A 60,948-nucleotide genomic window follows, 5' to 3' on the forward strand; every position below is an offset into this window, starting at 1 on the left:
CTCTGCCTACATCATATGCATCCTCGCATACTGTGCTCATACCAAAAACTGAACAAACAGAAAAACTCAGACAGGTAACGTCGTAAAGGCCCTTAGCTTTCACAAATGTAGACTACAAAATTTATAGGAAGGTTCTTGCAGGCAAGCTACATACCGTAATGCATAAAATAGTCGGATCTCACCAAACGTGTGGGATCAAGGGGCGTTGCATTGTTGAGAATATTCACAAGGCTAGGTGCGTGCTTGAGTGTTGTGACGCAATATATGCTCGGGTCGCAGTTCTTCAGATTGACCTTGAGAAGGCGTTTGACTGTGTGGCGCACGAATTGCTGCTTTGCATTCTACATTACATTAACGTTGGTTCTTTTATCAGTGAGGGTGTGGCCATGGCTTACCGTAACTGCACTATGAGGTTAATAGTAAACAAGACCTTGGGGGCCCCCATTAGTGTGCAGAGATCGGTACGCCAGGGCTGTCCCCTCAGCCCCCTGCTGTTTTGTATTTATATAGAAACCCTCTGCCTAAACATTATAGGAAATGAGGCTATTCATGGTTTTCGTGTACAGGCATCAGAAGTGAAGCTCTTAGCATACGCAGATGACGTTGCTGTTTTGTGCGTTAACCAAGATAGCATAAGCAGGACAATCGAAGCAGTAAAGGGTTTCAGTGAGGTCACCGGAAGTTTGGTGAATTGGGGCAAGTGCCTGGGATTCTGGCACGGAGAATGGCCGTCAACTCCAGCTGTTTTCGCCACCGTTTCTTGGCTGACAACACCCGTGAAATACCTAGGTGTTCCCCTCGAATTTTACAGGGACAGTGAGCCTTTTTGGAAAACACAGGTTGAAGAAACGCGCGAGAAAGCCGAAAAATTGAAAAGTGCTCATTTCTCTGTATTTGCAAGAGCAACTGTGTGCAATTTGTTTTTGATAAGCAAGCTCTAGTACGTGATGCAAGTACTCCACTGCTCACGGTTAAATGTGCAAAAGCTGCACCGTGTTTTCGCTGTCTTTATATGCGACTCAAAATGGGAGAGATGCAGCCGGAAAAATTTGTTCAGGAGCGTCAAGGTAGGGGGACTTGGTCTGAGGCACTTGTTCATACGGCAGATAGTAAACAGATTTTTGTTTCTCCGAGACGTTAAAGATCCTTTTCTACGTACCGTATGCCAAGTCAGGCTCGGGCGTGCAGTGCCAGATTTCATTGTTGGAACGGAGGCTATGACTGGAGGTATTTTTGGTTTTCTTGAAGAGGTTGTGTTTAGCGTCAGGTTTTTGACGGAGATTTTCAAAAAATTATTTAAGTGGTGTTCAGCGGAAAACATTGTAAGTACAAGGATATATGTGACGTTTTATTGCCGGAACCAATGTACAGGGCAATATCCTCCAGAGGCCCAGGAAGAGATGTCCTGAAAAGGGTGAAAAAATGCAGGTACCACCGGGAACAAAAACTTTCTTCTTCAAGCTTCACACCGGGACTCTGTCTAAAATCTTTCCAAGAAAAAAAAGGGGTTTTACCTACCTTGGGGATCCCACTGCCTTATATGTAAACAACCAGAAACAATCGACCACGTTTTCTTGCACTGTTGGGAAGGGGTATATTTTTGGGACGTCCTTCAAAGGACCATCAAAAAAGAATCACCATTGGATTTGTATGGTATCTAACTCCTGCCTACAGCAAAAGAAGATGGCATGCCGTTTGATTTAGTAATGCTCGCGGGCCTCCATAGCGTATGGCGCTCCCGAATGGCAGGCTTCCATTGTGACCCGGATGCGCGGCCTGCGCGATTGTATTTTCGTGAGACAATGCACAAGTTCATCGAGGTGCTGAAAACACAAGCATCTCCCCCTGAGTGGCTTTCAAAGCTCAAACCTTTGACGGAACTCAGGGAATTTTAAACTGGCAAGGCCTGCCCCTCTGAAGGCTGTAGGCTACCTTTTTGTAGTTTGGGTGTCTACCCGTGTATGTTTGTATTCTGTCGAAGCCCGGCAATAAAAAAAAAGTCAGGATGGCCGAGTGGTCTAAGGCGCTGCTTCAGGTCGCAGTCCGGTCTACCGGGCGTGGGTTCGAATCGCACTTCTGACAGAGGTTGCTTGCCTTTTTTTATCAAGGCACGAAACGAAGGTTTGGCGCTGCTTTCGCTTCGCTGCCGCACCGTTCCGTCAGGATGGCCGAGCGGTAGGATTCCACTTCCGGCCACCGAGCGTGACGGACGTGAAATGATGAGCTCCGTTGGAGCGGCTTCAGCTGCCGTGCCCGGCCGCGGAAACAGGTCTTTTGCTTCAGCTTTGTCGTCAGGATCTGAGTACCAGGCTGTATTGCCGAGTCTGCCTACCGGGCTTTTTGTTGTGAACACCGTATTTTTGCACGCTGATGTCAGGGCCCGCCCGTACCGGGTGGAAGATTTTCGTGATGCGCTCGCTCAGCTATCACTCTTGCCGGAAGTGGTCGCCCTTGGCGCCTATCGGATGAATCATGTCTGGGCAGTCACTTTCAAAGACGACGAAACGCTGAGGAAGATTGTCAGTGCCGGCGAGCTGAAAGGGAAAAGTGCCCGTTGTCTTGTTATCGACCCCGCTAACCAGGACGTACGAATGAAGCTGCACTGGCTGCTTCACAGTGTTCCGGACGAAGATGTGCGGCTTTCCTTCGCACCATTTGGAAAGGTGACGGACGAGTCCAGGGAGCGGTGGCGCGTACACGGGGTGTCTGACAAGGTGAACGCCGGCGTGAATCTGGACGACCTGCCCCATCAAGTGAGCGTCGCTGGCGAGCGCTCGTGGTCGTCCCGGGCAGGGCTCCGCTCTGCCTCCGATGCCGGGGCACAGGACATATCCGTTGTGAGCGCCGGATCCCACGGTGCGGTTCCTGCCGTCGGTTCGGGCATGAGGAAGAGCAGTGCGCTGGTACTTACGCCAACGTCACCGGGCGGGTGAGCAGCGAGGACAGCTCGGAGCTGTTCATGGACGAAGCTGACGCGGAGGAAGCATCGAAAGCGGCAAGTGAGCCAGCGGCGCCAGAATCCACGTGACGCCTCCCCGGGCGGGTCAACCAGAGGCGCCACCCAATGTCGCCGCAGCGTCCGGACAGCTGGTTGTAGCTCCCGTAGATCTTACACCGGTCTCTGGCACGCCGAGGGGTGCGACAGAGACACCTGTGGGCTCTTCGGAGAGCGTCACCCAACCTTCGGTAGAACCAATGGACGTACTGTCAGCCGCAACCAACAGCGCGGCCGGAAAACGTACGCACGCTGAAGACGGCTGCAGTGCGCCTCAACTGGACGCCAGCGGTAGTGACGAGCCTCCGACAAAAGCGCCAGGTATGAGGCGTTCGACCTTAAAGCCGCGGCCAAACGTGCCGGTTGACTCATGGCAGGCGGGTAAACCGCCTCCATAGACGTTTTTTTTTTCTGTCGCTGAGCTTGCTTTGGGGTGTGGGGGATAGATATGTATAATACGAAGTTGGATGCTATAAAGTAAGGCACCCTTTGTTTTCGAAATGGCAGCTAACCTACGCGAAGTGCTACGTGTAGCCACCTTAAACGTTAGAGACCTCGGAGCGAGAAGGCGACAGTGCCAGCTCAGTCGGCTTGTTGTTGAGAACGACCTTCACGTAACTGCAATCCAGGAAACAAAAATTGAAAGCCAAGAAGCGACTGACCGATTGGTGTCTACCTTTCGTGCGCACTTTGATGTGTGCGTGTGTCATTCTGGTGCCTCAGGTGGTTGCATTGTTTTTATTAGAAACGACAAAGGCATAACTATGCAGGCGCTCTTTTCTTGTGAAAGCGGTCGTGTCCTGGTCGCCGATTTCTTGTACTGTGACCTGCTTTTTCGAGAGATTTGTGTGTATGCACCAAATGTAAAAATGGAACGCAAATTCTTTTTTGAGCGAATTGAGTTGTTTTTAAAATGCGACAAGATTGTTATGTTCTTAGGAGATATGAACTGTGTTTGTCAGGCAGTCGACCGGGCCAAGCATTCGGCCGTACGTGATAAGAGTGCAGAATACTTGAATGCTCTGGCCAGTGACTATTGTTTATAGGATGTAGGAAGTGTTTGTATGACTGGCACGCGTCCGCAGTACACGCACTTTCAGGGAGATAGCCATGCTCGACTGGACCGGATATATGTGCCGACAGACTATGTTCCTTTGTGCACCTCGTACGAAGTCAAACCGGTGTCATTTAGCGACCATTGCCTAGTGGTTGAAAACTTTGGCAATAATCGCTTTAAAAAGCGCTTTAATTGGGCTTTATGGAAACTCAATATAAGTTATTGGAGCAAGAACGCTTTGTCAATGGAGTAAGAAAAGAGCTAGAAAAGCTGCTCATGGAGCAACCGGCAAGTTACGCTGTTCAGTGGGAAGAATTTAAGCAGTTTGTCAAAATGAGGGCAATTGAAACAAGTAGCGTTATAAGCTTTGAAGAAAAACAGAAGGAAACCCAGCTCCGTGAGCAGATTGCGCTGCTCATTTGTGTAGAAAGCACTCAGCCAGGAATCTTTTTCAAAGAAATAAATACAAAAGCTCAGTTGGAAAAAATAGATACAGATAAGTACAGCGCAGCGGTGGTGCGCGCACGCGCCCGCCGTGAAACTGTGGGCAGGTGAATTGCTAGAAAAGCGCCGTTGGAAAAAATAAATACAGATAAGTACAGCGCAGCGGTGGTGCGCACACGCGCCGTGAAACTGTGGGCAGGTGAATTGCCAACAAAGCGCGCATTAGGCGATGAAAAAGATACGCCTGTCAAAAAGAAATACGTCAGATACAAAACGGCGACAAGGTGTCGGCCGATAACGATATTATCAAGCGCGTAATCAGATCATTTCAACGACTTGCTGGGCCACACGCGAAGGGCGGAGGCAGGTTTGCAAAAAGATTTTTTATCGCTTATGCCAAGGCTCGACGATGAAGTCAGAATTCGTCTTGAACAGCCAATATCCGTTAAAGAGTTAGAGGAAGCAATAGATCAACTGCCAATGGGTAAAGCACCCGACGCTGATGGTTCAGGAGCCGCCTTTTACAAACATTTCAAGACAGACTGCCCAGATTTTGATGAAAGTTCTTGTCGAAGCATATGAGAAAAAACTTACGCCATTGTCTTTCACAACATCGCACATTGTACTCATACCGAAGTTCTCTGAGCCAGAAAAACGTCTGTTGGTGGGGTCTTATCGCCCGATAAGCCTCACCAACGTTGAGTAAGATATTCATGAAGGTTCTGGCAAAGAGAATTCAGGGTGTCATAACAATGTTAGTGGGGAACCATCAAACTTGCGGTATCAAGGGTCGGAGCATCGCCACTAATATGCACACAGCGCGAAGTGTTCTTGAATGTTGCGACGCACTTGGCGACAGGGTGGCAATGATGCAGCTAGATCTCGCAAAGGCTTTTGACCGTGTGTCACATGATTTTCTGTTTAGCGTGCTAGATCATGCTAATGTGGGCTGTGTAATATCGGAGGGCGTACGAAAACTGCACAACGCGCGTCATTGTTAATGGGGAGCTCAATGAAAGCATGCACGTACGCTCTTCAGTGAGGCAGGGATGTTCATTGTCACCCCTCTTGTTCGCAGTCTATCTCGAGCCCCTCTGTCTGGCTATACAAAAATCTGACCGTATAAATGGCTTCAGGTTACTGTCAGCGCACGTGAAAATCTTGGCTTACGCTCACAACATCGCTGTGTTCTGCTCAAGTAGACAGAGTACCTGTGAAGCCACGGCGGTCGTTGAGGAGTTTTGCAAATGCACCGGGGCGCAAGTAAATTGGGAGAAGAGTTATGGATTCTGGCATGGTGACTGGGAGGAAATGCCAGACTGCTACTCTCGACTTCGATGGGCCACTACTCCGACGACGTATCTTGGCGTGCCGCTGGATTGCTATAGCAGACCCGAACCATACTGGAGTGAACAGGCGGCAATGGCACAGGAAAAGGCCAGTGCGTGGCAGTGGCGACAACTATCAATGTTCTCGCGCGCCACCGTGTGTAACCTGTTTCTCATCTTGAAGATATGGTATGCCTTGAATGTATTGGGCGCCACGCGGATCAGTATTCAAAAGATTCACAGGGTTTTTACCGTTTTTATTTGGGCGTCGACTTGGGAAAGAACCAGTCGAACAAACTTATTCATGCCCGTGAAGAGAGGAGGTCTCGGTCTGGCTCATTTATTTGTACGACAAATCGTGTCTCGCTTTGTTTCTTCGCGACCAGAACGACACTTTTCTTCGCACTTTTATGCAAGTTCGTTTATGTCGATTGCTACCAGGATTTGTAGTATGCTCGGTTCAAGAAATGCGTGGTACCGTGAGAGGTTACCTGCGCGAAGTTGTGCTTGCGTACAGGATGTTACGGGTGCGATTTTCAATGCAGTACCTCTCCAGCGTCTCTAGAAAAAATCTGTACAAAGATCTAATATAAACAATGCTCCCTGTACCCATTTACCGTTTGTCATATTGTGGAGGCCCAGGAGAAGATGTGCTCAAAAGGGTTAAAAGAATGCCAGTGTACCCATCTTTAAAAACTTTCTTCTTTAAACTTCACACAGGCACACTGTCGGTAAAAACATGGATGCATGATACAGGTCTCACTGTCCCTTGGTTTACAGACTGTTTTTTGTGTAAAAACTCGAAACAATTGATCACGTGTTTTTAGATTGTTGGCATGGTATTTTTTTCTGGGATGTGTTTCAAAGAACTTTAAAGAAAGACTTACCATTACATCCGCATAGCATCAGGTTTTTACCGGTATGAAAACAGGACATCCCTTATGACACTATTATGCTCCTTGGCCTCCATAGTTTATGGAAAACAAAGACACAATTCAACAATGTGGATGTAGTTGTGAGATCTCCACGCGAGCATTTCATTGAAGGTGTCAGAAGTCTGAGGGAAGTGTATCGGGCACTGCCTGATCAGCCAACATGGATAAATATGCTTGATGACTTGGTTGAACCGAAAAATTTTAACTCACCGTGTCAGTACAAATGTTGCTGACATGTTTTATTTGTATGTACCCTTTGTCAAAATGCAATAAAGAAAAAAAGCAAGGATGGCCGAGCGGTCTAAGGCGCTGCGTTCAGGTCGCAGTCCGGTCTACAGGGCGTGGGTTCGAATCCCACTTCTGAGAGAGGTTGCTTACCTTTTTTTTATCAAGGCACGAAACGAAGGTTTGGCGCTACTTTCGCTTCGCTGCCGCACCGTTCCGTCAGGATGGCCAAGAGACACTGCACTTCCGGTCACCGAGCGTGGAGGACGTGTAATGACTGGCCCCGTCGGAGCGGCTACAGCGGCCGTGTCTGGCCGCGGAAACATGGATTTCGCGTCGAACAACGATTACCAATTCGTGCTTACTAGTCTGCCAACAGGGCGTTTTGTTCTGAATACTGTTTCTGCACGGGGACATCAGTGTGCGCCCTTAGAGTGGAATATTTTCGAGATGGGCTCGCTCCGCTGTCGCTCCTGCCGGTAGTTACCGCCCTAGGTGCTTATCGCATGAGCCATACGTGGGCGGTAACCTTTAAGGACGCTGAGGCCATGAAGAAGATTGTAAACGTCGGCGAGCTCAAAGTGAAGGGTGCCCGACGTCTGGTGATCGAACCCGCCAACCGTGATGCCCGAATGAAGCTGCACTGGCTGCTTCACAGCGTACCGGACGAAGAAGTGCGGCTTGCCTTCGCGCCGTTTGGGAAAGTGACCGACGTCTCTAGAGAACGATGGCGCGCACAAGGCGTGTCTGACAGGGGTTAAACTACGAAGCTGGTGACCCTTAAGTTAAACGCCGGCGTGAAGCTGGACGACCTGCCCCACCAGGTGAGCTTAGCCGGAGAGCTGGCGCTTGTGGTCGTGTCAGACAGGCCTCCCTTTTACCTGCGCTGCCGCGGCACTGGGCCTATTCAGCGAGATTGTCGGATACCACGGTGCGGTGCTTGCCGTCGCTTCGGGCACGAGGAGGGCCAGTGTTCTCGGACGTACGGCAGCGTCGCAGAGCCCGTGAACAGTGAGGACCCGTCTTCACTTCTCATGGATGAGGCAGATGCAGAGGATGCATCGAAAGAAGCGAGTGTTCCAGCAGCGCAGGCGACTACGCCTACTATTCCTCAAGCCGAACAGTTTTAGGCACCTCCCAGTTATGGAACAACGCCTGGACAGCCGATGGGACCTACAGCTCAAGCTGACGTTGTGCCAAAAGATGTGGCGGCAGCGCCAGAGAAATCAACAGTGAGTGTCACCCATTCTGGTGCTGAGCCCATTGATGTTCCACCGACAGCAACCAGTCTTGTGGCCGGAAAGCATGCGCATGATGACGGCGCAAGCATTGAGGCGCAGCAAGACCTCAGAGATGGTGACGAGCCTCCTCCTAAAACGCCAGGTATTAGGCGAGCGACATTTAAACCGCGGCCGAACATTCCGGTCGACTCACGGCAGGCGGGGAAACCGCCTCCGTAGTTTTGTGCTTTTGAGCCCGCTTTAGGGTGTGGGGGCCGCAGTGCTTAGTGTGAGAGTAGACAATATAGGGCATTGTCCCTTTTCTTTCCGAGTAGCGATTCATCTTCCAGAAGCACTTCGTGTAGTGACTTTAAACGTACGAGCCCTCGGAGCAAGAAGGCGACAGTGTCAGCTTAGTCGCCTCTTAGAAAATGAACTATACTTAATAGCTATTCAAGAAACCAAAATTGAGAGCCAAGGAGCGACAGATCGTATAATTTCCGGTTTCCGTCTACATTTTGATGTCTGCGTGTGCCACTCTGCAGGCGGCTGTGCCCTTTTCATGCGCAATAATGTCGGAATAACGGTGCAGTCAAGTTATTCTTGTCAAAGTGGCCGCCTCCTTGTTGTTGACTTTCTGCATCTTGGTCTAAACTTCCGAGTTATTTGTGCGTACGCTCCGAATGTAGAGTCAGAGAGGAAACAATTGTTTGAAAGTTTCCTGATTTACTTAGATTGTGAAAAAGTGATAGTGTTAGGTGATTTCAACTGTTTGTCATGAGGTAGATCGTGTAAAATGTTTTCCAGTGCGCGACAAAAGTGCGGAAATCTTGAACGCAGTAGTTCACGATTACAACATAGAAGATATTGGCAGTCTTTTCATAAGTGGGGCTCATCCTCAATACACCCATTTCCAACGCAGTAGCCATGCACGATTGGATAGGTTGTATGTGTCACTTGAACTTGTGCCACTATGTACAACGTACGAGGTTAAGCCAGTGTCTTTCAGTGACCACTGCCTTGTGATTGCAACCTTTGGTGAAAAAAAAACAAAGCATTGCAATTGGGACCTTTGGAAATTTAATGCGAAATTGTTGAAGGACGAGGGTTTTGCTAAATATGTAGAAAAGCAGCTAAAGATGGTACTCGTGACGCAGCCGGTAAACGTTGGTGTTGAATGGGAGGAATTTAAATAGGTAGTTAAAATGAAAGCCATCGAAAGAAGCAGTGCACTGCGGCATGAATAGAAATGAAGCGAAACGCAGCTTCGTTATCAACTTCAATTCCTTACAGGTATAGAATGCGTCCAACCTGGTACATGCCGTGAAAAATTAAGGGACATCAACATTCGCCTAGAAAGACTGGATGCGGACAGGTACAGTGCCGCAGTTATTCGTTCTCGTTCCGAGAAGCTGTGGGCCCAATAAACGCCAACAAATCCTGCGTTGTCGGACGAGAAACGGTACTCGCGTCACAAGAAGAAACGTGAACGACATTTCGGCTGACAGCACAGTTATCAACTCGGTGGAGGCAACACCCCACTTTGGCCCCAGCTTCCTGTAGACGGCACCTCCGGCCTGACCCGACCGGGGGGAATCGGCAGCCTCATTTTCCTATCCTCCTCTCCGTCTTTCACTTTCCTATCTCCTACTCACCTCTTGGTTTTTCCTTTTTTCCTGGAGGCGAGGGTTAACCTTGTGTGACCAACTACCCTGATTTGCGTCATATTTGGTTATAGCTGAGGTGTACAGCTGGCTTGGGCAGCACTTCCTATCAAGTTCCTGTCCCGTCCCCTTGTTGGACTCTGTGGTGGGTGGAAAAACAATTTTTTATGGCTCCCCTACTTTCAAAACAAGATCGCTCTCTCAAAAGAGGGCGGAACGAGGTAGACGATTCTTTCAAGAAAGAAAAGTAACTTTCCCCAAATATCACGTGATCCACAGTGAACAAAAAGATCAAAAGGCAAGGATATCCCCCTTCCTTGTGTCAAAGTGCTTAACTGAAACCTTAGGCATTGGATGTAAGCTCTCAAAAATGGCCAGCGGCGACTTATTGCTCGAACTATGTGACAATGTCCAACCCTCTAAGCTCTCCAACCTAACGTCCATAGGGGAAATTTCTGCCTCCGTGACTTCTCATCGCTCTCTTAACACTGTCTGAGGCGTAATATTCGAAAATGATTTTGTTCACATCACTGAAAAAGAAATGCTCGAAGGGTTCACGGACCAAGACGTCATAGATGTCCACCTAATCAAAATCCGGCAGGGCAATAAGGAAATCGACACAAAACACTTGATCCTCACGTTCAACACCAGCACACTGCCCGACACAATCGACGTGGAATATTTGAAAGCCAATGTAAGACCATACATACCCAACCCTCGCAAATGTTTCAATTGTCAAAGGTTCGGCCATGGCTCACACAGCTGCCGCGGTAGCAAAATTTGCGCAAAATGTGCTTCGAATGATCACCATTCTGATGGATGTGACGCAGCCCCGTGCTGTGCAAACTGTGACGGAGACCATGCTGCATACTCCAGGGCGTGTCCATCCTGGAAGAAAGAAAAAGAGATAATCGCCATAAATACAAAGAAAAACATTTCATTTAAAGAAGCGAGGAGGTGTTTTGCGCTTACAAACACATACTCCTACGTTATTTCATCAATTTCTGTAATCATTCGCCTTAATGACGTTTAGTCTGATTATACACTCTTCATTTCAATCGCCACACGCCGCGATGGCTCAGTTGTTTGGGCGCTCGGCTACTGATCCGGAGTTCCCGGGTTCGAACCCGACCGCGGCGGCTGCGTTTTCATGGAGGCTTAACGCTAAGGCGCCCGTGTGCTGTGCGATGTGAGTGCACGTTAAAGATCCCCAGGTGGTCGAAATTATGCCGGAGCCCTCCACTACGGTATCCCTTTCTCCCTCTCTTCTTTCACTTCCTCCTTTATCCCTTCCCTTACAGCGCAGTTCAGGTGTCCAACGATATATGAGACAGATACTGCGCCATTTCCTTTCCTCAAAAACCAACCAACCTTCACAGCATAACAACACTTCGCTGATGTGGTGCGCAGGGGCGTAGCACGACAAAGCACTCCGGCACCTGCCAAGGCCGCTTTCACAGAGCCTATGGCAGGGTCATCCACGCCTTAGGCAGGGTCAGCGAAAGCTGCCCTCTCATTGCCAAAGCATGGAGCGCCGGTCCATGGGTCGGCATCCACAGGACCTCCCCCCGTCGGGAGAGGCCTGAAACTAACACAACCACGGCTGCGCGGTCCTCCAGTACCTCTGGCGAGGTGATGGATTTAACCCCCAGTCCGCCCGCTTTACAGCGGCGGAAAAGCTCTCTTGAGCGAAAAAAAAGACAGGCCCCTCATAACGGGCCCACCACATAAGTAAATCACCTTTCATTTCCTCTCAAAAGCATCAACATGGCTTTTTTAATCCAGTGGAATTGTGGAGGAGTTATGCGGACTTAGTGACACAACACATACCTTAGGGTCAATGTTGCCCATAGTTTTATGTCTTCAGGAGACCAATCTATGTCTACAACATGTGCATAACCTAAAACATTATAAAACTTTTAGACGCGATCGAGAGCAGGCTAATTGACTCCCTGAAGGCGTCGCGATTGTCGTTCAAAGTGGCGTCCCTGCTCAAGAAATCAAGCTCAAAACCAAACTTGTGGCGGTAGCAGTCAGCATCGTCAGCTACAAAACACTAACAATCTGTTCCGTATACATTCCACCACACTTTACTTTAACTATCTGTGACTTACAAGAACTGAGAGATGAACTTCCAGAGCCATATCTCGTAGTTGGGGATTTTAACGCTCACTACCCTTTTTGGGGAAGCGAGCGCTGCGACTCTAGGGGGCCAACAATCGAAGATTTTATTCTCACAAACAATATATGTCTTTTAAACACGGAATAGGCCACACATTGCTCTCCAACCTCATTCAATATGAGCTCTTTAGATTTGTCTTTTAGTTCACCATCTGCTTTTAACGATTTTAAATGTGATGTTATCGACAACCTATATGGCAGTGATCACCTTCCTCCGTTAATAAGTTTGACATCCGTACCAGAAATCATTCCAAAGCTGCATTTAGCAGACTGGGAAATTTTTAGAGCACAAACCAATTTAGAAGATATAGCTTTAGAATGCCTCAGTATCGATGAGACAAATGAAATGTTCACGAATTCTACAATTACTGCCGCATTCTTTGCTATTCCTCAGTCTTCAGGAGTGGTGCAGCAAAAACAGTGGTGGGCAAAGGAATGCAAGGAAGCAAAAAAGCAACAAAATAAAGCTTGGGGAAAATTTCGCAGGTACCCCACACATGATAACCTCATACGTTTTGAAAAGGCAAGAGCAAAAGCTCGGTACGTCCGTCGCAGTGCCGAGAAAGCCTCATGGCAGAGTTACATTTCACCTATAAGCTGTCAAATAACATTAAAAAATGTGGCAACAGGTTCGGAAATTAAATGGCAACTTCTCACCGTTCCCGATTCCTCTTTTGACAACTCCTGGCATACAAACAAGCAAAGGGAATAGGCACACATTTTGGGGGAACACTTAGCTGCAGTCTCTATAGTTCATCTCACTATACGCTGTCATTCCTGAAATACAAAAGTATTGCCGAAAAGCAAAGACTTCCAACAAGTGGAGATGCAAACCAAAAATTTAATCAAACTCCAAGAAATCAATACTGTACTGTCTGCTGGCAAAAAAAAACTGCTCCAGGACCCAATCAGATACACTATAAAATACTTGCCCATCTTTCCCAGCCTGCCATAGAGGCACTCTTGAATTTCTTTAACAAAATATTCACAGAAGAAAAAATACCTAAGCATTGGAAGAAAGCCGTCATAGTGCCATTCCTGAAACATGGAAAACCACCGACTTCCCCAAGTAGCTATAGGCCGATAGCCCTCACAAGCTGTCTCGCGAAATCCTGTGGAAGTGTCCTTAATACAAGATTAACATTTGTCCTTGAATCCCGCGAAATTCTTGATGTCCATCAATATGGTTATAAAAAGATACTCAAAAACAGACCATTTAGTTCGTCTCGAAAACACAATAAGAGAAGCTTTTATACACAGACAGCACTGCCTTGCCGTTTTCTTCCATATGGAGAAAGCGTTTGATTCAAGCTGGAGATTTCGGATCCTCCGCGACCTGGTCGACCTAGGTATCCGCGGTAGGATGTTTAACTGCCTCAATGACTTTCTTTCCGACCGCTCATTTCAAGTACGCTTTGGATCAACCCTGTCCAAGAGCTTCGTTCAAGACAACGGGGTTCCCCAGGGGTTTATTTTAAGCACAGCACTTGTTATTGTAAAGATTAATTCCAAAAGTAAAACAATCCCAAAATCCATCCTGTATTCAGTGTATGTTGATGATTTCCAAATAGCATGCACATCCTCAAACGTAGCAACATGCGAGAGACAAATACAGTTTACAAGGAACAAATTAGTTACATGAGCAGATCAGAACGGTTTCCAGTTTTCCACACAGAAAACTGTCGCCATCTTTTTCTCGCTGAAAGGAGCCATACAAGCCAACCCAGTAGTACATCTGAACGGAACACTGATACCCGCCAAAAATGAGCACAAATTTCTAAGCATAACTTTTGATAAAAAACTTCATCTCGTGCCTCATATAAACGCAATGAAAACGAAAGCCTCCGGATCCCTAAATATACTCAAAGTACTGTCACGTAAACGCTGGGGCGCTAACAGGACATGTCTCTAAAAATTTATCGCTCCGTGGTACGCTCTACCTAAGACTACGGATGTATAGTTTATGGGTCAGCGAGACCTTCGTACCTGAAACGACTAGATCCAATACATAATTTTGGTTTGCGTCTTTCCTCTGGTGCTTACAGGACGTCGCCCATAAATAGTCTTTATGTAGAAATTAACGAACCGTCACTTACAGACAAACCATGCTCATATGCTCATACATTTGAAAAATCCGTTCACTGCCCAAACACCTATGTTACCCAATAGTCACAAAGTGCCCATCTAGAACATTGCTTACCAATAAACCGCTCGCTATCAGGCCAGTCCTCCTGCGTTTTGAAGACATGTGCCAAAACCTCGGCGTACTAGATACATTACCTGACATTGCTCGGAGACGAGAGCCACTACCTCCATGGTACAATTTTCCCGCAATCTGTGATCTCACCCTAACGCAGTTCCATAAAAAACAAACTCCGCAACAACATACAGTACTAGAATTCCTTGCACTCGAATAAAAATACAGTAGTTTTACGCAGTTTTATACAGTTGGTTCCAAAACGGACGTTTACGTAGGTAGCGCAGTGGTCCGAGGGAAGACAAAGATAGCAATATTACTTCCACAGTGCTCATCCATCTTCCCTGCAGAATGTTACGCAGTCTGTGTGGGCGTAGAAAAAATAGAAAACGAAAACCTCACCAACACTATTATTTACACAGATTCCCTCAGTATACTTACAGCTCTGCACTCTAGAAATGCAGTAATTCCGATTTTTGGTGGCATCATACACAAGATAGTAACAGCCACAGCTCGAGGACAAAACAAAATTCTGCTGGGTACCCAGTCATATCAGAATAAGAGGTGACGAGAGGGAAGATTTCTGCGCTGCTAAAGCTCGTAGCCAGGAAATAAAAAAAGGTAAATATACCTTTTAAGAATCGCATAAATTTAGTACAGCGTAAATTAAGAGAAAAATGGCAGTCGGCATAGAACAGCGAAGTAAATAATAAACTACACTTGGTAAAACCGGTTTTAGGTGAATTTAAATCATGTGTTCACCAGGAATGTTTGAAGGAAGTGATTTTATGCCGTCTCCGGATAGGCCACACGCACGTTACGCTCAACTTCCTGCTAACAAAAGAAGAAAAACCTGTTTGCGAATGCGGAGATGATCTTACAGTTAATCACAATTTATTTTCATGTGTGAAACTTGAAACACTAAGAAAGAAGTATTCTACTCAATTTTATAATGAATGCATTCCTTTTCATCCAGCACTGCTCTTAGACGATAATGCCATTGTTAACATACCTTCCGTTTTTAGCTTTTTAAAAGAAGCAGGGGTACTTGAAAAACTGTAAATTTTGAACCACTTGTTCCCTTTATTATATGATACCCCCCCCCCCCCCACCTCAGCCACTCTCTTATTCCTAAGAAAAAGGCTGAGACTTTTTATTTGATTGTTTGGGAGCCTCAGGATCCTTCCCCAGCCAAGGATAGCCGCTGAGGCTACCTGACCTTCTCTGGGGCTTTTACCATTAGCAATTTCCAGATTTCTTCTTCTGTTTTTTACTAGGCAGTTCAATATATTTAGTCGATCTACGCCGCCAACGATTTTTCATATTCACTAGGCAGTTCAATATATTTAGTCGATCTACGCCGCCAACGATTTTTCATATTCGTAATCATTCTACAGAAGACCAATTCTATTCCTTAAGCTTGGCGCATGATGGCCTCAGCTGCCTATGTGCCATAAAACCCAACACAACCAGCACAGTTTTCAAACGCGTCACTGTCGATCATTTCTAAGAACTGCTTGGCCATTCGCGCAATGTTCTAGGTGGTGATTTTCAAGCGCAATTTCTGCCGTTAATTCCAAAGCTCGATGACGAAGTTAAAACGCGCCTGGAACAACCGATTTCCGTGAAAGAAATAGAGGCCGCAATAGACGCTCTGCCAGCTGGTAAGGCACCTAGCCCTGATGGCTTGGGGACAGCTTTTTATAGAGATTGAAAAACAATGATAGCTCATGTTCAGCTCAAGGTTATCGCGGAATCTTATGAGCAAAGTCATGTACCACTCTTATTTACGACCTTCGCACATTGTTCTCATTCCCAAAACTGAGACACCGGAAAAACGCCTGCTAGTGGGGTCTTATCGCCGGATAAACCTCACTAACGTCGACTGCAAGATATTCATGAACGTTCCGGCCAATAGACTGCACAGTGTGATAACAATGCTGGTTGGAACAGATCAGAGCTGCGGTATAAAGTGTTGAAGCATCGTCACGAACATACACGTAGCGCGAAGTGTGCTTGAATGCTGTGACGCACTGGCTGAGCGAGTTGCGATAATGCAAATCGATCTCGCAAAAGTGTTTGACCGTGTTTCGCATCATGTGCGGCTCGCGATATTACACCATTCCAACATGGGAAGCGTAATAAACAGGCGGCGTCAAAATGGCGTATGCCAATTGTACAACACGGATAATTGTGAACGGAGACCTGACTGATAGCCTGCAAGTGCGCTCATCTGTGAGACAGGGATATCTGTTGTCGCCCGTGTTATTCGCACTTTTCCCTGTTATTCCTACTAAATGTGTCTTCGGCTCTGCATACCGAGTTGAAGTCTCCAAGAAAAATAACGTATCTGTCACATTTAAGATAAGGCCCTACATTTGCAAAAAACAATCTACGTTTTTCTCTGTTTGGCGCATAAACGCGGGTAATACGCCACTCAACATTTGACAAAGAAAATACACATACAATGAATCTACCGTTTTCACACATAGTTCTTCAAAAAGAACAGCCAAGGATTTGCGAACAAACAATGCGCAACCTCCCGAAGCCCAACAGCATAGCATACACATACGCCGTATCTTTCGCTAAAAGGCTCGACCATGCGGTTCGTCAGCTCTTCGCTTTCAACCTTCGTCTCCTGCACTGCAATTAATTCCAAGTTATTTTCTAAAAAACACGTCTCACTTGATACTGCTTACGCCGCGCAGACAGCCCTCGCACGTTCAAAGTGGCTACACGCAGTGCTGTGATGGAATTTGCTGCCATGTTCGCAAATAGTGAAAAGAGCCGCATGGTCTCACCTTTAGCTCATCGGCGAATAAAGACGTCCCCTGTGCTAAAACATCGCTCTGAAGGTCTAGTGGTTGGCGCCTCGGCAACTGCTTAGGTGCCTCGGCCCTGTCACCGACGCCACAGACACCTCTTAGCTCCACGCTGGTAACGCTGGTAGCTCCACCTCTGGCGTAATTCCCGCAGGTCTCCATTCCGGTGGGATGGTAGGCTTTGGCTTGAAGCTTGGGCGCCGAGTTAGGACCGTCTTTACGGGCGGTTCCTCATTCTCGGAGTTTCCTGAAGTACATGTCAAGATGCCGTCATCCTCACGAGTACGCTTCACCGCACCGCCGCTGCACACGTCCTCACTCGCGTCCATGGGGCGTGTGTCATCCCTGGCAATGGCCCCCAAACCGTCGCCTAAGGAATTCTCTCGTTCGCTCGTTTCCCGTGCAGGAGCATGTTGTACGGTGGGTGGTGCCTGAACAGTGTTCTCACGGTTTTCAGGCACCTGCTCAGAAGAATGAGACGAGCTGGCCACCGCATCCGTTTCTGTGAGACCCCGTTGGGTTCCTGACGCCTCTTCGGCATCCGCCTCATCAATTAAGTGCTCCGTGAAACCATGACCTTTTCCAGGCCCCGCCGCACTTGCGTACGTTTTCACACACTGCCCCTCGTTATGGCCGAAGCGACGGCACAAGCTACAGCGTCGCACCTTGCAATCCCATCGAATGTGTCCGGTCGACTCGTACCGCAAGCAAAGCGGCGGCCTTCCCGGCACAACAATAACTGCGAGCTCACCTGAGATCCTCAGCTGGTGTGGAATGTCGTCTGTCTTGACTCCGGCTTTCAGTTTCAAGGTGACGGTACGCGTTGTGGTTCCTTTGTCCACCACGCCTTGAGCCCTCCACCTTTCCTTCGTCACGTTCGTCACCTTTCCGTACGGGGACAGGGCCTCGTGCACATCCTCGTCAGGGACGCCGTACAGCACCCAGTGAATCTTAAGCCGAAGGTCTTCGTTGTTCGGTTCCACGAGTATACACTGGCTGTTTTTCACTTTAACATCGCTGGCAGTCAAAAGCTTTTTCGTCGCTATTCATGGTGACAGCCCACACATGGTTCATCTGGTACGCCCCGAAAGGCGGCACTTCGGGGAGCAAACCTAGACGAACCAGCGCATCCCGGAAATCTTCGACACGGTAAGGCCTGTACTTCGGATCAGCGTGCATACAGATGGTATTGAAAACAATTTTTCCTGTTAGCAGCGTTGGCAAGACGACCTGGTAATCTTTTTCCGAAGCAGCAAAAAACCTGTTTCCGCGACCGGCAACGGCCGCTGACACCGCTCCGTCGGAGCACATGATAGCACGTCCGTTCGCTTCGGCGTCCGGAAGTGGAATACACCGGGCGTGGGTTCGAATCCCACTTCTGACAGAGGTTGCTTGCCTTTTTTTATCAAGGCACGAAACAAAGGTTTGGCGCTGCTTTCGCTTCGCTGCCGCACCTTTCCGTCAGGATGACCGAGCGGTCCAAGGCGCTGCGTTCAGGTCGCAGCATTCTGTTTCCGGCAGCCCAGCTGATCGGATCGCAGTATCATGGGTTCCATCGGAGCGGCGACAGCGGCCTTCGACGGCCGCGGAAACAGGATTGATGACTGTGAAGATAAGGATAACCATATCATTTTGCCGACACTGACAACATGACGTGTTGGTTTCAACACGGTTTTTCTTCACGGAGACGTGCGAGCGAAACCGTTTCGGGTCGAGGATTTCCGTGACGCCCTGCCCGAGACCGGTACGCTCCCCCCAATGTGGGCGCGTTGGGAGCGTGCCATATCAACCATGTGTGGGCGGTCACCCTGCGGAGCACGGAGGCAGCAAAGAAGTTGCTCGCCTTCAATGAGCTGCAAGTTAAGAGACGCCGCTGCCTCATCATCGACCCGGAAGACCAGCAGGTAAAGCTGCGGCTACACTGGATGCTTCACGGTGTGGCCGGCGACGACATCCGGACGGCATTAGCGGCATTTGGCAAAGTGACCGACTTTACGCGAGAGCGGTGGCGAATCCAAGGCGTCAATGACAAGAGCTCAACGACAAGACCTGTCCTACTGAAGTTGAAGCCCGGTCTGAAAGTGGATGACCTACCACACCATGTACGCGTCGCCAGAGAGTTGGCTCTTGTCGTGGCGCCTGGACGTCCAATGCAGTGCCTGCGCTGCCACGGTACGGGCCACGTGCGGCGTGAATGCAAAGTTCCCCGCTGTACGAAATGTCGGCGGCACGGTCACGCGGATACCGACTGTTGCCGCACTTAGGCGGTGGCTACGGGCGCTGTGTCGAAAGACGACTCTGCTAAACTCCTGATGGACGCGAGCCCCGCAGGGGGGCGTCTGCAGCTTGCAGGGGCCGGTGAGTGGCGACACCGCGGGTTCCCGAGCATCCGCAGGGTTATTCCCGCAGGGAGATGATGGTGAACCGTGCATCACCACGGAGCCGAGCACCCGCGCCTCGCCGTGCGTGGCATCGCCGTGTACGGGGAAAAGGGGATCCTGGTGGTTGAGCCGATGCCGAGTGTTTGGACCTTTAAGGCCCCTCGGCGGAGGCAACACACCACTTTGGCCCCACCTTCCTGTAGACGGCACCTCCGGCCTGGCCCGACCGGGGGAAATCGGCAGTCGCCTTTTCCTGTCCTGCCCTCCATCTTTCACTTTCCTATCTCTTTCTTACAACTTTCCTGTCCCCTCCTCCTTTCTCGGTTTTTCACTTTTCATAGGCGGCGAGGGTTAGCCATGTGTGGCTGACAACCCTGTGTTATGCCGTATTAGGTTATAGTGGCGGTGTATAGCTGGTGTGGGCAGGGCTTTTTAAAGGCGCCTGTCCCATCCCCAGGATGGGCTCCGTGGTGGGCGGCTAGCACCGCTGCCGAACACCAAACTTTTTTTATGGCTCCCCCCCTTTCAAAACCTGATCGCTCTCATAAAAGAGTGAGGAAACAGAAAAAACTGCAAGAACTATGTCCCCATTCTTAGTCTCAAAAGGTCTGACTGATGCCATCGGTCCTGGCTACAAACTGTCAAACATTCCCAATGGTGACCTACTACTTGAACTAAAAGACATCGTCCAATACTCCAAACTTTCTAACCAAGTGCAAATTGGGGACAACATTGTGTTATCACTGCACACCGATCCTTGAACACCGTCCGTGGTGTGATTTCTGAAACAGATTTTATCCACCTCACTGAGGAAGAGATGCTGGAAGGCCTCAAGGACCAAAACGTCATAAACGTACACCGTATAAAGATAAGAAAAGAGGACAAAGAAATCCCAATGAAACACAGTCCTCACGTTCAACTGCAGCACACTTCCAGAATCCATAGAATCAGGCTATTTGAAAATAAATGTACGCCATTACATTCCAAATCCACGAAGGTGTTTCAAATGTCAAAGATATGGACACGGGTCACAGAGTTGTCGTGGCCACAAAACGTGCGCTAAATGTGCCTCAAAAGACCATGCTTCCGATAACTGTGAAGGAGCAGCATTTTGCTGCGCAAACTGCGGAGATGATCACCAAGCATATTCAAGGTCAAGTCAAACATGTAAAAATGAAAAAGATATCATTACAATGAAAACAAAACAAAACATCACATTCAAGGAAGCGAGACGACTCTTCCACGCGAAGAACACTTTCACCTTCTCTGCAAAAACAACCTTTGCTGATGTGGTGCGCAGGGGCTGTGCGCCACACAGCACTCCGGCATCTGCCAAGGCCACGCTCAGTGAGCCTATGGCAGAGCCACCCACGCCCCAGGCAGAGACAGCAAAAGCTGCTGTGCCATCCCCAAAACAAGGAGATCCATCCAATGGGTCGGCCTCCCGCAGGACTTCCCACAAACGGGGGAGGCCTAAAAATCAGACATCCGCGGCTTCGCGGTCCTCCAGCACCTCTCTTGAGGTGATGGATATAACTCCCAGTCCGTCTGCTTTGAAGCGGCGGAAAAGCTCTCTCGAGCGAAAAAAAGGCAGACCCCTAATTACGGGCCCAGAAAAGTAAATTCTGTCTGCTCCATTCCCACTCAACAACACAAACATGACTTTTGTGATTCAATGGAACTGTCGAGAATTACTGAGAAACTACAGTGACGTAACACATATTTTAGGGTCAATATTGCCCATTGCTTTGTGCCTTCAGGAGACCAATCTTGGTCCGCAACATGTGAATATCTTAAAACACTATAAAACTTATCGACGCGATCGCGAGCAGTCAAATAGACTATCGGGTGGTGTCGCAGTTGTCATTCAAAGCGGCGTCCCTGCTCAAGAAATTAAACTTAACACAAAACTTGAGGGAGTTGCAGTTAGCGTCGTTACCTACAAAACAATATCAGTATGTTCTGTATATCTTGCCCCGCACATCACATTAACAATCGAAGATTTAGAAGGCCTGGTTGATCAACTGCCGGATCCATATCTGGTAGTTGGCGATTTTAACCCTCACTCCCCATTTTGGGGAAGCGAACGATGTGACTCAAGGGGACAAATAATCAAAGATTTTATCCTCTCAAATAATATCTGTCTTTTAAATACCGGAAAAGCCACTTATTGTTGCCCAAGCTCGGCAAAAATGAGCTTTCTCGATTTAGCTTTCGCATCATGATCGCTTTTTAATGATTTTAAATGGGATGTTTTAAATGACCCTCTGGGAAGTGATCACCTACCTACTATCATCAGCCTCTCATCGTCTACTCCAGTCATCCCCACCAGACCACGGCGCTGGAAACTTCACCTCGCCGACTGGTCACTTTTTACAGCTAATGCCACACTAGAAAAAAGAATTTTGTGAAGACCTCACCATGGACTAAATTAACGAAAGGTTTGCTACATGCATAATATCGGCCGCTACACTAGTCATACCACAAACAACTGGACTCGTACACAAAAAGCATAAAGTATGGTGGACACAAAAATGCACATTAGCAAAAAAAAACAACAAAATAAAGCTTGTGGCTCTCTGCGTCGGTATCCAACAATGGAGAACTTGATTGCCTTTAAGAGGCCCAAGGCCAGAGCGCGATTCATTCGAAGAAATGCCGAGAAATCCTCTTGGCAGAAATATGTGTCCTCAATAAACAGCTCAATAACCTCAAAAAAGATGTGGGAAAAAGTTCGTAGATTCAGTAGTGACCATACCCCTTTCACACTTCCTCTATTGACTACACCTGGGACACAAACATCATTAGAGGAACAGGCCAACTTACTGGGTGAGATTTTGCTGAAGTTTCCAGTTCGTTCAATTACACAAACACGTTCCAGAAGCACAAAGCAATATCAGAAAAACAAAAACTTCCAATTGCAGCAGGTATGCACGAGGACTACAACCAACCCATCACACTCCAAGAATTGAATAGGGTATTTTCTTCGGGTAAAAAGACAGCACCAGGCCCAGACAATGTGCATTACACTATGCTCGCCCATCTCTCCGAGGCTGCCATGCAGGCATTGTTGAAATTCTTTAACAAAATATGGACAACTGGGTATATACCTGAGGAGTGGAAGAAAGCAATAACAGTACCTTTTCTGAAACCCGGAAAACAACCAACAAGTCCTAACAATTACAGACCGATAGCCCTCACCAGCTGCATTGCTAAATCTTTCGAAAGCATAATAAGCATTAGACTGACCTTCACACTTGAATCTCGTCGACTCTTAGATGTACATCAATGTGAATTTAAGAAAGCATGCTCGACCACTGATCACCTTGTCCGCCTAGAAAACACCATCCGAGAGGCATTCATCCACAAACAGCACTGTATCGGGGTCTTCGATTTGGAGAAGGCCTATGATATCACGTGGAAGTTCGGCATCCTCCATGACCTAGCAGAGCTAGGGATCCGCGGCAGGATGCTAAACTGCTTGAACGACTTCCTCACCAACCGCACATTCAGAGTCCGTCTAGGAGCAACTCTGTCAATGACATTCACCCAAGAGAATGGCGTACCCCAGGGATGCATTCTAAGTACGACACTCTTCATAGTAAAAATGAATTCTTTGGCCAAAGTAATACCCAAGTCCGTAATGTATTCAGTTTATGTAGATGACCTACAGATAGCATACACTTCTTCCAGCATACTGTCCTGCGAGAGACAAATACAAATCACACTAAATAAACTGGCTGCTTGGGCAGAGAAAAATGGATTCAAGTTCTCCCCTCAAAAAACAGTAGCTGTTCTGTTCTCATTGCGACGACGCCTACAGGTCGATCCCAATCTGTGCTTGAATCAAACCACACTGCCAGTCAAACAGGAACATCAATTTTTAGGCGTCACTTTTGACAAGAAACGTACATTTCTACCACACATTAACAACCTTAAAAAGAAAGCATCCCAAGCCCTCAATGTATTAAAGGTACTCTCGCGAAAACGGTGGGGGTCCGATAGAGCATGCCTATTACAAATATATCGCTCTTTAGTGCGCTACGGGTGCATAGTATATGGTTCAGCAAGAGCATCCTACTTGAAATGACTGGACCCTGTTCATAATCTTGGCGTGCGCCTATCAACTGGAGCATATAGAACATCCCCGGTAAATAGTCTTTACGTTGAAGCTAATGAGCCCACACTAGAGGATAGAAGAGTCACACTTACATGTACGTACATCCTAAAAACCCGTTCTCTTCCTAAACATCTCTGCTATCCAATTGTTACCAAGTGCCCATCTAGAAGACTATTCAGTAATAAACCACATTTTATCAGGCCCCTAATAATGCGCTTTGAAGATAAATGTGAAGAGTTAGCAGTGCTGGACACCCTACCGAATATTGCACAAAGACATGAATATCTGCCACCATGGTACAGCCTCCCTTCGGTGTGTGACTTCACCCTGACACACGTAAACAAAGAGGAAATGCCACACGAGCACATACTGCAAGAGTTCTTTGCACTAAAAGAAAAATATGACACCTACACTGAATTTTACACTGATGGCTCAAAAACAGAAAGTCATGTCCGAAGTCCAGTAATTCAAGGAAAAAATGAAAAAATGATACGATTGCCACAGTATGCATCGGTATTTACTGCGGAGTGTGATGCCATCTTTGTAGCCGTAGAACAAATAGTAAAACAAAACATAAAAATAGGATCATTTACACCGATTCACTCGGTATGCTCAAAGCGCTGCACTTCTCAAATGCTGCTGAACCCATAATAGGAAAAATCATACATAACATAGTTAATATCACAAAGCAAAAACATAAGATTATATTCTTCTGGGTCCCTAGCCATGTTGGAATTTTAGGTAATGAGAGAGCAGATGCTTGCGCAGCACAAGCTCGAATTGGTCATATAAAACAAGTTGACATACCACAGAGGAATTTTTCTAATTTATTGCACAGTAAACTTAGGAATAAGTGGCAGGTTGCATGGGAAGAACAGACAAACAATAAACTACATTCTATAAAACCCGTATTGGGAGAATGAAGATCATCTAAACACCAGGAACGTTTTACAGAAGTTATTTTGGGTCGACGACGCATTGGACACACACACCTTACACACAACTTCTTACTGACAAAAAAGACAAACCTCTCGGCGAAATGTGTGGCGATGAACTCACGGTAAACCACATTTTAATTGTATGCACAAAACTGGAACAACGGAGGAAAAAATATTTCACAACATTCTACAATGAATACATCCCACTACACCCCATGTTACTTTTGGGTGATGAAGCACTGGTTGATTTTTCGAGCATTTTTAAGTTTCTCAGAGAAGCCAATGTTTTAAACAAATTTTAGATATAAAAAGTGTAACCTTTAACAAAAGCTCTAACCGTGTGTTTGCCGCATCATAGCCTCAGTTGCTTTTGCGCCATTAAAATCAATATAACTAACTATCCTGATGGACGTAGCCGAGGCCGAGGAATCTGCAAAAGGCATAAGGGAACCCGAAAATCAAGCAGGCGCGACGGACTCTTCGGGACCCTCCAGCAGCGATGCCGGGCGGAAACCTGAAGGGGCAGAATCCTCGAGGAATGAGATGGAGGCGTCGAGTGAGGGAGTAAGTGTGACGACGCTTTAAGAAACCGAGCCAGCGCTCCAAGAAACCCAGCCAGCGACTCCGAACGAGGAGAACCATGACAAGAGCGGCGCCCGTACTGCCAGTGGTTCTGCCCCACCGAAGCGGCCACACGCCCAGACCGGAACCGATGGAGACAAGGCGGCAGCCCCCAGTGTCGAGGAGCCGCCGGCAAAAAACGACCCAAGGACGGCGGCCTTCCATCCGACCACGACCTAATGTGTCGACGGAGGGGAGAGCCCTCGACAGACCGCCCCCGCGGCCAGGCCTGGAACCAGCACCGGATGGCTCCGGTGTGAAAGACGTCGTCTAGCCACGCGCTAGACGGGACAGGTAAGCACCATGTTCCTGGCCTCTTTCTTCTGTATGAAAATGGCTCCGGCGTCCCCCATAAAATTCGGTACAGTTAACATCAGGGGACTGGCAAGCAAGAAGAAGCAGAACCAGGTATACCGCATTTTAACTGAGTATGACATTGACGCCCTGGCAGTGCAGGACACGAAAACTGACGGGGAAGATGACACCGGGAACATGGTGCGACGTTTCACGTCTAGGTTTTTTGCACTAGTGTCCCACGCTATAGGCACGTCTGCGGGCTGTGTCATTTTTGTTAAGAACTTACCGGGACTTGAGGTTCAGAAATATATGGTGTGTCCATCGGGTAGGTGTGTTTTGGTTGACTTCCTGTACAACAAAACATATTGGGGCATCATTTGTGTGTACGCTCCAAATTCGGTAGAGGAAAGGATGGTTTTTTTTTTTTCAAAACCTACAAAAGTACTTAACTTGTGAGAAATGCCTGATCTTCATGGGTGACTTCAATTGCGTCCTGAGAGGTTGTGATAAAATCAGTGCACGGGCGTTTAGGGACAGAAGCACTGAGGCGTTTTCGGAAGTTTTAGAGACGTGCAACCTCGATGATGTGGCGGAATGTTTAGAAGGCGCGCGTTGTGTGAGGTGCACACATTTTCAGCGGTCAAGCCAGGCACGGCTAGATCGCATTTATGTTTCGCCGGACGTTATTTTAAAATGCAGTAGCTACAGTGTAGTACCGGTATCATTTTCTGATCATTGTTTACTGGAGTGTGGGATAGGGACAAAGAAAAGAGGAAATCAGTTTTCTGGGGAGATGTGGAAATTAAATATTAAGCTGATTACAGATGACATCTTTAGCAGGAAAGTAAACGAAGAAATCGGCAAATTAGAAACGAGCGAGGAACTGAAAGTATGAATGCAGTGGGAACTTTGCAAACAACAAATAAAAATGGCAGCGATCGAAAGGTCAATCCCTATGCGACAAGAGTAGAAGCGGGAGGAAGACAATTTAAGATCTTTAGTGGCTAGACTTCTCGAAAAAGAAAGCGAAGAGCCTGGAAAATGGATGGACTACATAAGAAAAAATAAAACACAATATTGAACTCTTCGAAGAAGAACGCTATCGTGGCGCGCTTCTGCGGGCAAGGGCGCAAGATGTAGCTTCTGGGGAGACACAGTCAAAACGAACGCTAGGAATAAAAAAAAACGCATGCTCAGCGAAACCACCTTGAAAAGATTGATTGGGGTGGGGCGTTATCTGGAGAAAGCGGTCTTATCCAGCAGGCATTTCTTGAATATATCAGGTGCTGTTTGCAAAGCAAGAAGTGGATGGGAGCGTATTCCAGGAAAAGTTTCTTCGCGCTTTAGAAGAAACTTTTTAGAAGAAACCGCGATTAAATGACGAACAGAAAGAAAGGTTGGAGCTGTCGATAACTGCGTCAGAGGTCGAGCATGCGATAGAAAATTTGAGCCTTGGAAAATCTCCTAGACCTGATGGATTGATTCCAATTTCTTGCAAAGCGTATAAACACGAAATAGTGCCAATACTGACAGCAGGGTATAATGAACCCTAGAAAGTAAATGAATTGCCTCAGTCTTACGGTAAATCCCACACAGTGTTAATTCCCAAATATGATGAAGCAGAAAAGTTACAGCAGGTCACAGCATATCGTCCTATCGCTCTCACAAACGTAGAGTATAAAGCTTTCATGAAGATTCTAGCCCGTAGACTACAGTCAGTTATTAATGGTATAGTCGGTCCTGACCAGGCGTGTGGGATCAAGGGACGCTCCATTGTTACCAATATTCATAGAGCAAGGTGTGTGCTTGAATGTTGTGATCAAACAAATAGCGGTGTAGCCATCCTTCAGCTAGATCTTGAGAAAACATTTGATTGTGTATCGCACGAATTCCTGTTCTGCATACTCGACCATGTAAATGCAGTGTCCATTATTCGCGAGGGAGTGGCCTTGGTGTACCGAAGCTGCACGACGAGATTAATTGTAAATAAGAGTTTGGGGGCCCCCATTCTCCTGCAGCGTTCGGTGCGCCAGGGCTGTCCCCTTAGCCCCATTCTATTCTGCATTTACATCGAAAAGTTGTGTTTGAATATCATGAAAAATGAAAAAATTCGTGGCTTCCAGCTGCAAGCGGCAGAAGTTAAGCTGCTGGCCTATGCGGATGATGTCCCAGTGTTCACAGTGACTCGGGAAGGTGTAACTGAGGCTGTGGCATGCGTAAAAGAATTCACCAAACTCACCGGCAGTAAAGTGAATTGGTCAAAGTCCCTGGGGCTTTGGCACGGAGAATGGCTAACGAAGCACAACAATTTTGCAAACATGTCCTGGGTGACGACCCCAGTAAAGTACTTGGGCGTCCCACTAGACGGTTATCGCGATAGCGAATCGTACTGGAGAGCACAGACGCAAGCCACGCATGAAAAGGCGGAGAGGTGGAAAGGGCAACATCTGTCAATTTTTGCAAGGGCCACAGTGTGTAATCTGTTTTTTATGTCTAGGATGTGGTACGTGATGCAAGTGCTGCATTGGGCAAGGATGAACGTACAGAGACTGCACCGGATCTTTGCCGTTTTTGTGTGGGCTGCAGGCTGGGAACGATCCAGCAGGAAGAATTTGTTTAGGCGAGTCAAGGACGGTGGCCTGAGTCTGGGGCACTTATTTCTGCGGCAGATTGTAAGCAGATTTCTTTTGTGCATGATGTAAGCGATCCGTTTTTGTGCACTGTGTGTCAATTAGAGCTCGGAAATGCACTGCCGGACTTTGTTGCCTCAACCGAAAATTTATAGGGACGTATTTTTGGTTACTTTGGAGAGGTTTTCGCGAGTGTTCGATTCCTATCTGTTCGTTTTTCGTATGAGTATTTGTCTTCTGTTAGCAAGAAGAAGTTGTATATGGATTTGTGCGATGTAGTTCTTCCACAACCTATGTACAGGGCCGTATACAGTGGAGGCCTGGGACGCGACGTACTTAAGCGTGTGAAGGCGATGCAGGTGCCGCCAAGTGCAAAAACATTCTTCTTTAAGTTACATACTGGAACACTACCAGCAAAGAAATTTTTGGAGACGAAGCTTTTATTTCTACCTTGGGGATCACAATGTTTAATCTGTAAACAACCGGAAACAATAGACCAACGTTTTTTTGCATTTTTGGGAGGGGGTATACTTCTGGGACATCTTGTAAAGGACATTGAAAAAAATTTCCGCTAGACTCTCATGGAATTCGCTACTTGCCTGTAGAGATTGAGGATGAGACATCATTCAACCTTATTATGCTAACGGGCCTCCACTGTATTTGGCGCTCCAGAATGGCACGATATCATTGCGATCCTAATGCACGGCCAGCACGGATCTATTTTCAGGAGTGTATGCATAAGTATATTGAAATTCAAAAACTCGCTCCTGAAGCTCCCGAGTGGCTCGAAAGAGTAGTGCCTTTGGTGGCGCTAAGAGAGCTTTAATATGACGAAGCCACAAACCACCAGGCGGTTAGTGTTACGTATTTTTCATTGTGCCGTGTAAGTGTATTTGTGTATTGTGGTTCTTGCCGAAGTCACAAAATAAAGAAAAAAAAAGCGTTCAGGTCGCAGTCCGGTCTACCGGGCGTGGGTTCGAATCCCACTTCTAACAGAGGTAGCTTGCCTTTTTTTTTATCAAGGCACGAAAAGAAGGTTTGGCGCTGCTTTCGCTTCGCTGCCGCACCGTCCCGTCAGGATGGCCGAGCGGTCCAAGGCGCTGCGTTCAGGTCGCAGTCCGGTCTGCCGGGCGTGGGTTCGAATCCCACTTCTGACAGAGGCTGCTTGCCTTTTTTTTATCAAGGCACGAAACGAAGGTTTGGCGCTCCTGTCGCTTCGCTGCCGCACCGTTCCGTGAGGATGGCCGAGCGGTCCAAGTCGCTGCGTTCAGGTCGCAGTCCGGTATACCAGGCGTGGGTTCGAATCCCACTTCTGAAAGAGGTTGCTACGAAGGTTTGGCGCTGCTTTCGCTTCGCTGCCACACCGTTCCGTCAGGATGGCCGAGCGGTCCAAGGCGCTGCGTTCAGGTCGCAGTCCGGTCTGCCGGGCGTGGGTTCGAATCCCACTTCTGACAGAGGCTGCTTGCCTTTTTTTTATCAAGGCACGAAACGAAGGTTTGGCGCTGCTTTCGCTTCGCTGCCGCTCCGTTCCGTCAGGATGGCCGAGCGGTCCAAGGCGCTGCGTTCAGGTCGCAGTCCGGTCTACCGGGCGTGGGTTCGAATTCCACTTCTGACAGAGGTTGCTTGCCTTTTTTTTTTATCAAGGCACGAAACGAAGGTTTGGCGCTGCTTTCGCTTCGCTGCCGCTCCGTTCCGTCAGGATGGCCGAGCGGTCCAAGGCGCTGCGTTCAGGTCGCAGTCCGGTCTACCAGGCGTGGGTTCGAATCCCACTTCTGACAGAGGTTGCTACGAAGGTTTGGCGCTGCTTTCGCTTCGCTGCCACACCGTTCCGTCAGGATGGCCGAGCGGTCCAAGGCGCTGCGCTCAGGTCGCAGTCCGGTCTACCGGGCGTGGGTTCGAATTCCACTTCTGGCCGAGGTTAATTGCCTTTTTTTTATCAAGGCACGAAACGAAGGTTTGCCGCTGCTTTCGCTTCGCTGCCGCTCCGTTCCGTCAGGATGGCCGAGCGGTCCAAGGCGCTGCGTTCAGGTCGCAGTCCGGTCTACCGGGCGTGGGTTCGAATTCCACTTCTGACAGAGGTTGCTTGCCTTTTTTTTTTATCAAGGCACGAAACGAAGGTTTGGCGCTGCTTTCGCTTCGCTGCCGCTCCGTTCCGTCAGGATGGCCGAGCGGTCCAAGGCGCTGCGTTCAGGTCGCAGTCCGGTCTACCGGGCGTGGGTTCGAATTCCACTTCTGACATAGGTTGCTTGCCTTTTTTTTTTATCAAGGCACGAAACGAAGGTTTGGCGCTGCTGTAGCTTCGCTGCCGCACCGTTCCGTGAGGATGGCCGAGCGGTCCAAGTCGCTGCGTTCAGGTCGCAGTCCGGTATACCAGGCGTGGGTTCGAATCCCACTTCTGACAGAGGTTGCTACGAAGGTTTGGCGCTGCTTTCGCTTCGCTGCCGCTCCGTTCCGTCAGGATGGCCGAGCGGTCCAAGGCGCTGCGTTCAGGTCGCAGTCCGGTCTACCGGGCGTGGGTTCGAATTCCACTTCTGACAGAGGTTGCTTGCCTTTTTTTTTTATCAAGGCACGAAACGAAGGTTTGGCGCTGCTTTCGCTTCGCTGCCGCTCCGTTCCGTCAGGATGGCCGAGCGGTCCAAGGCGCTGCGTTCAGGTCGCAGTCCGGTATACCAGGCGTGGGTTCGAATCCACTTCTGACAGAGGTTGCTACGAAGGTTTGGCGCTGCTTTCGCTTCGCTGCCACACCGTTCCGTCAGGATGGCCGAGCGGTCCAAGGCGCTGCGCTCAGGTCGCAGTCCGGTCTACCGGGCGTGGGTTCGAATTCCACTTCTGGCCGAGGTTAATTGCCTTTTTTTTATCAAGGCACGAAACGAAGGTTTGCCGCTGCTTTCGCTTCGCTGCCGCTCCGTTCCGTCAGGATGGCCGAGCGGTCCAAGGCGCTGCGTTCAGGTCGCAGTCCGGTCTACCGGGCGTGGGTTCGAATTCCACTTCTGACAGAGGTTGCTTGCCTTTTTTTTTTATCAAGGCACGAAACGAAGGTTTGGCGCTGCTTTCGCTTCGCTGCCGCTCCGTTCCGTCAGGATGGCCGAGCGGTCCAAGGCGCTGCGTTCAGGTCGCAGTCCGGTCTACCAGGCGTGGGTTCGAATCCCACTTCTGACAGAGGTTGCTACGAAGGTTTGGCGCTGCTTTCGCTTCGCTGCCACACCGTTCCGTCAGGATGGCCGAGCGGTCCAAGGCGCTGCGCTCAGGTCGCAGTCCGGTCTACCGGGCGTGGGTTCGAATTCCACTTCTGGCCGAGGTTAATTGCCTTTTTTTTATCAAGGCACGAAACGAAGGTTTGCCGCTGCTTTCGCTTCGCTGCCGCTCCGTTCCGTCAGGATGGCCGAGCGGTCCAAGGCGCTGCGTTCAGGTCGCAGTCCGGTCTACCGGGCGTGGGTTCGAATTCCACTTCTGACAGAGGTTGCTTGCCTTTTTTTTTTATCAAGGCACGAAACGAAGGTTTGGCGCTGCTTTCGCTTCGCTGCCGCTCCGTTCCGTCAGGATGGCCGAGCGGTCCAAGGCGCTGCGTTCAGGTCGCAGTCCGGTCTACCGGGCGTGGGTTCGAATTCCACTTCTGACATAGGTTGCTTGCCTTTTTTTTTTATCAAGGCACGAAACGAAGGTTTGGCGCTGCTGTAGCTTCGCTGCCGCACCGTTCCGTGAGGATGGCCGAGCGGTCCAAGTCGCTGCGTTCAGGTCGCAGTCCGGTATACCAGGCGTGGGTTCGAATCCCACTTCTGACAGAGGTTGCTACGAAGGTTTGGCGCTGCTTTCGCTTCGCTGCCGCTCCGTTCCGTCAGGATGGCCGAGCGGTCCAAGGCGCTGCGTTCAGGTCGCAGTCCGGTCTACCGGGCGTGGGTTCGAATTCCACTTCTGACAGAGGTTGCTTGCCTTTTTTTTTTATCAAGGCACGAAACGAAGGTTTGGCGCTGCTTTCGCTTCGCTGCCGCTCCGTTCCGTCAGGATGGCCGAGCGGTCCAAGGCGCTGCGTTCAGGTCGCAGTCCGGTCTACCGGGCGTGGGTTCGAATTCCACTTCTGACAGAGGTTGCTTGCCTTTTTTTTTTATCAAGGCACGAAACGAAGGTTTGGCGCTGCTTTCGCTTCGCTGCCACACCGTTCCGTCAGGATGGCCGAGCGGTCCAAGGCGCTGCGCGCAGGTCGCAGTCCGGTCTACCGGGCGTGGGTTCGAATTCCACTTCTGGCCGAGGTTAATTGCCTTTTTTTTATCAAGGCACGAAACGAAGGTTTGCCGCTGCTTTCGCTTCGCTGCCGCTCCGTTCCGTCAGGATGGCCGAGCGGTCCAAGGCGCTGCGTTCAGGTCGCAGTCCGGTCTACCGGGCGTGGGTTCGAATTCCACTTCTGACAGAGGTTGCTTGCCTTTTTTTTTTATCAAGGCACGAAACGAAGGTTTGGCGCTGCTTTCGCTTCGCTGCCGCTCCGTTCCGTCAGGATGGCCGAGCGGTCCAAGGCGCTGCGTTCAGGTCGCAGTCCGGTCTACCGGGCGTGGGTTCGAATTCCACTTCTGACATAGGTTGCTTGCCTTTTTTTTTTATCAAGGCACGAAACGAAGGTTTGGCGCTGCTGTCGCTTCGCTGCCGCACCGTTCCGTGAGGATGGCCGAGCGGTCCAAGTCGCTGCGTTCAGGTCGCAGTCCGGTATACCAGGCGTGGGTTCGAATCCCACTTCTGACAGAGGTTGCTACGAAGGTTTGGCGCTGCTTTCGCTTCGCTGCCGCTCCGTTCCGTCAGGATGGCCGAGCGGTCCAAGGCGCTGCGTTCAGGTCGCAGTCCGGTCTACCGGGCGTGGGTTCGAATTCCACTTCTGACAGAGGTTGCTTGCCTTTTTTTTTATCAAGGCACGAAACGAAGGTTTGGCGCTGCTTTCGCTTCGCTGCCGCTCCGTTCCGTCAGGATGGAAGAGCGGTCCAAGGCGCTGCGTTCAGGTCGCAGTCCGGTCTACCAGGCGTGGGTTCGAATCCCACTTCTGACAGAGGTTGCTACGAAGGTTTGGCGCTGCTTTCGCTTCGCTGCCACACCGTTCCGTCAGGATGGCCGAGCGGTCCAAGGCGCTGCGCTCAGGTCGCAGTCCGGTCTACCGGGCGTGGGTTCGAATTCCACTTCTGGCCGAGGTTAATTGCCTTTTTTTTATCAAGGCACGAAACGAAGGTTTGCCGCTGCTTTCGCTTCGCTGCCGCTCCGTTCCGTCAGGATGGCCGAGCGGTCCAAGGCGCTGCGTTCAGGTCGCAGTCCGGTCTACCGGGCGTGGGTTCGAATTCCACTTCTGACAGAGGTTGCTTGCCTTTTTTTTTTATCAAGGCACGAAACGAAGGTTTGGCGCTGCTTTCGCTTCGCTGCCGCTCCGTTCCGTCAGGATGGCCGAGCGGTCCAAGGCGCTGCGTTCAGGTCGCAGTCCGGTCTACCGGGCGTGGGTTCGAATTCCACTTCTGACATAGGTTGCTTGCCTTTTTTTTTTATCAAGGCACGAAACGAAGGTTTGGCGCTGCTGTAGCTTCGCTGCCGCACCGTTCCGTGAGGATGGCCGAGCGGTCCAAGTCGCTGCGTTCAGGTCGCAGTCCGGTATACCAGGCGTGGGTTCGAATCCCACTTCTGACAGAGGTTGCTACGAAGGTTTGGCGCTGCTTTCGCTTCGCTGCCGCTCCGTTCCGTCAGGATGGCCGAGCGGTCCAAGGCGCTGCGTTCAGGTCGCAGTCCGGTCTACCGGGCGTGGGTTCGAATTCCACTTCTGACAGAGGTTGCTTGCCTTTTTTTTTTATCAAGGCACGAAACGAAGGTTTGGCGCTGCTTTCGCTTCGCTGCCGCTCCGTTCCGTCAGGATGGCCGAGCGGTCCAAGGCGCTGCGTTCAGGTCGCAGTCCGGTATACCAGGCGTGGGTTCGAATCCCACTTCTGACAGAGGTTGCTACGAAGGTTTGGCGCTGCTTTCGCTTCGCTGCCGCTCCGTTCCGTCAGGATGGCCGAGCGGTCCAAGGCGCTGCGTTCAGGTCGCAGTCCGGTCTACCGGGCGTGGGTTCGAATTCCACTTCTGACAGAGGTTGCTTGCCTTTTTTTTTTATCAAGGCACGAAACGAAGGTTTGGCGCTGCTTTCGCTTCGCTGCCGCTCCGTTCCGTCAGGATGGCCGAGCGGTCCAAGGCGCTGCGCTCAGGTCGCAGTCCGGTCTACCGGGCGTGGGTTCGAATTCCACTTCTGGCCGAGGTTAATTGCCTTTTTTTTATCAAGGCACGAAACGAAGGTTTGCCGCTGCTTTCGCTTCGCTGCCGCTCCGTTCCGTCAGGATGGCCGAGCGGTCCAAGGCGCTGCGTTCAGGTCGCAGTCCGGTCTACCGGGCGTGGGTTCGAATTCCACTTCTGACAGAGGTTGCTTGCCTTTTTTTTTTATCAAGGCACGAAACGAAGGTTTGGCGCTGCTTTCGCTTCGCTGCCGCTCCGTTCCGTCAGGATGGCCGAGCGGTCCAAGGCGCTGCGTTCAGGTCGCAGTCCGGTCTACCGGGCGTGGGTTCGAATTCCACTTCTGACATAGGTTGCTTGCCTTTTTTTTTATCAAGGCACGAAACGAAGGTTTGGCGCTGCTGTCGCTTCGCTGCCGCACCGTTCCGTGAGGATGGCCGAGCGGTCCAAGTCGCTGCGTTCAGGTCGCAGTCCGGTATACCAGGCGTGGGTTCGAATCCCACTTCTGACAGAGGTTGCTACGAAGGTTTGGCGCTGCTTTCGCTTCGCTGCCGCTCCGTTCCGTCAGGATGGCCCGAGCGGTCCAAGGCGCTGCGTTCAGGTCGCAGTCCGGTCTACCGGGCGTGGGTTCGAATTCCACTTCTGACAGAGGTTGCTTGCCTTTTTTTTTTATCAAGGCACGAAACGAAGGTTTGGCGCTGCTTTCGCTTCGCTGCCGCTCCGTTCCGTCAGGATGGCCGAGCGGTCCAAGGCGCTGCGTTCAGGTCGCAGTCCGGTATACCAGGCGTGGGTTCGAATCCCACTTCTGACAGAGGTTGCTACGAAGGTTTGGCGCTGCTTTCGCTTCGCTGCCGCTCCGTTCCGTCAGGATGGCCGAGCGGTCCAAGGCGCTGCGTTCAGGTCGCAGTCCGGTCTACCGGGCGTGGGTTCGAATTCCACTTCTGACAGAGGTTGCTTGCCTTTTTTTTTTATCAAGGCACGAAACGAAGGTTTGGCGCTGCTTTCGCTTCGCTGCCGCTCCGTTCCGTCAGGATGGCCGAGCGGTCCAAGGCGCTGCGTTCAGGTCGCAGTCCGGTATACCAGGCGTGGGTTCGAATTCCACTTCTGACAGAGGTTTGCTTGCCTTTTTTTTTTATCAAGGCACGAAACGAAGGTTTGGCGCTGCTTTCGCTTCGCTGCCGCTCCGTTCCGTCAGGATGGCCGAGCGGTCCAAGCGCTGCGTTCAGGTCGCAGTCCGGTCTACCGGGCGTGGGTTCGAATTCCACTTCTGACAGAGGTTGCTTGCCTTTTTTTTTTATCAAGGCACGAAACGAAGGTTTGGCGCTGCTTTCGCTTCGCTGCCGCTCCGTTCCGTCAGGATGGCCGAGCGGTCCAAGGCGCTGCGTTCAGGTCGCAGTCCGGTCTACCAGGCGTGGGTTCGAATCCCACTTCTGACAGAGGTTGCTACGAAGGTTTGGCGCTGCTTTCGCTTCGCTGCCACACCGTTCCGTCAGGATGGCCGAGCGGTCCAAGGCGCTGCGCTCAGGTCGCAGTCCGGTCTACCGGGCGTGGGTTCGAATTCCACTTCTGGCCGAGGTTAATTGCCTTTTTTTTATCAAGGCACGAAACGAAGGTTTGCCGCTGCTTTCGCTTCGCTGCCGCTCCGTTCCGTCAGGATGGCCGAGCGGTCCAAGGCGCTGCGTTCAGGTCGCAGTCCGGTCTACCGGGCGTGGGTTCGAATTCCACTTCTGACAGAGGTTGCTTGCCTTTTTTTTTTATCAAGGCACGAAACGAAGGTTTGGCGCTGCTTTCGCTTCGCTGCCGCTCCGTTCCGTCAGGATGGCCGAGCGGTCCAAGGCGCTGCGTTCAGGTCGCAGTCCGGTCTACCGGGCGTGGGTTCGAATTCCACTTCTGACATAGGTTGCTTGCCTTTTTTTTCTATCAAGGCACGAAACGAAGGTTTGGCGCTGCTGTCGCTTCGCTGCCGCACCGTTCCGTGAGGATGGCCGAGCGGTCCAAGTCGCTGCGTTCAGGTCGCAGTCCGGTATACCAGGCGTGGGTTCGAATCCCACTTCTGACAGAGGTTGCTACGAAGGTTTGGCGCTGCTTTCGCTTCGCTGCCGCTCCGTTCCGTCAGGATGGCCGAGCGGTCCAAGGCGCTGCGTTCAGGTCGCAGTCCGGTCTACCGGGCGTGGGTTCGAATTCCACTTCTGACAGAGGTTGCTTGCCTTTTTTTTTTATCAAGGCACGAAACGAAGGTTTGGCGCTGCTTTCGCTTCGCTGCCGCTCCGTTCCGTCAGGATGGCCGAGCGGTCCAAGGCGCTGCGTTCAGGTCGCAGTCCGGTCTACCGGGCGTGGGTTCGAATTCCACTTCTGACAGAGGTTGCTTGCCTTTTTTTTTTATCAAGGCACGAAACGAAGGTTTGGCGCTGCTTTCGCTTCGCTGCCGCTCCGTTCCGTCAGGATGGCCGAGCGGTCCAAGGCGCTGCGTTCAGGTCGCAGTCCGGTCTACCGGGCGTGGGTTCGAATTCCACTTCTGACATAGGTTGCTTGCCTTTTTTTTTTATCAAGGCACGAAACGAAGGTTTGGCGCTGCTGTCGCTTCGCTGCCGCACCGTTCCGTGAGGATGGCCGAGCGGTCCAAGTCGCTGCGTTCAGGTCGCAGTCCGGTATACCAGGCGTGGGTTCGAATCCCACTTCTGACAGAGGTTGCTACGAAGGTTTGGCGCTGCTTTCGCTTCGCTGCCGCTCCGTTCCGTCAGGATGGCCGAGCGGTCCAAGGCGCTGCGTTCAGGTCGCAGTCCGGTCTACCGGGCGTGGGTTCGAATTCCACTTCTGACAGAGGTTGCTTGCCTTTTTTTTTTATCAAGGCACGAAACGAAGGTTTGGCGCTGCTTTCGCTTCGCTGCCGCTCCGTTCCGTCAGGATGGCCGAGCGGTCCAAGGCGCTGCGTTCAGGTCGCAGTCCGGTCTACCGGGCGTGGGTTCGAATTCCACTTCTGACAGAGGTTGCTTGCCTTTTTTTTATCAAGGCACGAAACGAAGGTTTGGCGCTGCTTTCGCTTCGCTGCCGCACCGTTCCGTCGGCATGGCCGAGTGGTCCAAGGCGCTGCGTTCAGGTCGCAGTCCGGTCTACCGGGCGTGGGTTCGAATTCCCCTTCTGACAGAGGTTGCTTGCCTTTTTTTATCAAGGCACGAAACGAAGGTTTGGCGCTGCTTTCGCTTCGCTGCCACACCGTTCCGTCAGGATGGCCGAGCGGTCCAAGGCGCTGCGTTCAGGTCGCAGTCCGGTCTACCGGGCGTGGGTTCGAATTCCACTTCTGGCAGAGGTTGCTTGCCTTTTTTTATCAAGGCACGAAACGAAGGTTTGCCGCTGCTTTCGCTTCGCTGCCGCACCGTTCCGTCGGCATGGCCGAGTGGTCCAAGGCGCTGCGTTCAGGTCGCAGTCCGGTCTACCGGGAGTGGGTTCGAATTCCCCTTCTGACAGAGGTTGCTTGCCTTTTTTTATCAAGGCACGAAACGAAGGTTTGGCGCTGCTTTCGCTTCGCTGCCGCACCGTTCCGTCAGGATGGCCGAGCGGTCTAAGGCGCTGCGTTCAGGTCGCAGTCCGGTCTACCGGGCGTGGGTTCGAATTCCCCTTCTGACAGAGGTTGCTTGCCTTTTTTTATCAAGGCACGAAACGAAGGTTTGGCGCTGCTTTCGCTTCGCTGCCGCTCCGTTCCGTCAGGATGGCCGAGCGGTCCAAGGCGCTGCGTTCAGGTCGCAGTCCGGTCTACCGGGCGTGGGTTCGAATTCCACTTCTGACAGAGGTTGCTTGCCTTTTTTTTTTATCAAGGCACGAAACGAAGGTTTCGCGCTGCTTTCGCTTCGCTGCCACACCGTTCCGTCAGGATGGCCGAGCGGTTTAAGGCGCTGCGTTCAGGTCGCAGTCCGGTCTGCCGGGCGTGGGTTCGAATCCCACTTCTGACAGAGGCTGCTTGCCTTTTTTTATCAAGGCACGAAACAAAGGTTTGGCGCTGCTGTCGCTTCGCTGCCGCACAGTTCCGTGAGGATGGCCGAGCGGTCCAAGTCGCTGCGTTCAGGTCGCAGTCCGGTATACCAGGCGTGGGTTCGAATCCCACTTCTGACAGAGGTTGCTACGAAGGTTTGGCGCTGCTTTCGCTTCGCTGCCACACCGTTCCGTCAGGATGGCCGAGCGGTCCAAGGCGCTGCGTTCAGGTCGCAGTCCGGTCTACCGGGCGTGGGTTCGAATTCCACTTCTGGCAGAGGTTGCTTGCCTTTTTTTTATCAAGGCACGAAACGAAGGTTTGCCGCTGCTTTCGCTTCGCTGCCGCACCGTTCCGTCGGCATGGCCGAGTGGTCCAAGGCGCTGCGTTCAGGACGCAGTCCGGTCTACCGGGCGTGGGTTCGAATTCCCCTTCTGACAGAGGTTGCTTGCCTTTTTTTATCAAGGCACGAAACGAAGGTTTGGCGCTGCTTTCGCTTCGCTGCCGCACCGTTCCGTCAGGATGGCCGAGCGGTCTAAGGCGCTGCGTTCAGGTCGCAGTCCGGTCTACCGGGCGTGGGTTCGAATTCCCCTTCTGGCAGAGGTTGCTTGCCTTTTTTTTATCAAGGCACGAAACGAAGGTTTGCCGCTGCTTTCGCTTCGCTGCCGCACCGTTCCGTCGGCATGGCCGAGTGGTCCAAGGCGCTGCGTTCAGGTCGCAGTCCGGTCTACCGGGCGTGGGTTCGAATTCCCCTTCTGACAGAGGTTGCTTGCCTTTTTTTATCAAGGCACGAAACGAAGGTTTGGCGCTGCTTTCGCTTCGCTGCCGCACCGTTCCGTCAGGATGGCCGAGCGGTCTAAGGCGCTGCGTTCAGGCCGCAGTCCGGTCTACCGGGCGTGGGTTCGAATTCCCCTTCTGACAGAGGTTGCTTGCCTTTTTTAATAAAGGCACGAAACGAAGGTTTGGCGCTGCTTTCGCTTCGCTGCCGCTCCGTTCCGTCAGGATGGCCGAGCGGTCCAAGGCGCTGCGTTCAGGTCGCAGTCCGGTCTACCGGGCGTGGGTTCGAATTCCCCTTCTGACAGAGGTTGCTTGCCTTTTTTAATAAAGGCACGAAACGAAGGTTTGGCGCTGCTTTCGCTTCGCTGCCGCACCGTTCCGTCAGGATGGCCGAGCGGTCTAAGGCGCTGCGTTCAGGTCGCAGTCCGGTCTACCGGGCGTGGGTTCCAATTCCCCTTCTGACAGAGGTTGCTTGCCTTTTTTAATAAAGGCACGAAACGAAGGTTTGGCGCTGCTTTCGCTTCGCTGCCGCTCCGTTCCGTCAGGATGGCCGAGCGGTCCAAGGCGCTGCGTTCAGGTCGCAGTCCGGTCTACCGGGCGTGGGTTCGAATTCCCCTTCTGACAGAGGTTGCTTGCCTTTTTTAATAAAGGCACGAAACGAAGGTTTGGCGCTGCTTTCGCTTCGCTGCCGCACCGTTCCGTCAGGATGGCCGAGCGGTCTAAGGCGCTGCGTTCAGGCCGCAGTCCGGTCTACCGGGCGTGGGTTCGAATTCCCCTTCTGACAGAGGTTGCTTGCCTTTTTTAATAAAGGCACGAAACGAAGGTTTGGCGCTGCTTTCGCTTCGCTGCCGCTCCGTTCCGTCAGGATGGCCGAGCGGTCCAAGGCGCTGCGTTCAGGTCGCAGTCCGGTCTACCGGGCGTGGGTTCGAATTCCACTTCTGACAGAGGTTGCTTGCCTTTTTTTTTTATCAAGGCACGAAACGAAGGTTTGGCGCTGCTTTCGCTTCGCTGCCGCACCGTTCCGTCGGCATGGCCGAGTGGTCCAAGGCGCTGCGTTCAGGTCGCAGTCCGGTCTACCGGGCGTGGGTTCGAATTCCCCTTCTGACAGAGGTTGCTTGCCTTTTTTTATCAAGGCACGAAACGAAGGTTTGGCGCTGCTTTCGCTTCGCTGCCGCACCGTTCCGTCAGGATGGCCGAGCGGTCTAAGGCGCTGCGTTCAGGTCGCAGTCCGGTCTACCGGGCGTGGGTTCGAATTCCCCTTCTGACAGAGGTTGCTTGCCTTTTTTACCAAGGCACGAAACGAAGGTTTGGCGCTGCTTTCGCTTCGCTGCCGCACCGTTCCGTCATGATGGCCGAGCGGTCTAAGGCGCTGCGTTCAGGTCGCAGTCCGGTCTACCGGGCGTGGGTTCCAATTCCACTTCTGACAGAGGTTGCTTGCCTTTTTTTATCAAGGCACGAAACGAAGGTTTGGCGCTGCTTTCGCTTCGCTGCCGCACCGTTCCGTCAGGATGGCCGAGCGGTCATTCTACTCCCGGCCACCGAGCGTGACGGACGCAGGATCATGAGCTCCGGCGGAGCGGCGACAGCGGCCCTTGCTGGCCGCGGAAACAGGATCGAGGGAAACGACGATACGGATTATCAGGTGATCTTGCCGCAGCTGCCTACCGGACGTGTGGTTTTAAAAACACTTTTTCTGCATGGCGATGTTCGTGTTAGGCCCTTTCGGGTCGAGGATTTTCGCGATGCGCTGGCCCAGGCTGGTACGCTCCCTGACGTGGTGGCTTTGGGGGCGTACCAAATAAACCACGTTTGGGCTGTGACTTTCAAGACCGCTGAAGGAGCCAAGAGGCTTCTCGCCTTCAAGGAACTAAAAGTGAAAGGACGGCGATGTCTTATCAATGATCCGGAAGACCAACAATTCAAGCTACGGCACCACTGGATGCTAGAAGGCGTGGCCGACGAAGACCTCCGGACGGCTTTTGCTGCGTTCGGGAAGGTAACCGAAGTTACACGGGAACGGTGGCGCGTCCAAGGCGTCCACGACAAGGGATCTACAACACGAACTGTACTCCTAAAACTGAAACCTGGTTTGAAGGTCGACGATCTATCTCACCAGATACGTGTCGCCGGGGAGTTGGCCCTTGTTGTGGCGCCGGGGCGACCGATGCAGTGCTTGCGCTGTCATGGCACGGGCCATGTTCGGCGATTGTGTAAAGTCCCTGGTGTTCGAAATGCAGGCGTTACGGCCACGCCGACAGCGACTGCGTCCGCACATACGCAGTGGCAACCGGGCTGGCAATGGGAGTCGACAGGACGGAGCACATTATGGACGTCGTCGAGACAGAAGAGGCGGCAAAAGGAACCGACGTGACAACGAAACCGGCGGTGACGACGGAGTCTTCTGGGCACCCGAGCGGCGACGGAAACACGGCCAGCGGCGGTGGGAAGGAACCGAGGACGGTAATTCCTGCTGGGACAAACGAAGGGTCATCCAGCGACGGCACCAGTCATCCGGCTAAAAATGTCGACCAACCACCGACCAGCGTGGAACAGATGGACCAGAGCAGCGCCCGTGTGACGACCGTCGCCCCCCCCCCCCCCCCACCCAAGCGACCTCACTACCTGACCGACAACGAAGGGGACAAGCCCGCAGGTGGCGGCTTTGAGGAGCCGCCAGCAAAAAGAGCCCAGTCCAGGCGATCAACACTCAGCCCAACGCCCAACCTTGCGGCAGGCAAGCGCGTCGCCGAGAAGGCGCCTCCACTGCCTCCGCAGCAAAACCAGGCATCCGCTCCTGACGGCTCCGGGGGTGGCAACGGCGTCTAGCTTCGTGCTAGACGTGAAAGGTGAGCACGGTGCTCTCGGCGTCTTCACACGTTTTTAAATATGGCTTCTGCAACCTCCTTGACTTTTGCAACGCTCAATGTCAGAGGTTTTGCAGCTAAGAGGAAGCAGAGCCAAGTGCACCGCATTTTAACAGATAATATCCATCTGCTTGCTATTCAGGAAACGAAAGTGGAAGGGGAACAAGACACCGAGCGCTTCGTGCAACGTTTTACGTCAAGATTCTATGCGGTCGTGAGCCATGCCGTCGGCACATCTGCTGGATGCATTGTGTTTATAAAAGAGCTGCCTAGCCTCGAGGTGCAGGCGTACACATCGTGCCCTTCGGGTCGTTGTGTAGTAGTGGATTTTGCTTTCGCCTGCTCTGAATGGTGACTAATTTGCGTTTACGCACCTAACGTGGGCGAGGATAGGGTAGCTTTTTTTAAGAGCATTCAGCTTTTCTTAAGCACAGGAAAACACCTGATATTGTTGGGAGATTTTAATTCTGTCTTGAGCGCGGCTGACAAAATCAGCACGCGATCCCACCGCGATGAAAGCGCCGAACTTCTCCGACGCTTTATCGATAAGTTTGCATTAGAGGACGTGACTGAATGTGTGGTATATAAGCGCGGCATGATGTTCACGCACTTCCAACGAAGTAGCCATGCCCGCCTTCATAGAATATATGTATCGGTCGACCTGTCGCCAAAGTGTCACAGCTACGATGTTGTTCCTGCCACTTTCTCGGACCACTGCTTGGTGAAATGCAGTATAGGCGCGGTAAAATGTAAAAAACTCTTTCCAGTGGGACCTCTGGAAATTCAACAATAAGCTTCGTAAAGACGAAATTTTCACCGGGTTTGCAGGACAGGAAATTAATAAAATAACCGTTAATGGCAATCGAGCAGCTGGAGAAGAATAGGAAAGTTGCAAACAGCAGATAAAAGTGTATGCAACAGAAAGGGCCAGCTGCATACGTTTTCAAGAAAGGTTAAGCGAGGCACATTTGAAGTCCTTACTGGACAAGTTATTAGTTCAGGAATGCAAGGCACCGGGTGTTTTCAGTGAAGACGTCAGAAAAACCAAACAAAAGCTAGAAACGATAGAGGAAGTGCGATATCGCGGTGCACTTGTGCGCGCGAGGGAAAAAACAGCCAGGCTTAGCTTGGTTAAGCCAAGAATGCGTTGCATATCTCGATGGAGTTCCGTGCTGCTCCGTTGACTCGATAGGCTATTGACTCGATCGCCATTGTAACTGCCCATGTAGCAGCGCTCGATCGCCTTTGAGTCTATAGACTATCGGTTCGAGGGCCCTCGAAATGCCTGTTTGACAGGGGTATAAGACTGTCCCGGCGAAGGAGCGCAGCTCTTTTATACATATGCCGTGACTTCAATCATAGCGCAGCGCCCCTAGCGGGAGGAGCGGGAGTCAGGTGGTGGCTGCGGCCGCGCGCGACCGCGCGAGTTGGGGCCCAGCTTTTCCTCCGGCTGTCGTGACGTCACGCCATGTGGTTTGGTGGCTGCCCGGCCGAACTGAAGGGCTGAACTGAGTGATTGCAATATGCAACGCATACAACCACAAAACGGGCGTTAGGAGTGGAAAGGGCGCACGCTCGGCGAAACCATGTCGCGGAAATTCAATGGGGCGGTGCCACTGCATCGGATAATGACAGCATACCAAAGACTTTTTTTTACTACTATCAAGCGCTTTTCGCTTCGAGACATGTTGACATGGGAAGATTTAAGGAGATATTTTAGGGGCCATGACACGTATTGATGACGCAGACAGAAAAAGATTAGAGCTGCCAATTAACGAACAAGAAATGGAACAGGCTATTGATAAATTAAACTCTGGAAAGTCGCCGGGGCCTGACGCCCTGAGCGCGGCTTTTTATAAAGCTTTCAAGAAGGAACTAGCACCGCTCCTCTCAGTGGTATTTAATGAAGCGTATGAGTTGCATGCTTTGCCTACATCATATGCATCCTCGCATACTGTGCTCATAACAAAAACCGATCAAACAGAAAAACTCAGACAGGTAACATCGTACAGGCCCATAGCCCTAACAAATGTAGACTACAAAATTTATAGGAAGGTTCTTGCAGGCAAGCTACATACCGTAATGCATAAAATAGTCGGATCTCACCAAACGTGTGGGATCAAGGGGCGTTGCATTGTTGAGAATATTCACAAGGCTAGGTGCGTGCTTGAGTGTTGTGACGCAATATATGCTCGGGTCGCAGTTCTTCAGATTGACCTTGAGAAGGCGTTTGACTGTGTGGCGCACGAATTGCTGCTTTGCATTCTACATTACATTAACGTTGGTTCTTTTATCAGTGAGGGTGTGGCCATGGCTTACCGTAACTGCACTATGAGGTTAATAGTAAACAAGACCTTGGGGGCCCCCATTAGTGTGCAGAGATCGGTACGCCAGGGCTGTCCCCTCAGCCCCCTGCTGTTTTGTATTTATATAGAAACCCTCTGCCTAAACATTATAGGAACTGAGGCTATTCCTGGTTTTCGTGTACATTCATCAGAAGTGAAGCTCTTAGCATACGCAGATGATGTTGCTGTTTTCTGCGTTAACCAAGATAGCATAAGCAGGACAATCGAAGCAGTAAAGGGTTTCAGTGAGGTCACCGGAAGTTTGGTGAATTGGGGCAAGTGGCTGGGATTCTGGCACAGAGAATGGCCGTCAACTCCAGCTGTTTTCGCCAGCGTTTCTTGGGTGACAACACCCGTGAAATACCTAGGTGTTCCACTCGAATTTTACAGGGACAGTGAGCCTTTTTGGAAAACACAGGTTGAAGAAACACGCGAGAAAGCCGAAAAATGGAAAAGTGCTCATTTCTCTGTATTTGCAAGAGCAACTGTGTGCAATTTGTTTTTGATAAGCAAGCTCTGGTATGTGACGCAAATACTCCACTGCTCACGGTTAAATGTGCAAAAGCTGCACCGTATTTTCGCTGTCTTTATATGGGCGTCAACATGGGATAGGTGCCGCCCGAAAAATTTGTTCAGGAGCGTCAAGGTAGGGGGACATGGTCTGGTGCACTTGTTCATACGGCAGATAGTAAACAGATTTTAGTTTCTCCGAGACGTTAAAGATCCTTTTCTACGTACCGTATGCCAAGTCAGGCTCGGGTGTGCTGTGCCAGATTTCATTGTTGGAACGGAGACTATGACTGGAGGTATTTTTGGTTTTCTTGAAGAGGTTGTGTTTAGCTTCAGGTTTTTGACGGCGAGATTTTCAAAAAATTATTTAAGTGGTGTTCAGCGGAAAACATCGTACAAGGATATATGTGACGTTTTATTGCCGGAACCAATGTACAAGGCAATATGCTTCGGAGGCCCAGGAAGAGATGGCCTGAAACGGGTGAAAAAAAACGCAGGTACTACCGGGAACAAAAACTTTCTTCTTCAAGCTGCACACCGGGACTCTGTCTGTAAAATCTTTCCAAGAAAAAAAAAGGGGTTTTACCCACCTTGGGGATCCCACTGCCTTATATGTAAACAACCAGAAACAATCGACCATGTTTTCTTGCACTGTTGGGAAGGCGTATATTTTTGGGACGTCCTTCAAAGGATCATGAAAAAAGAATTACCATTAGATCCGTATGAAATCCGATTCCTGCCTACAGCAAAAGACGATGGCATGCCGTTTGATTTAGTAATGCACGCGGGCCTCCATAGCATATGGCACTCCCGAATGGCAGGCTTACATTGTGACCCGGATGCGCGGCCTGCGCGACTGTATTTCCGTGAGACAATGCACAAGTTCATCGAGGTGCTGAAAACACAAGCATCTCCCCCTGAGTGGCTTTCAAAGTTCTAACCTTTGACGGAACTCAGGGAATTTTAAACTGACAAGGCCTGCCCCTCTGGGGGCTGTAGGCTACCTTTTTGTAGTTTGGGTGTCTACCCGTGTATGTTTTGTGTTGTATTTTGTCGAAGCCCAGCAATAAAAAAAAGGTCGCTGCCCGGTCTACCGGACGCGAGTTCGAATCCCACTTCTGACAGAGGTTGCTTGCATTTTTTTATCATGGCACGAAATGAAGGTTTCGCGCTGCTTTCGCTTCGCTGTCACAACGTTCAGTCAGGATGGCCGAGGATTCTACTTCCGGCTACCGTTCGGTGCTGATGCAGGATCATGAGCTCCGGTGGAGCGGCGATAGCGGCCCGGGCCGGCCGCGGTACCAGGCTTGACAAATGACGATAAGGAATACCATATCATTTTGCGGAACCTGCCCGCCGGACGTGTTGTTTTGAACACAGTTTTTTCGCACGGAGACGTGCGTGTGCGACCCTTTAGAGTGGAAGAATTCCGGGACGCATTGGCGAAGACTGGTACGCTCCCAGATGTGGTGGCCCTGGGGCCGCATCAAATCAACCACGTCTCGACCGTGACTTTGAGCAACGTCGAAACAACGAAACGGCTGCTTGCCTTCAAAGAGCTTCTAATGAAAGGGCGCCGGTGCATCATCATCGACCCTGAGGATCAACAGGTGAAGCTCCGGCTCCTTTGGATGTTGCATGGAGTTGCCGATGAGGAGATTAGAACTGCGTTGGCGCCATTCGGTCAGGTGACCGAAGTTACCCGTGAGCGTTGGCGCGTCCAAGGCGTTCACAAAAAGGGTTCAACGACAAGGACCATGCTCCTAAAGATGAAGCCGGGCATGAAGACAGACGACCTGCCCCACCAGATAAGAGTTGCAGGAGAGTTGGCCCTCGTGGTTGCGCCTGGTCGGCCAATGCAGTGCCTGCGCTGCCACAGAACCGGCCATGTACGCCGGGAATGTAAGATTTCGCGCTGCTGGATATGTATGCGGTTCGGCCATGCTGACTCGGAACGCGTTCGAACGTACGCGGTGGCTGCAGGACTACCATCGAGGGCGGTCTCGGTGGAGCACCAAATGGATGTCCCCGAGACAGAAGAAGCAGCAAGTGGCGTCGGTGATGCGGGAAAGCCAGCTGGAACTGCGGGCAAGCTGGTACCTCTGGGGGGCGGGAACGAGGCGCCCTGTGTGCCCGGCAAGGAAACCGCAACACCTGGCAACGAAGATACGGTGGAAGGCATGGAGGGTGAGGCTGAGTGCTCTCCGAATTCTGAGATACCGGAGTCTGCCTGACTGTACCAGAATGACTGTACCAACATTAATATAGTCTAAGATACTGAACGGAATGTTATGTGACACACAATGGAAAGCCTTTTCTAAGTCCAACTGCAGTAATGCTGCACATGCTTGTGTTGCATCACAGCATTCGAGCACACTTCTGACTTTATGGATGTTCTGAAAAATAAATCGCCCTTTGATCCCACACGTTTGGTGGGGGCCAACTATTTCATTTATAACTGTTTGTAGCCTGCCAGCAAGCACCTTCATATAAATCTTATAGTCAACGTTCGTCAGAGCAATGGGCCTGTATGACGACGCCTGCTTAAGCTTATCTGGTTGGTCAGTTTTGGGGATAAGCAGAGTATGAGACAACCCAAACGATGCTGGAAATGACTTCCGTTCATAGGCCTCATTAAATAAGGAACACAACACTGGTGATAATTGTTCCTTGAATGTTTTGTAAAAAGCCGCACTCAGGCCGTCCGGCTCGGGTGATTTTCTCGGATTTACGTTATTTATTGCCTGCTGCACTTCTTGTTTAGTAATTGGCCGCTCAAGGCTTGCTTTTTTCTGCTCGTCAGTTTTTGGCATCGCCTCAAGAAAGGATTCCTTAAATCGATCCAACTTAACACTCTGGTAAGAAAAGAGGTGTTTGTAGTGTTCAGAGAAAGATTTTGTGATTCCTTCGTTATCTGTTTCTGTGCGGCCCGCCCATTCAATCTCTGCTACGTGATTACGCCTTGCGTTCGCTTTTTCAATTCCTGACGATCTTTTTGTCGACGCCTCGCCCACGGCCAGTTTCTCCGCTCTCGCGAGCACAAGTGCACCGCGATAACGGTCTTCGTCTATCAGTTGGAGCTTTTGTTTGATTTTTCTGACATCGTCCATGTATAAACCGGGCGCATTACACTCCAGAGCTAACAATTTCTCCAGCAATTCCGTTAAACCTTTCACTTGTTTTTCTTTACAACTAGTGCACCTCGATTGTTCAATAGCTTTTACCTTAATCTGTTGCTTGCACAGTTCGCATTCTTGACCCAGTGCATGCTTGTTATCCGGAGCAACGTTATTAATTTCCACTTCTAATAGTCTAGTAAACTGATCATTTAACAGTCTATTGTTTAACTTCCAAAGGTCCCACTGAAAACAACCGCCTTTCTTTCTGGTTCCAATAGTGCAATGAACCAAGCAGTGATCCGAATATGTTACGGGTAGAACATCATAACATTTGAACTTTGGGACCAGTTCCGCTGATATGTAAATCCTGTCGAGGCAGGCGTGGCTAGAACGCTGAAAATGCGTGTAGTGAAGCCGCCCGTTGCTTGTAAGACATTCCACTACATCTTCCAAAGCAAACTCGTCAATCGTGCGGGACAAAATTTCTGTGCTCTTATCTGTAAATGCACGCAGGCTAGTTTTGTCAGCGGAGCTCCAAACGCAATTGAAGTCACTCATAAAGACGAGTTGCTTGTCCGTGTTTAAATACTGTGAACGAAATCAAACAGAGCTGCCCTTTCATCAACAAAAGTAGATGCACATATACAGACAACACGTCATTGAGTAGAACAAAAACAAAAGTCGAGAACCACTCCCCTACCAGACGGAAAAGAAGCATGCCCTTCAACAACAAGACCTTGCAGCTTTTAAAGCGAAAGCTTTATTGGCCACAAACTCGTGATTTCGCCGTGGCGGTACTACATCGAGTCACGTGACGTCACAACGCGCGCCTCGCCGCGGAAGGTTACTGTGCTTCGCGCGCTCGCCGCGCCATCTGGCATGACGTCACACCGCGCTGCTCGCCGCCGCCGCCGTTTGGTAGGACGTGACACCGCTTCCCTCGTCGTTGCGCTCGCCTCCGCTCGCTTGGACAGCTGCGTCGCATGCGTGATAAGATGTCACAGGATTGAAAAGGAGAGCTGGCGTGCGCCGCAACAACAGTTGAGGCTACAGTATGGACGGCGATAATTCTGATGAGCTGGAGGAGGCCTGGAATCGACAGCGGAACGAGATGAAGAGGAAACGAATCGCCCAGGAAACAGGCGAACAGCGCGCCGAACGAGTGGCTAAACGCCACCGCGAGACAGACACGTTTAACGTCCGGTGTCTCGACCGCTAGCAACAGCGACAGCAGCCGGAGCAGAGACCTGAGTCCTGCTTCACTGGAGACGGCCCGTGATGAACGATGGAATGCTACCAAGAGACTTCAGCGATGGGCTCAAGAAACCGAAGAACAACGTGCCGTTAGCCTAGAGAATAGGCGTAAGGGTGACGCGACCGCTTCGATCCTTTTATAGCCTCGGTGCTGAAATCAAACATGGACTTAGAGGGCATACTGGACGTTTATGCCTGTGCTCCATACGTTGTGGAATATGTGAACAAGGCCAACCGGGGAGTTTCCCACTTGCTTGCGCTACATATATCCTGGCAAAGCCGAGCTAAGCCACTGCCATTTTTTAACGAATAAGACGCATCCTCCCGAAGTGCCAACCGCGTGACACAAGTGAATAAAACCGGGACGTGAAACGCTGCACCATGCTCTCGGTCTCTTTTTCGCCCTTGACTTTCGTCACTTGCACGCCTAGAATATCTCTGTCACTGTAATTTAAAAGGCGCAGAACATGGTTCTGCCTCCTTTTCGCGGCTAAACCTCGCACGGTAAATAACAATTTTTAGCGACTGTGCAGTAGCCATTTTATTACAGTGAAAAGAGGCCGAGAGCATGGTACTTACCTTTCACGTCTAGCATGAAGCTAGGCGACTTCGTTGACGCCAGAGCCATGCGCTTGGACTGTCGTACTTTGCTTCGGGGCGATTTTTCGACGGCTCTCTTGTCCGGCGAGTCATTCGGTTTGGGTTTAAAATTCAGTCTCCTTCCTAATGGCGTTTTCGCTGACGGCTCCCCGATGCTAGTTGCCTCTCTCTTATCCATTCCGCCGCCGCTCTCGTCGTGGGCTGGCTTCGCCGGTCCTAGGACGCTGGTCACTCGGCCGCCACTCTTCTCGAGAGGTTACTGCTTGCTCGCTGACTCCGATAGCTCAGCATTTGGAGAGCGCTCAGCCTCGCCCTCCATGCTTTCCACGGCATCTTCGTTGCCAGGTGTTGCGGTTTCCTTGCCGGGCACACAGGGCGCCTCATTCCCGCCCCCCCGAGGTACCAGCTTGCCCGTAGTTACAGCTGGCTTTCCCGCATCATCGACGCCACTTGCTGCTTCGTCTGTCTCGGCGACATAAATTTGGGGCTCCGCCGAGTCCGCCCTCGATGGTAGCCCTGTAGCCACCACGTACGTTCGTACGCAATCAGAGTCAGCGTGGCCGAACCACATACATATCGAGCAGCGCGAAATCTTACATTCCCGGCGTACATGACCGGTTCTGTGGTAGCGCAGGCACTACATTGGCCGACCAGGCGCAACCACGAGGGCCAACTCTCCTGCTGGGGCAGGTCGCCTGTCTTCATCCCCGGCTTCATCTTTAGGAGCCCGGTCCTCGACGTTGAACCCTTTTCGTGAACGCCTTGGACGCGCCAACGCTCACGGGTTACTTCGGTCACCTGACCGAATGCCGCCAACGCAGTTCGGATCTCCTCATCGGCAACTCCATGCAACATCCAATGGAGCCGGAGCTTCACCTGTTGATCCTCAGGGTCGATGATGATGCACCGGCGCCCTTTCATTAGAAGCTCTTTGAAGGCAAGCAGCCGTTTGGTTGTTTCGACGCAGCTCAAAGTCACGGCCGAGACGGGGTTGAGTTGATGCGGCCCCAGGGCCACCACGTCTGGGAGCGTACCAGTCTTCGCCAATGCGTCCCGGAAATCATCCACTCTAAAGGGTCGCACACGCACGTCTCCGTGCGAAAAAACTGTGTTCAAAACAACACGTCCGGCGGGCAGGTTCCGCAAAATGATATGGTATTCCTTATCGTCATTTGTCAACCCTGTTACCGCGGCCGGCCCGGGCCGCTATCGCCGCTCCGCCGGAGCTCATGATCCTGCATCCGCACCGAACGGTAGCCGGAAGTAGAATCACTGAGCTATGGCGACGGCTGTCTAATCTGCTGCTTTTGTGGGTATTTATGTTTTGCGTGTAAGTGAACCTTGAGATTGTTCACCAGCGCCACCCTCACCCATAGCAGTGGATGTAGCACGTCCTGTAATACCGCGAGTGTGACTTAGAATGTCATCTAACGGCGAGGGCGGAAACTGTGCGACAACCCTCTTATGCTACCTATGGCATCAAAACTGCCAGAACCGAGACCATCGTTAGGCTATTAGCAGACAACGTAAACGAAATGAGGGGCTGGTTTGACAAACATATGAAGTGAAGAATCCGCACCATACACAGCGGTGGCTGGTCCAAGACAACGTTAATTGTTTTTAAGCGTGTCAATATAGGCGTTGTGAGAAACGGTTAGAGAAGGAGTGTGAGGAGGACAACGGCGATTACAGTTGCCATAAGTGTGAGTCACGCCGTAATCTGGCGTGATGTCATTCCGATGTAGCATCTCGTTCCCCCTGCGGTACATAGCGGTCTGGGGGTTTTCGTGTCCGGCCCGACCGGGCAGTGCTGGCGTCTGGGTGCTTGGGGCAGCCTCGCGTATTCCTGGCCCCTGTCCCGGTGTCCCAACTACTTTGGGTCTGGCGGTTCCATCCTGGCGCTCAGTGTCACCGGCTCCGTCGTCCAAATCATGCTCCACCACACATGGCTTGATCTGGTCGGTGTGTCGACGAATTTTCGCCCCCTCTGGACCATCGGCGTTCACCACGCGAGTGCCGTCCGATGACGTGATTCGGGCTGAAATCCATGGATTGCCTCGCCCGAAGTTCTTTACCCAGACAGGTTCCCCCGGCGGCAACATACCAGGAACGTGGCGGTCAACTGGAGACTGTGAAGCGGGAGGCCCCAGTGGTGCCACTGTCCAGTCTGGAACGGAGCTCATAGCCCATAAGGAATTTCGCTGGGGTACTGCCCCCGGCCTGCGGCGTCCTTCAGCACCTGTGCAGAATCCTTGCCAGGCGTGTTTTCAAATATCCGTGGATGTTCTTCTTCAAAAACTCTTTACCAGTTCGCACTGCGCGTTCCGCGAGCCCGTTGGACTGCGGATGATACGGTGCTGCCCGGAGATGTGTTATGTTATTCAGCTTCATAAACTTCCGAAATTCAGCACTTGTAAATTGCGGGCCATTATCAGAAACCAGCGTCCGGGGCAATCCGAACGCGTCGGAACAAGGTGCGCAGGGCTTCTCTGGTGGCGTGGGTTGTGGTGCTTTTCAGGGGTACGGCTTCGATCCATTTACTATGTGAATCCACAACGATCAGCAGCATGTGTCCATCAATCGGCCCCGCAAAGTCAATATGCAGCCTGGACCAACGCTCGCCCGTTTGTGGCCATGCGACCGGGGAGTTCTCGGGAGCCATAGGCGCTGCCTGTGCGCTACTGGCACACGACTTAACCATGTTTTCAATCTCGTTATCAATCCCGGGATACCAGAGCAGGGAGCCGCCTAGCCGTTTCATTGAGCAAATTCCTTGATGGGAATCTTGCAGCAGGTGTGACATTCCCGCTATTTCGCTGTTAGGCACAATTACGCGATGGCCCCAGTATAGAAGCCTATGACTCCACGTTATCTCAGCCTTCCGGATGAAGTTATGGTCGCAAATGCAGGTCCTTGGGCCCCCAGTTTCTCGGCCATCCTTCCCGTACCCATTTTTGCACCTTTCTTAAGTGGTCATCGTGCGAGGTGAGAGCGGATAGTTGCTTCGCGGACATAACACCGTCATTGAGGTTTTCCGTGAGCAACACACACTCGCCATCCCCGGTTTCTTCCAGGGTCTCTGTCTGAGAGGTTGCGGACGTCGGGAGTCGGCTGAGGGCATCTGCTGGCTCGTTGTTTTTTCCCGGCTGGTGTTTGATGACGTAGCCGTATGCACTCAGAAGCAGAGCCCATCGCTGGATTCGGGCTGCGGCCATCACTGGTACTGCCCGATCTGGATGAAAAAGTCCCACAAGCGGCTTATGGTCAGTCAATGTGTGAATGGCTTACCGTGTAGGTACTGTCGGAATTTTGAGACCCCAAAAACTAGAGCCAGAGCTTCGCGCTCGAGCTGTGAATAATTTCGCTGGGCTTCTGCCAGTACCCGAGAACGAAAGCCTACGGGCCAACGCACCCCGGCCCCGTCATCGTGAGAAAGTACTGCACCGATCCCATCCGGCGAGGCGTCGCATTCCAGGCTTGAGTGGGTCAAAATGCGCCAGGAAATCAGCGGACTTGAGGAGGTCTTTCACCTTGCTGAACGCCTGCTGTTGACTGGGACCCCACTCCCACTTAGCTTCCTTGCGGAGCAGTTGATACAGCGGGGCCATGGCTGTAGATGAATTGGGAAGAAACTTGTGGTAGAATGTTACCATGCCCAGATAAGACCTTAATTCTGCGGTGTTCCGCGGCACCTGCATAAGAAGAATGACCTCCACGTTTTCCGACTTTGGTTGCCGTCCCTGGCCAGTAATTTTATGTCCCAGGATATTCACCTCTGCTCGACGGAACTTGCACTTGTCCGCATTAAATCGCACACTTTTTTCCCGAAACCGCTGCAACACTTCGTGCAGTGTGGTGCAGTCATTGTGTTTCTCTGTGATGATGGCGTCGTCAAAGTAGACTTGAACAACAGGAAGTCCTTGAAAGATGGTCTCTATGCGGCGTTGCAACACTGCCGGCACGGAAGCCACTCCAAATGGCCGGCGAGTGAAGCTAAACAGTCCCTTTTGCCTGCTTATTGTCGTAAGTAACATGGCTTCTTCGTCTAACGGTAGCTGATTGCAAGCCTCCCGCAAATCTACCATGGTGAAAACCTGACCACCGTTCAACGTTGCCAGAATATCTTCTACACGGGGCAGCGGATATTGCTCTGTGTGACAAGCTTTGTTTACCGTGAGTTTAAAATCACCGCAGAGGCGAATGTGGCCGTTACGCTTTACTACCGGTACCACCGATGCGGCCCACATAGAATGAGGCACAGGGACAATAATGCCCGCGGACAAAATGCGCTCAAGTTCAGCGTCTACCCTTGGGCGAAAGGCGTACGGAACTTCGCGTGCTTTCCCGAATTTCGGTACCACGTTGTCCCGCATCTCAAAGTGTACCGGCGGACCCCTGATGAGACCTAGGCCTGGCTCGAACACGTCAGCAAATTCTGTTACCAACCGGTGCACGTTAACATCGTCCGTCCCGACGAAAGGCTTGCGCTCACCTGTCGTGTTCACGTTCATTACAGGCGCCTCCAGCATGTTGAACGTCTGGACCAGGTCGCGTCCGCACAGGTTGGGCCCGGAGCAACCGAGGACTGTCAGGGGTCCGTCCGTCGACCGGTTTCCGCGCGAAACCTTGAGCTTGTGCTGTCCCCGAACGGGAAGCCTTCCCAGGAAGCAAGTCAGTTTCAATGGCGAATCACGCAGCTTGGGCCACACTGCCTTGTTTTGCTCATAAGTGGGCCATGTGATGACCGACACTTGTGACCCTGTATCGACTTGCATGTCCACTGGAACGCCCCACAATTCAATGTGCGTACAATTGGTTGTGTGATGCCGACGTGGCTTACAATGCCGTCCGCTGCTTCCAAAGCCACTATACCGTCCCTGCCCACAGATGTTCTCTCTTCCCGAGACGATAGGGTATTTACCTGACGCGACAGCCCTGGTGGCCTTTCAATGAACTCTCTCTCTCGAAGGAAACAGTCCCGGGCGATAGGGCCCCGCTGTTGGCACTTGAAGCATGTTGCCGAACGGAACCGCCAATCCTCTGATTCGTGCCCTTTCTCTCCGCAGCGGTGGCACGAAATAATCCGTTGCGGGTTTCTTCGGCGATACGCCGGTCCTCCAATCGCATGTACATACATGTACGCTTCCTTCAGCGGCGTGGCTCCTTACCTGCTGCGCGCTCGCTTCTGCCGTTTCAGCTGATAGCACGATTTCTTCTGCTTTACTCCTCGTCAGCTGCGGCTTCGCCAGCACCTGTCGACGCACTCCTGCGCTTTGCAGCCCACAAACGATGCGATCTCGCAGCATTCGATCCAATGTTGCGCCAAAATTGCATGTGTCCGCTATTTGACGAATGGCAACAATGAAATCTTTGACAGGTTCGCCTGGCAGCTGGCCGCGTGTGAAGAACTTGTACGACGGTGCTATTTCATTTAGTTGCGGCGAAAAGTGCTGCTGCAACAAAGCTACCACTTGGGCGTAAGAAAGTTCATTCGCCTTGTCTGGCGCACATCGACCACTAAGTAAATCAACATGGCTGCAATCAACATGGCCCGCTTCTTGTCGTCCGTGACGCCACTGCCTTCAAAGAAAGCCTCCAGTCGATCTTGGTAAGCTGGTCACTTGTCGCTCGTCTCGTCAAACTGCGGCGGGCTGGCATACCCTACCATGGTGGCGAAGGCTGCAGCATACGAAGAGGGCTGCCCGTTGTCATCCCATCCTCGTCACCACTGAAGAATCCGCACCATACACAGTGGTGGCTGGGCCAAGACAACGTTTATTGCTTTAAAGCGTGTTAATATAGGCGTTGTTTGAAACGGTTAGAGAAGGAGTGTGAGGAGGAGAGCGGCGATAAAACTTGCCGTAAGTGTGAGTCACGCCGTAATCTGGCGTGACGTCATTCCGATGTAGCACCGAAACCAAGGTGCTTAGGAAAATGTTTCTATTTTAATTTGTAGTGTCAATCTATGGTAGAATATTGCTCCGATTAATCTGTAACTTAAAGAATCTTTCTTATAATGCAGCAGAAAAAACAACCATGCCGTCGGTGGGATCCGAACCCACGACCTCCGAGCTCTGAATAGCCATATATATGTATATCCCACGATCCGAACCCGCGACCTCCGAATTCGGAGGTCGGAGGTCGTGGGTTCGGAACTCACCGGCGGCATGGTTGTTTTTTCTGTTGCTTTGTAAGTATTATTATTTAAGCGACAGATTAATCGAAGTAATAGGCTATATACATATATATATATATATATATATATATATATATATATATATATATATATATATATATATATATATATATATATTAGTATAGAAAGATAAACGTATTTGGTTGCTAGAGGAAAAATTCAAAGTTGTGAAACGCTTTAGTAAGCCATAGATTTATTTGAGTCGACGTTTCGGACAGACCCTGTCCTTTCTCAAGACTCTTGAGAAAGGACGGGCTCTGTCCGAAACGTCGACTCAAAATAAATCTATGACTCTTGAGAAAGGACAGGGTCTGTCCGAAACGTAGACTCAAAATAAATCTATGGCTAACTGAAGCGTTTCACAACTTTGCTTTATATATATATATATAAGCGTAGGTCATTAATCTGCAGATTATTTAACTCGGCCGCCGACCGGTTCTCTCGGCGTCAATGGCTTGCAGTCTATGGGGATCAGCCACTCCAGAAGTCTTTGTGCAGTCGAGCACACTTATAATGGTCGCAGTTGCAGTTGAGCCCGCTTACAATGGCCGCAGTTAAAACGAATGCTCGCTTATAAGAAACGAGGGCGAGACTACCGTCAAAATATGCATTAGGGTAATAGCACTGCGTCTCAGATACAACGAACAAGCGTGGCCGTAGCACTGTTATAGCGAACGTGGAGGTGCGTCAAACTCCGCCTCGCAGTCGAAAACCTCGAGCTTCCTGCGGCTGTAGTGACCGAAAAGCGTGTCCCAGTCCACGTTATGCCCCCCCCCCCCCTCCCTTCCTTGGAAAGAACGCGACGAGCCAAGAAAGTACTAATAAAGGCGGGACATGAACAATACAGAAAAAACTGTTTCCCAGGTGCAGCCATCAAAATGTATATGAGCTGGAAAGCGACGCTTGTGCTGGTATTGAGCACAGCAAGCATAGCGTCCTTTTCTACTCGAGCATGGACGGCGCGGTTGCTGTTTGTCATCGGCAAGTGTCGCAGTCCGAGGTGCTTTGCGAGCCACGCTTTCGTATACACTACAGTCACAACACAAAGGCCCAACTGACAAGCAACTTTTGTTTATGCGACGGGTGTGCCACTAGAAAGGGGAGAGGGGGTAGGAATGACGCGCGACTGTTCGACGAATGGGTTGTTCATTTCAAGCCCTACATAACCAAAACAAACAAACAAACGTAGTTACTGCTCGTGCTCGACAACTGCGTGGAGCACCAGATGCTGTCCTCTCTGACTGCGGTGACCAAGCTCTTCTGCCACCGCATGCGATGCGAAAGACCAGCCACTCGACACGGGCATCATTCACGCGCTCTAGATTTCCTATCGGCAGCGCGTCACAGCTTATGCTGTGAGTAACTGAGAGATGAGATGCCCACGTCCCGGTTAGGGTCTCTTTTATCGCCGCCGTGAAAATGTTTAAAGCCACTTGGATGGTACTGACGGGGGAGTTCATCTTTGCCCGTTTACGTATTTCGTGTTCTTGCAAAAGCGAGAATTCTTAGACTTCGGTAACACACTATTAATTTCTTCAGTGGGTGCAAATTTTTGGACCCGGGAAAGACGGAGGACTCAATCGAGCACTCCCGAGTGCAGATTAACTTGCAATTGAGGCAGTGTGTCATTCATGCAAAGCTGTCAGGATATGAAGTCGTTTAGGCTGACTCGATTTGTGCGGATTGTGCCGACGTAGCAGAGTCATTACAGTACGCGAAATACAAGTACCCCTCAACTGCCTGACAAAAATTTCGTGAAGAAGATGACGAGGAGCCCGACCCACCAGCCGCTTCTGTGAGCGCTTCAACCGCGATTAGCTATATCGCTTCCTCAAAGCAGCTTGATAGGAGTAAGTGTTTTGGCGAGATGAACTTGGCCGTGCTGGCGAGTTAGGAATGCACCGTGATAAGATGTACATTGAAGAAGCAGACGCGAGTAGGGAGAAATAAACGATCATTGTCTCTGACTTTGTATTCTGGCTGTAGTATGGGAAGTACACTTACTACGAGCACCGGATACGGAGACAATCCGCGTGACCGTCAGGTTCGTTATAAGTGAGCTGTACTGTATAACGAACATTCGCTCATTACGAATGAGGACGGTGCTACCGTCAAATATGCATTAGTATCATCTGGGCTGCCGGAGCAAGAATAGTAAGTCGTATGTAGACCGAAAAAAGACTCGTAATTGTGTTCGGTATATTCGCTTTAGTTCACTCCACCGGGCGCTGGCGTCCGGAAGATTCATAAGAGAATGCTTGTTAGTATTGACCGCCCACTTGCGCACTTCTGCGTAGGTTCATGCTCTTCAAAGTTCAGACAGCAACCTGTGCCAGTAAGCCCTCCTGCAACCAGTGAGCCACGCGACAGGAGCACGCCGCAAGGACCACAAAACTTGGTGGTATAGCATCACTTGGATATTTCGTGCAGTACAGGAAGATATTGAATAAAAAGAAATGATGGTCGATTTGCGTAGGTAGGCCAAATGAGAAAGAGGTGCGCTAGCAGTCCGGTTTTCACTTTGGTTCCCGTATTCAGGTCTAGTGTTCCCGGATAGCAGTTGTTCGGATAACGATAATGGGTTAATGCCCATATATTCGGAATTAGTCATTCTCTCCTTTGCATTCATAGATACCTGGGAGTGCTCATAGCGCTCCTGGCGCAGTGGTGCAGCGGTCAAGCATGCGCCACTGGCCTTCTATGGCAGGGGCTGCCATCTGGGACTTGGGTTTCTTGGGTTGGAATGCTATCCAGGCTGCTCTTCCCGAGCAGCAGCTTCTCGCGTTTTAACTGCGCTGCCACTTGACCTTGACGGGGTTGGCAGGTTGGTAAGTACGAGCCCCTCATTTCCCTTGCCTTGTTTATATATATATATATATATATATATATATATATATATATATATATATATATATATATATATATATATATATATATATATATATATATGCAAACAAGGGAAGGGAAATGAGGGGCTCGTCAAACTTATGAAGGAAGCCTACAGTCCCCGAACACCGAAACCAAGGTGCACAGGGGAATTTTTATTTTTTTTAATTTGTGGTGCTGAATGATGCGAGAATACTTCAATTTTTCTGTAGCCAAAGGAAATTCATTATAAAGCAGCAGAAGGAACAACCATGCCGCCGGTGGGATCCGGACCCACGGCCTCCGAAATACGCGTCCGGTGCTCTACCGGTGCTATATGGTGCAGCCACTACCCCCACACTTCATATCGATGGCAGAGGACTCTTCTTCTGGCCGCGTTGCCGCGAACGGAGCCACCCCGCTGGGTTCTGTTTGAACGGGCCTAGCGTCTACGTCTACGAATAGGGCTCCAGCGTCGTGCAGCGAATTCCAAGTGTATTTGCCGGATCTCTTGACATGTTGTGCTGCTCTCAGCGACGCGTTTTATGAGTGACTTTCTTGATACAAAACACCGTTGCCTTCGGCGTCGGCGTCGTACTCTGTTGTAACCGAAAACTCGCGTTCACGTACAGGCAATCACAGGAGGACATGCTCATGTGATCCATTTCACCATTTCAGTACGCCGCTGCCGCTCTGCGTTGCTTGCTATTGCACGCTCATTAATCTGTATTTACGGATGGTCCTTGACCGAAGCCGCGGCAGTCAGCAACATATCGTGTTTGCCGACAGAGCTGTGTTTTCTGAAGCGCGAATGACGGGAGACACCTGTGCGTGCACGGAGGCTCTTTTCGGAGCTTGCGTTCTTTCCCTCGAAATGCCATTTTGGTCCGTTCCTTTAAGGCAGGAATACTAGAAGAAAAAAGTTTATTTGCGTGCGCCCTCGACTGGGGAGCATCGTCTTCGCAATGCGGGCGTTCTGGGGGCCTCAGTTTACTTCGTCTATTTTCGAGTGCTGTCTGAGAGAGAAGCTGGGGGAGGAACCGGCCAGTCCGAAGAGGTTTCTTGCTGTTCTTTGCAATAAGCGCCCGCTCTGTTTGTAATACCGGCCGTTCCTTTCAACTAGGGTCTCGTTATCTTTGAATGAAGGAAAAGGAGCCAGTTCGGGGTATCTTTAGGAGTCAGGACACACTTCGCTTTGGTGCCGTGTGCCGTGTCCTCGTACTCGTTGACCGCGGGGTTGTGCATTTTCGCTGGAGAGCGGAAGTCCACGAAGTAGATTCCAAGCCTTGGCGATTTTATGTTTACGGGGGTGAGATGAGAAAATTTTCTCTTTTCATTTTTGTGGAAAGTAAAAGTCGGCGGCAGCCAGCGATCCGCATCTGTAAAGTGTATACTGGGGCATAAAATGATGTCCTGAATGGAATGAAGTGAGTCTCATTCATCCGGGAATGAGTAGCTGCTGCACAAGCGTGGTCAGAATTCTAGTTTTAGTGGACTGCTAAAGACTAACGTTAAGGCCAGTATGCCAGGTTTAGCATGTTGGACCTGCTATACTATAAAGGCTTCTGTTGTTAAAGGTGTTTGTACGAAGAGTTCAGTACACATAAAAGAATTTGTAGGATTCTAAAGCGTTTCACAACAATGTACAGTCTTTGTAAAAAATATACAACCTAAGAAATTTCCTTCTGCCCCGTCGCGGTGGCTCAGTGGTTAGGCGCTCGACTACTGATCCGGAGTTGCCGGGTTCGAACCCGACCGCGGCGGCTGCGTTTTCATGGAGGAAAAACGCTAAGGCGCCCGTGTGCTGTGCGATGTCAGTGCACGTTAAAGATCCGCAGGTGGTCGAAATTATTCCGGAGCCCTCCACTACGGCACCTATTCTTCCTTTCTTCTTTCACTCCCTCCTTTATACCTTCCCTTACGGCGCGGTTCAGGTGTCCAAAGATATATGAGACAGATACTGCGCCATTTCCTTTCCCCAAAAAACCAATTATTATTATTATTTCCTCCTGAGTCTAGCAGTGGAGGTTTTGTAGCATAAAAATCAAAACTGTCGCCGTGGTGAGAACGGGGGTCCCTTTCAGCTTTGAGAAATTTTGTGCACTTGTGATGCACAACTAGCCATAGAACAGGAGCCAGAAGTAAACCCAATGGGCTGCATATTTTTTACTAAG

The 60,948-nt window shown here is 50.7% G+C and overlaps 71 non-coding genes and 1 pseudogene across 71 annotated transcripts; 71 read left to right on the top strand and 1 right to left on the bottom strand.

Annotated features, from left to right (window-relative positions):
• Window positions 1-7,041: 7,041 nt before the first annotated feature.
• TRNAL-CAG (transfer RNA leucine (anticodon CAG)) lies at window positions 7,042-7,134 on the top strand. The gene has a single exon. It is a non-coding gene; the product is annotated as a tRNA-Leu (tRNA).
• Window positions 7,135-29,128: 21,994 nt separating this feature from the next.
• Window positions 29,129-29,212, top strand: TRNAL-CAG (transfer RNA leucine (anticodon CAG)). Its single transcript has one exon. It is a non-coding gene; the product is annotated as a tRNA-Leu (tRNA).
• A 213-nt stretch (window positions 29,213-29,425) lies between these two features.
• On the top strand, window positions 29,426-29,509 carry TRNAL-CAG (transfer RNA leucine (anticodon CAG)). The gene has a single exon. It is a non-coding gene; the product is annotated as a tRNA-Leu (tRNA).
• A 77-nt stretch (window positions 29,510-29,586) lies between these two features.
• Window positions 29,587-29,670, top strand: TRNAL-CAG (transfer RNA leucine (anticodon CAG)). The gene has a single exon. It is a non-coding gene; the product is annotated as a tRNA-Leu (tRNA).
• A 79-nt stretch (window positions 29,671-29,749) lies between these two features.
• On the top strand, window positions 29,750-29,833 carry TRNAL-CAG (transfer RNA leucine (anticodon CAG)). The gene has a single exon. It is a non-coding gene; the product is annotated as a tRNA-Leu (tRNA).
• A 52-nt stretch (window positions 29,834-29,885) lies between these two features.
• TRNAL-CAG (transfer RNA leucine (anticodon CAG)) lies at window positions 29,886-29,969 on the top strand. Its single transcript has one exon. It is a non-coding gene; the product is annotated as a tRNA-Leu (tRNA).
• Window positions 29,970-30,046: 77 nt separating this feature from the next.
• On the top strand, window positions 30,047-30,130 carry TRNAL-CAG (transfer RNA leucine (anticodon CAG)). Its single transcript has one exon. It is a non-coding gene; the product is annotated as a tRNA-Leu (tRNA).
• A 79-nt stretch (window positions 30,131-30,209) lies between these two features.
• TRNAL-CAG (transfer RNA leucine (anticodon CAG)) lies at window positions 30,210-30,293 on the top strand. Its single transcript has one exon. It is a non-coding gene; the product is annotated as a tRNA-Leu (tRNA).
• A 79-nt stretch (window positions 30,294-30,372) lies between these two features.
• Window positions 30,373-30,456, top strand: TRNAL-CAG (transfer RNA leucine (anticodon CAG)). Its single transcript has one exon. It is a non-coding gene; the product is annotated as a tRNA-Leu (tRNA).
• Window positions 30,457-30,508: 52 nt separating this feature from the next.
• Window positions 30,509-30,592, top strand: TRNAL-CAG (transfer RNA leucine (anticodon CAG)). The gene has a single exon. It is a non-coding gene; the product is annotated as a tRNA-Leu (tRNA).
• Window positions 30,593-30,671: 79 nt separating this feature from the next.
• TRNAL-CAG (transfer RNA leucine (anticodon CAG)) lies at window positions 30,672-30,754 on the top strand. Its single transcript has one exon. It is a non-coding gene; the product is annotated as a tRNA-Leu (tRNA).
• Window positions 30,755-30,806: 52 nt separating this feature from the next.
• TRNAL-CAG (transfer RNA leucine (anticodon CAG)) lies at window positions 30,807-30,890 on the top strand. The gene has a single exon. It is a non-coding gene; the product is annotated as a tRNA-Leu (tRNA).
• A 77-nt stretch (window positions 30,891-30,967) lies between these two features.
• TRNAL-CAG (transfer RNA leucine (anticodon CAG)) lies at window positions 30,968-31,051 on the top strand. The gene has a single exon. It is a non-coding gene; the product is annotated as a tRNA-Leu (tRNA).
• Window positions 31,052-31,130: 79 nt separating this feature from the next.
• TRNAL-CAG (transfer RNA leucine (anticodon CAG)) lies at window positions 31,131-31,214 on the top strand. Its single transcript has one exon. It is a non-coding gene; the product is annotated as a tRNA-Leu (tRNA).
• Window positions 31,215-31,266: 52 nt separating this feature from the next.
• On the top strand, window positions 31,267-31,350 carry TRNAL-CAG (transfer RNA leucine (anticodon CAG)). Its single transcript has one exon. It is a non-coding gene; the product is annotated as a tRNA-Leu (tRNA).
• Window positions 31,351-31,427: 77 nt separating this feature from the next.
• On the top strand, window positions 31,428-31,511 carry TRNAL-CAG (transfer RNA leucine (anticodon CAG)). Its single transcript has one exon. It is a non-coding gene; the product is annotated as a tRNA-Leu (tRNA).
• Window positions 31,512-31,590: 79 nt separating this feature from the next.
• TRNAL-CAG (transfer RNA leucine (anticodon CAG)) lies at window positions 31,591-31,674 on the top strand. The gene has a single exon. It is a non-coding gene; the product is annotated as a tRNA-Leu (tRNA).
• Window positions 31,675-31,753: 79 nt separating this feature from the next.
• TRNAL-CAG (transfer RNA leucine (anticodon CAG)) lies at window positions 31,754-31,837 on the top strand. Its single transcript has one exon. It is a non-coding gene; the product is annotated as a tRNA-Leu (tRNA).
• Window positions 31,838-31,889: 52 nt separating this feature from the next.
• TRNAL-CAG (transfer RNA leucine (anticodon CAG)) lies at window positions 31,890-31,973 on the top strand. The gene has a single exon. It is a non-coding gene; the product is annotated as a tRNA-Leu (tRNA).
• Window positions 31,974-32,052: 79 nt separating this feature from the next.
• TRNAL-CAG (transfer RNA leucine (anticodon CAG)) lies at window positions 32,053-32,136 on the top strand. The gene has a single exon. It is a non-coding gene; the product is annotated as a tRNA-Leu (tRNA).
• Window positions 32,137-32,215: 79 nt separating this feature from the next.
• Window positions 32,216-32,299, top strand: TRNAL-CAG (transfer RNA leucine (anticodon CAG)). Its single transcript has one exon. It is a non-coding gene; the product is annotated as a tRNA-Leu (tRNA).
• A 77-nt stretch (window positions 32,300-32,376) lies between these two features.
• On the top strand, window positions 32,377-32,460 carry TRNAL-CAG (transfer RNA leucine (anticodon CAG)). Its single transcript has one exon. It is a non-coding gene; the product is annotated as a tRNA-Leu (tRNA).
• Window positions 32,461-32,539: 79 nt separating this feature from the next.
• TRNAL-CAG (transfer RNA leucine (anticodon CAG)) lies at window positions 32,540-32,623 on the top strand. Its single transcript has one exon. It is a non-coding gene; the product is annotated as a tRNA-Leu (tRNA).
• Window positions 32,624-32,702: 79 nt separating this feature from the next.
• On the top strand, window positions 32,703-32,786 carry TRNAL-CAG (transfer RNA leucine (anticodon CAG)). Its single transcript has one exon. It is a non-coding gene; the product is annotated as a tRNA-Leu (tRNA).
• A 52-nt stretch (window positions 32,787-32,838) lies between these two features.
• TRNAL-CAG (transfer RNA leucine (anticodon CAG)) lies at window positions 32,839-32,922 on the top strand. Its single transcript has one exon. It is a non-coding gene; the product is annotated as a tRNA-Leu (tRNA).
• A 78-nt stretch (window positions 32,923-33,000) lies between these two features.
• On the top strand, window positions 33,001-33,084 carry TRNAL-CAG (transfer RNA leucine (anticodon CAG)). Its single transcript has one exon. It is a non-coding gene; the product is annotated as a tRNA-Leu (tRNA).
• Window positions 33,085-33,136: 52 nt separating this feature from the next.
• Window positions 33,137-33,220, top strand: TRNAL-CAG (transfer RNA leucine (anticodon CAG)). Its single transcript has one exon. It is a non-coding gene; the product is annotated as a tRNA-Leu (tRNA).
• Window positions 33,221-33,297: 77 nt separating this feature from the next.
• Window positions 33,298-33,381, top strand: TRNAL-CAG (transfer RNA leucine (anticodon CAG)). The gene has a single exon. It is a non-coding gene; the product is annotated as a tRNA-Leu (tRNA).
• Window positions 33,382-33,460: 79 nt separating this feature from the next.
• On the top strand, window positions 33,461-33,544 carry TRNAL-CAG (transfer RNA leucine (anticodon CAG)). Its single transcript has one exon. It is a non-coding gene; the product is annotated as a tRNA-Leu (tRNA).
• A 79-nt stretch (window positions 33,545-33,623) lies between these two features.
• On the top strand, window positions 33,624-33,707 carry TRNAL-CAG (transfer RNA leucine (anticodon CAG)). The gene has a single exon. It is a non-coding gene; the product is annotated as a tRNA-Leu (tRNA).
• Window positions 33,708-33,759: 52 nt separating this feature from the next.
• Window positions 33,760-33,843, top strand: TRNAL-CAG (transfer RNA leucine (anticodon CAG)). The gene has a single exon. It is a non-coding gene; the product is annotated as a tRNA-Leu (tRNA).
• A 79-nt stretch (window positions 33,844-33,922) lies between these two features.
• TRNAL-CAG (transfer RNA leucine (anticodon CAG)) lies at window positions 33,923-34,006 on the top strand. Its single transcript has one exon. It is a non-coding gene; the product is annotated as a tRNA-Leu (tRNA).
• Window positions 34,007-34,058: 52 nt separating this feature from the next.
• TRNAL-CAG (transfer RNA leucine (anticodon CAG)) lies at window positions 34,059-34,142 on the top strand. The gene has a single exon. It is a non-coding gene; the product is annotated as a tRNA-Leu (tRNA).
• A 79-nt stretch (window positions 34,143-34,221) lies between these two features.
• On the top strand, window positions 34,222-34,305 carry TRNAL-CAG (transfer RNA leucine (anticodon CAG)). Its single transcript has one exon. It is a non-coding gene; the product is annotated as a tRNA-Leu (tRNA).
• Window positions 34,306-34,382: 77 nt separating this feature from the next.
• Window positions 34,383-34,466, top strand: TRNAL-CAG (transfer RNA leucine (anticodon CAG)). Its single transcript has one exon. It is a non-coding gene; the product is annotated as a tRNA-Leu (tRNA).
• Window positions 34,467-34,545: 79 nt separating this feature from the next.
• On the top strand, window positions 34,546-34,629 carry TRNAL-CAG (transfer RNA leucine (anticodon CAG)). The gene has a single exon. It is a non-coding gene; the product is annotated as a tRNA-Leu (tRNA).
• Window positions 34,630-34,707: 78 nt separating this feature from the next.
• Window positions 34,708-34,791, top strand: TRNAL-CAG (transfer RNA leucine (anticodon CAG)). Its single transcript has one exon. It is a non-coding gene; the product is annotated as a tRNA-Leu (tRNA).
• A 52-nt stretch (window positions 34,792-34,843) lies between these two features.
• On the top strand, window positions 34,844-34,928 carry TRNAL-CAG (transfer RNA leucine (anticodon CAG)). Its single transcript has one exon. It is a non-coding gene; the product is annotated as a tRNA-Leu (tRNA).
• A 79-nt stretch (window positions 34,929-35,007) lies between these two features.
• Window positions 35,008-35,091, top strand: TRNAL-CAG (transfer RNA leucine (anticodon CAG)). The gene has a single exon. It is a non-coding gene; the product is annotated as a tRNA-Leu (tRNA).
• A 52-nt stretch (window positions 35,092-35,143) lies between these two features.
• TRNAL-CAG (transfer RNA leucine (anticodon CAG)) lies at window positions 35,144-35,227 on the top strand. Its single transcript has one exon. It is a non-coding gene; the product is annotated as a tRNA-Leu (tRNA).
• Window positions 35,228-35,306: 79 nt separating this feature from the next.
• Window positions 35,307-35,390, top strand: TRNAL-CAG (transfer RNA leucine (anticodon CAG)). The gene has a single exon. It is a non-coding gene; the product is annotated as a tRNA-Leu (tRNA).
• An 80-nt stretch (window positions 35,391-35,470) lies between these two features.
• Window positions 35,471-35,553, top strand: TRNAL-CAG (transfer RNA leucine (anticodon CAG)). The gene has a single exon. It is a non-coding gene; the product is annotated as a tRNA-Leu (tRNA).
• Window positions 35,554-35,632: 79 nt separating this feature from the next.
• Window positions 35,633-35,716, top strand: TRNAL-CAG (transfer RNA leucine (anticodon CAG)). The gene has a single exon. It is a non-coding gene; the product is annotated as a tRNA-Leu (tRNA).
• Window positions 35,717-35,768: 52 nt separating this feature from the next.
• On the top strand, window positions 35,769-35,852 carry TRNAL-CAG (transfer RNA leucine (anticodon CAG)). Its single transcript has one exon. It is a non-coding gene; the product is annotated as a tRNA-Leu (tRNA).
• A 77-nt stretch (window positions 35,853-35,929) lies between these two features.
• TRNAL-CAG (transfer RNA leucine (anticodon CAG)) lies at window positions 35,930-36,013 on the top strand. Its single transcript has one exon. It is a non-coding gene; the product is annotated as a tRNA-Leu (tRNA).
• Window positions 36,014-36,092: 79 nt separating this feature from the next.
• On the top strand, window positions 36,093-36,176 carry TRNAL-CAG (transfer RNA leucine (anticodon CAG)). The gene has a single exon. It is a non-coding gene; the product is annotated as a tRNA-Leu (tRNA).
• Window positions 36,177-36,255: 79 nt separating this feature from the next.
• TRNAL-CAG (transfer RNA leucine (anticodon CAG)) lies at window positions 36,256-36,339 on the top strand. The gene has a single exon. It is a non-coding gene; the product is annotated as a tRNA-Leu (tRNA).
• A 52-nt stretch (window positions 36,340-36,391) lies between these two features.
• On the top strand, window positions 36,392-36,475 carry TRNAL-CAG (transfer RNA leucine (anticodon CAG)). The gene has a single exon. It is a non-coding gene; the product is annotated as a tRNA-Leu (tRNA).
• A 79-nt stretch (window positions 36,476-36,554) lies between these two features.
• Window positions 36,555-36,638, top strand: TRNAL-CAG (transfer RNA leucine (anticodon CAG)). The gene has a single exon. It is a non-coding gene; the product is annotated as a tRNA-Leu (tRNA).
• Window positions 36,639-36,717: 79 nt separating this feature from the next.
• On the top strand, window positions 36,718-36,801 carry TRNAL-CAG (transfer RNA leucine (anticodon CAG)). Its single transcript has one exon. It is a non-coding gene; the product is annotated as a tRNA-Leu (tRNA).
• Window positions 36,802-36,880: 79 nt separating this feature from the next.
• On the top strand, window positions 36,881-36,964 carry TRNAL-CAG (transfer RNA leucine (anticodon CAG)). Its single transcript has one exon. It is a non-coding gene; the product is annotated as a tRNA-Leu (tRNA).
• A 52-nt stretch (window positions 36,965-37,016) lies between these two features.
• On the top strand, window positions 37,017-37,100 carry TRNAL-CAG (transfer RNA leucine (anticodon CAG)). The gene has a single exon. It is a non-coding gene; the product is annotated as a tRNA-Leu (tRNA).
• A 79-nt stretch (window positions 37,101-37,179) lies between these two features.
• TRNAL-CAG (transfer RNA leucine (anticodon CAG)) lies at window positions 37,180-37,263 on the top strand. Its single transcript has one exon. It is a non-coding gene; the product is annotated as a tRNA-Leu (tRNA).
• Window positions 37,264-37,340: 77 nt separating this feature from the next.
• Window positions 37,341-37,424, top strand: TRNAL-CAG (transfer RNA leucine (anticodon CAG)). Its single transcript has one exon. It is a non-coding gene; the product is annotated as a tRNA-Leu (tRNA).
• A 76-nt stretch (window positions 37,425-37,500) lies between these two features.
• Window positions 37,501-37,584, top strand: TRNAL-CAG (transfer RNA leucine (anticodon CAG)). The gene has a single exon. It is a non-coding gene; the product is annotated as a tRNA-Leu (tRNA).
• A 236-nt stretch (window positions 37,585-37,820) lies between these two features.
• On the top strand, window positions 37,821-37,904 carry TRNAL-CAG (transfer RNA leucine (anticodon CAG)). The gene has a single exon. It is a non-coding gene; the product is annotated as a tRNA-Leu (tRNA).
• A 76-nt stretch (window positions 37,905-37,980) lies between these two features.
• Window positions 37,981-38,064, top strand: TRNAL-CAG (transfer RNA leucine (anticodon CAG)). Its single transcript has one exon. It is a non-coding gene; the product is annotated as a tRNA-Leu (tRNA).
• Window positions 38,065-38,143: 79 nt separating this feature from the next.
• TRNAL-CAG (transfer RNA leucine (anticodon CAG)) lies at window positions 38,144-38,227 on the top strand. The gene has a single exon. It is a non-coding gene; the product is annotated as a tRNA-Leu (tRNA).
• A 76-nt stretch (window positions 38,228-38,303) lies between these two features.
• Window positions 38,304-38,387, top strand: TRNAL-CAG (transfer RNA leucine (anticodon CAG)). Its single transcript has one exon. It is a non-coding gene; the product is annotated as a tRNA-Leu (tRNA).
• A 52-nt stretch (window positions 38,388-38,439) lies between these two features.
• Window positions 38,440-38,523, top strand: TRNAL-CAG (transfer RNA leucine (anticodon CAG)). The gene has a single exon. It is a non-coding gene; the product is annotated as a tRNA-Leu (tRNA).
• A 77-nt stretch (window positions 38,524-38,600) lies between these two features.
• TRNAL-CAG (transfer RNA leucine (anticodon CAG)) lies at window positions 38,601-38,684 on the top strand. The gene has a single exon. It is a non-coding gene; the product is annotated as a tRNA-Leu (tRNA).
• Window positions 38,685-38,760: 76 nt separating this feature from the next.
• TRNAL-CAG (transfer RNA leucine (anticodon CAG)) lies at window positions 38,761-38,844 on the top strand. The gene has a single exon. It is a non-coding gene; the product is annotated as a tRNA-Leu (tRNA).
• Window positions 38,845-38,921: 77 nt separating this feature from the next.
• TRNAL-CAG (transfer RNA leucine (anticodon CAG)) lies at window positions 38,922-39,005 on the top strand. Its single transcript has one exon. It is a non-coding gene; the product is annotated as a tRNA-Leu (tRNA).
• A 76-nt stretch (window positions 39,006-39,081) lies between these two features.
• Window positions 39,082-39,165, top strand: TRNAL-CAG (transfer RNA leucine (anticodon CAG)). Its single transcript has one exon. It is a non-coding gene; the product is annotated as a tRNA-Leu (tRNA).
• A 76-nt stretch (window positions 39,166-39,241) lies between these two features.
• Window positions 39,242-39,325, top strand: TRNAL-CAG (transfer RNA leucine (anticodon CAG)). The gene has a single exon. It is a non-coding gene; the product is annotated as a tRNA-Leu (tRNA).
• A 76-nt stretch (window positions 39,326-39,401) lies between these two features.
• On the top strand, window positions 39,402-39,485 carry TRNAL-CAG (transfer RNA leucine (anticodon CAG)). The gene has a single exon. It is a non-coding gene; the product is annotated as a tRNA-Leu (tRNA).
• A 76-nt stretch (window positions 39,486-39,561) lies between these two features.
• On the top strand, window positions 39,562-39,645 carry TRNAL-CAG (transfer RNA leucine (anticodon CAG)). Its single transcript has one exon. It is a non-coding gene; the product is annotated as a tRNA-Leu (tRNA).
• A 76-nt stretch (window positions 39,646-39,721) lies between these two features.
• On the top strand, window positions 39,722-39,805 carry TRNAL-CAG (transfer RNA leucine (anticodon CAG)). The gene has a single exon. It is a non-coding gene; the product is annotated as a tRNA-Leu (tRNA).
• Window positions 39,806-39,881: 76 nt separating this feature from the next.
• On the top strand, window positions 39,882-39,965 carry TRNAL-CAG (transfer RNA leucine (anticodon CAG)). Its single transcript has one exon. It is a non-coding gene; the product is annotated as a tRNA-Leu (tRNA).
• Window positions 39,966-40,044: 79 nt separating this feature from the next.
• Window positions 40,045-40,128, top strand: TRNAL-CAG (transfer RNA leucine (anticodon CAG)). Its single transcript has one exon. It is a non-coding gene; the product is annotated as a tRNA-Leu (tRNA).
• A 76-nt stretch (window positions 40,129-40,204) lies between these two features.
• Window positions 40,205-40,288, top strand: TRNAL-CAG (transfer RNA leucine (anticodon CAG)). Its single transcript has one exon. It is a non-coding gene; the product is annotated as a tRNA-Leu (tRNA).
• A 9,681-nt stretch (window positions 40,289-49,969) lies between these two features.
• LOC144119481 (uncharacterized) lies at window positions 49,970-55,381 on the bottom strand (annotated as a pseudogene).
• Window positions 55,382-60,948: the final 5,567 nt, after the last annotated feature.

Source organism: Amblyomma americanum, chromosome 1 (genome assembly GCF_052857255.1).
Source record: "Amblyomma americanum isolate KBUSLIRL-KWMA chromosome 1, ASM5285725v1, whole genome shotgun sequence".
In the NCBI taxonomy this organism is placed as follows: Eukaryota; Metazoa; Arthropoda; class Arachnida; order Ixodida; family Ixodidae; genus Amblyomma; species Amblyomma americanum.